Source organism: Desmodus rotundus, chromosome 8 (genome assembly GCF_022682495.2).
Source record: "Desmodus rotundus isolate HL8 chromosome 8, HLdesRot8A.1, whole genome shotgun sequence".
Classification (NCBI taxonomy): Eukaryota; Metazoa; Chordata; class Mammalia; order Chiroptera; family Phyllostomidae; genus Desmodus; species Desmodus rotundus.
Genome location: NC_071394.1, coordinates 21,419,876 through 21,485,331, shown reverse-complemented (window position 1 = coordinate 21,485,331; position 65,456 = coordinate 21,419,876). Strand labels below are relative to the sequence as shown.

General features: G+C 35.8%; 1 protein-coding gene across 1 annotated transcript; it reads right to left on the bottom strand.

Moving 5' to 3' along the window:
• Positions 1 to 8,100: 8,100 nt before the first annotated feature.
• EIF3E (eukaryotic translation initiation factor 3 subunit E) lies at positions 8,101 to 50,597 on the bottom strand. Its single transcript, XM_024572082.3, has 13 exons — positions 50,443 to 50,597; positions 44,398 to 44,512; positions 42,832 to 42,949; positions 39,259 to 39,301; positions 37,979 to 38,083; positions 34,139 to 34,264; positions 33,352 to 33,476; positions 24,971 to 25,097; positions 24,352 to 24,453; positions 22,674 to 22,783; positions 10,305 to 10,407; positions 9,874 to 10,008; positions 8,101 to 8,292 (listed from the first exon to the last, which is right to left on the bottom strand). Exons 1-13 carry the CDS (start codon positions 50,530 to 50,532, stop codon positions 8,254 to 8,256), a joined length of 1,338 nt encoding a protein of 445 aa, XP_024427850.2. The 5' UTR covers positions 50,533 to 50,597; the 3' UTR covers positions 8,101 to 8,253.
• Between the last annotated feature and the right edge of the window lie 14,859 nt (positions 50,598 to 65,456).

Sequence of the window (65,456 nt, the reverse complement as noted above, 5' to 3'; positions counted from 1 at the left end):
CTGTTATAAAAACATTATGTTTTCACTAATTTCATTTTCACTTACCCAAATCTTTTTCTGGTGACAGTTGTGGAGCTGGAAAGAAGCACGGTGTTAGGCAGGTACCTGTTCCAAAAGTTTATTCTTTGGAGTTCCAGGTCCCTACTCTCCATCATTTAAAGTCACTGACATGTATATATACATAGGTCTTCAAGTAAAAGTAACCAATAGGTGTTCAAATTATTCTTAGGGTGATGATTCGTATCTCCTGCAGAAAGACCTTTCAAATCTAAATTTCCTGTGTTGGTTATCATGACTATCAGTGAAAAATCTGGAAGAACATATGCCAAAACACACAACCACATGTGGTTTTTTTTTTCCAGTCAGATATAAGAATCCAGCATAATTATTCTTGAATTAAAATCAAAAGCAAGCTTATAAGACAATATCTATGTTCTTTTAAATGCCAGGACCTCATCTAGTATTCAGTCAATAACAATCATTGTATTTACTTCAGTTTCATAGTGAAATTGAAAGTTGAAAGACAAAAGAAGTCTTACCAATTTAAATAATGTGGAAAAAACACTGCATGCCACTTTATACCTTTTTATGACTTTGGCATTTCTTTTCTGAGAAAATGTATTGTTCCAATGTAATATAACTTTAATTTTCCTTGTCTTACATTATTTTATAAAATTTGAGTGAACTTTTAAAAACAAACAAGCAAACAAACAAAACACAAAAGATGTTTTGTCTGCTCCTAGAAGACAGAACCAAAAAAACACTGGGTAAATTTAAACACACACACACACACACACATTAGTTTTGCTTCTCTACAATTTAGTCATTATAGTAGAATATAAGTTTCAAACACACAAAACCTCGAGTCTCCTGGTGCGTTACCATCTCTCATCCCACTGGCATTTCTGTGCTGGAGAAATGTGTTCTTAGGATAATTTAGCTGAAAAATAAAATAAAAAGAAAGCTACAGTTCTTACTTGCTGTCTATTCAAGTATCTAGAGATGCCATAGGGAGTTTTTCCACTTTTTTCCCCAGATGTTCTGGGAGCAATCTGTTTCGGTAAATTTTTTTTTTAACTTCTAAATGCTGTTTCACTTAAATGTTCATTCTGTTTTCTAAGAGAATGTAGTAGCTTCTGGGAATATGATATATGTATAAGCACTTTAATAAACACACACACACACACATATAAACACTTTTTTAGTCAACTGTTCTTCCCACAGTTCAAGTCAAACTAATGGTCAGACAAGAAAAGGTTGCCAGATGACCAAATGGTAAACCTGAAGAATAACGTCCAACGTACATTACAAGGTTGTTTTGAGACTCACTTGAAATGATGTAAATGATTACAGAGGAATCTTAAGTGAAAGTGGAAATATAAAACAAGAAAGCAGCAGTATTACTGACTGTTAGTGAAAACTCTTTGGAGTCCTACAAGTCCTCAAAGAACAAGGCCCCAGGTTCCAAGGCTAAGTGACCAAGGGAGCTATGGCTAGGCAACCAAGAATGTTCTCTAATTATGTCATCTATTAAAACATGAGACATGATGATCACGTATATCTGGACCATTTCTGAATCAATGAGACCATGCACCTCCGCCCAGTACTTTCTAGGTCTGGTTATTCTAACTCACCAGAAGAAATTTAATTTCTTAAGTAAAAATAACAAAAGTTCCAATACTCATTTGTCACAGCGTCTTAAGTTGTGTCCCTATTGGTGTAGTGTTTATACCGACAGCAGCACATATGGCACCAATGTGCTGACCTTTGAATACACAAAGATAAAACTTCTGATCTGCCATTATGGGATTCGTGCTTTAAGCTTTGTTTGTTTTGTTTTGAAAAGTTGTGATGATTTTAAGCTGATCTATGTGCACTCTTTTCTGGTCTCCCTCACATGCACTTAGGAAACAGCTGGCAAAGGTTCAAGGTGCAAATCTGTGGCTAGGAGTGGAGAAACACTAACTGGTTTATTCACAGATGGACCAACAGCTGTGACCTGATTAGCCAACAGAACAAAGACAGCCAATCATGTGCTTCCTACCTACACAGACCATTCATCTTTAAAATGAAAAGCTGCACATTCCCTCGTAGAAGTCTGAGGGAATCACAGCAATGCCCTCTCTGCTGAACTGCTGCTTCTTATCTTTCCCAAACATCACCTGAATGAATAAATGGGGAACGAAAGAGTGGGTATCTCTAAGTATCTACTACTATGCCTACTGTTTGGGGGAGCACAAAGATGAACAAATAATGGTCACTGTGTTTAAAAGGCAATGTAGAAGGCCAGAAAAAAAATGTCCACAAATAAATGCAATGCAACAGTATTTTATTCTCATAGGCAAGCTGCCAGATTTCAAGTCCTGATTGTCTTTCTGTGATCCAATTTTCCCCCAATGCTATTCTGCACATAAGCCATGCCTCCGTTCCTCAAACAGCTGCTGTCTAGCACGGATCACATGAGATCTTAGATGTATACCTTTAAGCAATCAGTCTTACATATACACACCTACGTATACTTAGCTTATTTACCTGGAATTGTGCCTAAGTGTCCAAGCTGTCTGCCAGTTCAAAATGTCAACTTCTTTTCATAGCTCAATTGCCTTCGCAACACTTAAAAACAAAATCAATCAATCTGGCATTGTTCTTGCAATCTCATCAGACTCAATGGAAGTGAGCACTAGAATCAAAGTTTTAGAACCAAAATAGGAGATGGCCTTAGATTAATGTTATTTCTTACAGATTCTAACAGTTTATTAAATTCACCAGATGAAAAATTAACAAAACCTAACAGTGTTTGTGCTACCTCTCCAGGAAGTTAACACTTTTCCAGAGGATGGCTTGATCTCTGAGAATTAAAAATGCAGGAGAGTAAATTATGCATGGAAAAACACAAAAATTTAACAGCAGGCTGTTTTCTAAGTCTAAATAACAACTCATTTCACTCTGTCTAGATGATAGTTTGGCCCTGACCTTGATTACTTTCCTTACTGATGGTCTTTACTGCTCAGTATTTAATTGACCTTAACTGCTGAGGCAAATCTGATTTAGGATTTCAATTGCTCCTGTGTTAACAGTGGCACTAGAACCAAAAGGGCTTACTTCCCAACTAACCTCTTCAAGATGCTTGAGGGTATTTGATTATACCAGTACCCTTCATTTGTCTACACATTCACCAGCTGCAAAACGAAACAGGGGTCGGAGGTGGGGATCAACAGTAGCCTGGCAAACAACATAACTTCAGAATATTGTGAATTTGGAAGTCAGTAATTTTGTATGCTGTCCAATTGTTTTCCTAACCACTGGAAGTAAAAAGGAATACATTTGAAATCATGAGTACATATATTTGCCTCTATTTTTACTTTCACCATTACCATTTGCCAAGACAAAGAGAAAAAGTTTTAAAACTTTTCATAAACTGGAGTAACATGACGTTTTAAACAAATCTTCAACTGACGTTTACCATAAAAGATATCTTATAATAACACTTCGTAAGTCTGTTTTCACATACAATAGTACTTACCATATTGTATTGTTTGTGTGTCTGCATCTCAGACATCAACTGTGAACTCATGGAGAGAAAGGCTGTGGTAGTCTTTTGTGTCTAATTCCAGTAGCCAGGCACACAACACAGTTAATACCGCCATTAGACAGATTAGGAAATCAGGGAATAAGAAACTCCTAATTTTGTTCAAGATCACCTGATAGAATGAAAATTAAGGTGTTCGAGCAAGCACACTTACTTACCAACCTTTTCCCCTTCGAGTCCACGTTTTTTCCATTATACCATTCTACACAAGATTCACTCACTCAACAGTTTATCCAGGGTCTAATACGAGCCACGCATTAGGGATTCAATAATAAGCAAGACACCTATCATTCATAAATAAAAGTCTAGGACAGGCATAACCAACCAATTATAAAATTAATAACGTAGTTACCTGCGGGACAAGTAATACAAATAAGACTGACACTGTAACAGTGGAATTTAGCCTAGTCTGGGGTAAGTAAAAACTTTCCTGCAAAAGGGTATGTCAAGTTTGCCTTGCTATCTGAGTTGAGTTCTGGAGGGTAAATACAAACCAAAATTACATGCACACATGGGAAGCAGGGTAGAAGGGAGAGAAATTCTCGGGTAGTGAAAACAGCACTGCAAACATCAAAGCACAGGAGGGATTTTTGCTCTATAGGGCACCACTTTTCAAAAGTGGATGCCAATTAATGGGACATGTCATCACACAGAATAATGAAAATTAGAGATCCTCACACATAGTAAGGTGGGTATTGTTTCAGTTTCACAGTGTTGGGTCATGATGCAAGATCTTTCTTACCCTGTAGCAGTCAAAATAGTTTGAAGTCACTGCTTTAACAGACCGAGAGGAGGCCGCTGGGGCTTGAGGATGGCATAAAATGAGGCTTTGCAGAAGCAGATAACAGAAACTGAGAACCATGGTTAAGATTTAGTCTTTAGGCTAAGAATGATGAAGAGCCACTGAAGGATTTTAATCAGGGGAGAACAAGAAAAATATTTAAAGTTGAAAACATTACTCTCTGTAATACGGAAAACAGATGAAAATTAGGGGTCAAGAATAGTTAAAAGAATAATTCAGAAGCTATTGTCCACATTAAGTGATGGATGATAACTTGGGCAAGAATGATGCAGAGTAGACAGAGTCAAAACACAGAATATAAAATAAGTTTAAAGAATGCAAGTGGGCACTGAAATTATAGTGACAGCACAAGAGACTACCGAAGATGAGAAAAATCATTAAAATAAGAAATTCAATTGACATTTAACAGCAAATTAGACACTGATGAAGAGATCATTAATGAACTGGAAGACAGATTTGAAAAAATTACCCCCAATCCAATGCAGTACAGATGACAGAGATTTAAAAAAAAAAAGACAGGGAGGGAGATGTCTGTAGAGTAGAAACTCAAGAATCTGGGAACCAGAAGGAAGAAATATCCAGAGATAATTTTCTAGGATTGATGTGAGACCAAATCCATTTTGACACTCGGAAGGTCCAGTGAATCCCAAGCAGTATAAATAAAACACTTAAACACATCATAGTGAAACTGTAGAACACCAATAAAAAGGAAACCCTAAAAGCAACCTGAGGAAAAAGCCTAATTACAAAAGGAATGAACAAGAAAAATGTTATTGTACAAAAATGTGAAAACTTGGAGGTTACAATAAAAAGTACAGAATATAGACAAAAATAACTCCCTGGGAAGATGATTGCAGTAAAAGCCTTCTTCATATTGTTAGGGGCAGGGACATTAACTTTAAGACTTTCAATTACACCATGCATGCTGCAGTTCCTAGGGTGACCTCTGCAAGAATAGAATGTTTAGATGCTTAACTAGTAGGAGAAAAATGGAACCATAAAAAGGGGGGGCAGGAGCCAAACAGGAAAGTAGAAATCTCATAAGATGATAGTAATAAAATCCTATATGTTAGTAACAAGAAAAGGAAATGGATTTATCTCTTTAACAGTTAACAGACAACATGACCATCAGACTGCTTCCAAAAACTCCTGATAAGCAAAGCTGGAAACACTGTGCTCATAAACCCTTCTATGAATTACTTAGGCTATAATGAGACAATGTTAATACTACAAAGCAGTGAAAAAGAATGAATGACAGCCTGAGACACCATGATGAATAAGTCAACATGTGCAAATGGAAATGTTGAGAAAAGATAGAGTATCAAGAACAATTTCAACTAAATACATGTTAAAAACATGTAAAACTAAACATTTTTGTTAGGAACATTTTATAGGATAAAACTATAAATACAAGTAAAGGAATAAACACAAAAACCACAATAGTGGTTACTTCCAGCAGTAAAGTGGAAAGTATGGTTAGTGAGAGGCCCACCTGCTCTTCAGAATTACTAGGACCATTGTTATTTTTTAAATTTACTAGCAAGTAGAAGGTACTAGGTAAATGGGAATAGGCTTTTCAACCGAATATATATTCTTTAGCTCATTTCCTATTTTAAAAAGCATAGACACAAATGCTTGTGAATGCATAAACACTTAAAGATGTTCATCGAAGTTTTTTATATTCCAACATATTTTTGTTGGTGAGGCCACTAGTATCCAATGATTATATTGGCAGAAAAAAAAAATACCCTTTGCTCCATTTGAAAATAATGGTGCCAAGAGACTTGAATAGTTTTGTGGATCAAAATCCTCATTTAAAACTTGTTAAATATATATCCCTTATCCCACTGTAAATTTAGTCTGGAAGGATTCTTAAGACAATAATGACGTAAGGAAGAGCAGTGTGATATAACTGAAAAACCGCTTCCCATTCCTTGCTTGAACATTTACTAGATATGACCTAAGGAACCATCCAAGTGTCTTTATCAGTAATATATTTTCCCAGGTCCTCAAATGTTTGATTCCTCAGGATTTCACATCTATGTTTAGAGACATAGATATGAAAGTGCCTAACACATAGAAAATGATATTAGCTTCTTATCACTTTTCCCCGGGGTTTTATAGTCCACTAAGGCACATTAAGTAACTGTTGGACCTGCTTTTAACTGTTGGCTGTGTAATCACCTAAAAATCTTTGCTATGAAAGTGGCTCGGTTGAGGTATAGTGTTAAGGTAAAAAGCAAAGATTAATGAATCTAAAAACTTTTGCTCTTGGGTCACTCACTGGTAAAAAGGGAAATAGGCATTTTAACATCCATCCCATCTCTAGTAATGTACGCCTGAGTAATGTATGCAATTTTATGTAGTTTTATGTAACTGAAGCTCTATTCCTTATAGAGCTATGGTTTTGATCCATAGTAAGAAGGGTCTGTTTCTAACTAGTTACTGATATGCTTTTTGGTAATTTCTCTATGAACCCTGACCATTTGTACTACAAATGATCCTCTAAACCGGGAGTTTTCACAACAGTGGTTACAGATGAATAAAAAATTAAAATTTGGCTTATTACCAGTAATCCTCCCCCTCACTTCAGCACCTTTGGGCTTGTTTAGAACTACACTGCAAACCAGGGGTCTGAAGCCACAGCACACGGGCCAAATCTGGCCCCTATTCTCTGAACTTAACGGACTGTTGAGGATGGCCTGATCAGATGTCAAAGTAAAGAACAACGTACATATATCTTTTATCTTCATACCACACCTTGAAAACACATTTGTTTTTGGACTGGCTCTTAGTTAAAAAACCAGAGAGATAATAAAACTACTCTGTGTGAAGGAGACCCAAATGGGGTTTTAATAAACTTTTAAAATATCTTGAGTATGCAGTAAACTCTGTGGGTATATTTGAAATATTCAAGGAGGCATTTATAAAATTCAGTGTAGACTATTTAGGCTCTATAGTTGCCTAATGAATGACTAAGGAGCCATTCTAATAAATTAAGAAACAGCAGCTTTTTTTGTGAGCCCCAAAATGGAAACCAAAATGCCCTTCAATAGAAACATGGTTAAGCACGTGATACATCAGTATCATGGAATACACATTAGCAATACAAAGAAATGAACTACCGATATGTCTGGCAACTTGGACAGACTTCAAGGGCATTATGATGAGTAGAGAAAGTTAATTTCAAATGTGACATGTAATTCCATTTCTGTAACATTCTTGTAATGACAAAATTACAGAGCTGAAGAACAGACAGTGGTTTCCAAGGTGTGTGGCGACAGTGAGGGGTACGTGTGGCTACACAGGGGCAGCATGAAGGAGATCATGATGACGACAGTTCAAACTACACACACTGTACCAATGCCAACACCGTGGCTGATATTGAACCACAGCAACAAAGTGAAAATAGCAGGGGAAAGTAGGTTTAGGTTACACAAGCCCTCTCTGTACTATTTCTACAACTTCCTGTGAATCTATAATCATTCCAGAATAAAGTTAAGCCCTGGCCAGGTAGCTCAGTTGGTTAGAGCATTGTCCTGATATGCCAAAGTTGCAGGTTTGATCTCTGGTCGGGGCACTACAGGAAGCAACCAATGAATACATAAATAAGTGGGACAACAAAGTGATGTTTCTCTCTCTCTCACCCTTCCTTTCTTCCCCCAAAACAGAAAACAACAACAACAAACACACAAGGAAGTTCGCAAGATAATGAAACAGCCAATTTTATTCAAATTCTCCAAAATTTATACTCAATGTTGTTTCTAAAATGTATGTCACCATTTATATAATGGTTTTATTATTTCATCTTTCCTTTATAGTTTTGTTTTTGGGGTTTTTTTGGTCTTTTCTTTACAGTTCTTCAGTAGAAGCCAGAGTCTTGAGTTGCCCAGTTAGGAGCCTAGAATATATTAAAAAAAAAACAGGATGAAAAGAAAGTACTTTCTGAAAAAACGCAGAAAAAAGTGATTATTTTCCTTTTAGGATTACTCTTGCCAAACCATTCTCTAAGAGTTTAACTGCTGAAATTACTAAATGTCACATGTTCCACCTTGACAAAATATACATCCAAATAAATACCATCCGATATTTTTGACCAATTACAAAGTATAACAATGAAAATAGCACCTATACTAAAAATCAATATGAATTGATCTAAAGCACACAAAACCCCATTATATAGGAGTTACTTTTTAGGCTCAGTTATTTTAGACTTGGTTGGAATAGGCATTGACAATAATTTCCTAATTCATCCTTCTCTTTTAAAATTGAAGGATTATTCTAAGGACACGAACCTGTTGTAAACTTTAACCAAAAGAGGTCCTTGAATGTTCTGCAGCTGCTTCTAAAAAACTTGCTATCCTCCAGTTACACATAAAGTGGTTTGGGATTCCAAAATTAAAAATCCATCCAAGTTATTTTAATATCTAATTATAGGATCTCTATCCAAAAGGAAAATACATTTTTGACATAGTTAAATGTATCTGATAAAATTTTAAAATAGATACAATAAAAATCAACATTCTACAGCAGTGTTCCTTTAGATTTAAAAGAATACAAATTTCAAGCACTTGAAAAAGGGCCACACATGGAGGTTTTCATCTGCCAGTGTCAAAACTATGTGTTGAAAACCCTGAGGAAATGAGTTAATGAAGTCACATGGGAAGAGTAAAAGGAAAAAAAAAAGTTATAATAAACTAGGAACACTTAATTTTTTTCAGTTTCCTTAACTACTGCATATATTGGATTAGCCAAAAAGTCCATTTGGTTTTTCCCTAAGATGGCTCTAGTAGTGTTTAGTTGTCTTTAACTTCATTCAAAACAACTTTGTTAGATTGTGTTGTGACAGCTGTCATATCAGCATGCAATTGAAAAAAAGCTTATGAAAATTGGTGGATATTTGTGTAGACATTTTAATATTGAAGGTGGAGGAAAAACACACAATGTTTTTGGCATATTATACTTTATTATCTTAAGAAAGGTAAAAATGCAACTGAAACGCAAAGAAAAACATTTGTGCAGTGTTCAGAGAAGGTGCTGTGACTGATCGAGTGTATCAAAAGTGGTTTATGAAGTTTCGTGCTGGAGATTTCTTGCTGGACGATGCTACACAGTTGGGTAGAGCGGTTGAAGTTGACAGCGATCAAATCAAGACATTGAGAATGATCAACGTTCCACCACCCGAGAGATAGTCAACAAACTCAAAATATCCAAATCAATGAAGTTATTCATGAAAATAAAAAATGTGTCTTTCATTTAATGAAAAAAACCATACGGACTTCTTGGCCAACCCAACAATACATCTAAGAAAAAAATTCTTTTCAGTTTATTAATTTCTTAAACAAAATATTCATATCCCTAACAAACAGAAATACAAAATCAGATACAGCTGCTATTAGCATGTTCTCAAGTTAAGTCCATATAACAATTATGTCATGTTATTGCTAAATCCCATACAGAATAGAAAATATGTGGTTCTTACCTCTGACCTACTATTCTGATTAAGTTTCTTCTCAATATTCATGGCCAACATCTGACTTCTAAATGAAAGGCTTTTGGTCTTTTCAATCACTTGCTGATAGGGTGAGACTGCATTGTTACCCATAACGACATGACCCTAAAATAAGACAGAGGAAAACTGATCCTGTAATGTTAATGACCAAGTTCCCCAGGCAAGTCGTAAGCATGACATCACAACACATGACTGTTACATGTGTTTTTATGCACTGTGGAGAGGTGACAAAATTCACCCAGTAACAAAAAGTAGGAGGCTGCTGTTGCCTCCAAAGAGACTATACATTAAAATAAAACAAATTTTTAAGGAATAAAGTGTCTTAATAAATATTGAGGAAACAGCATAAAATAACCAGCAACTGATATCTAGTATGTAGGATAGTTAATATAAATACTCACTAATTTAGAATCAATTTTGGCATCCAGTCTTGCATTTCTAATCAAATTTACGATCCACCTTTCAGCTTCTTCTGGAGTCATGTTCAGTTTATCTGCCAACATGCTAACGAAAAAGGTAAAAATGACATTAACTAAGTCTAAATTTGACCCACACTCTGCATACAGATTTTTAGGTATTTATGGGTTACTTTCTCTCAAATATTATGACTCTTAATAGATGCACTGTTCATGGTTATGCATAACATATCCCATTTCACCACCCAGACTGTAAGATTCTTGAGGGGAGGGCACCATATTCTGCATTCTAGCTTCTAGTAATCCTTCTGGCTTCTAGAAAAGTACCTTACTCTTAGCAGGAGCTCAACTAGTAATAATCTAAGGGAGAAAATGTTTTACAATGTAAAATGATTATAGAAATTAAAACTACTACAAGGAGCATGATATACTGAAAAGCATAACTAACACTCAGGGCTGCTGTGTACGTTTGTGTTGTAAATTCTGAGAGCACTCCCTAGAATTGTGTATCACTGTATAATCTAAATGGTCACTGGATTTAGGAAAAACAGGCATGTGTGTGTGTGAAGGTGACAGACACCAAGAACCTGATATCAACCAATCTGTATTTCACTTTTCAATTTATGATCAGGTGAAAAAGAGGCCATTTCAGGGCTTATTTTAATAGGACTAAATGCCAGCACCAGCCCTGGTAGTAGGTTAGCAGGTCGGTTGGTCAGAGAGCTGAGAGAAACTCTCTGTGTATGCATGTTTGCACGTACAGTATCTAAGCATGTAGTAGTATACATGCGTGCACAGTAGGTCAGCCAGGTGACAGAAGAGTATGTCTGCACATACAGGAGCTAAAAGTATGTAGTATACACACATGCACAGTAGGTCAGCAGATGGAAGAGTACCTATATCTGCACTCTCAGTATGTGGGAGCATGAAGCACACCTACACGCATATGTGGATGCTTAAACACACATTAACGGTGCCCTTTTCTCTTGTCTCCATTGAAGGCACTTGGCAGGCCTTCTAGTATTATCACTGGTTTGATAAAAATAGCTAGAATATAAGTAACAAACTCATTCCCAATTAAAATATAAATATTCAAGATACTGGCAATCCTATGATTATGTAAGTCTAGAGCTCCCAACCCAAATGTAACTTATGTAGTTAATAAAAATACCTTTAGTGACTAATATAATCTGTATTATTCCCGTTTTATAAGTTTATCGAGAAAGACTAGAATTTCACTCAAAATGTCAAAATTAGGCTATCAACAGCATCATTACAAATTAAATTACAAACTAAATCTATGAAGATAGAAATCATTTAAAATTTAACCGTAAAATATGCTTGGAGTTAAAAACATCATGATGATAAATATGAGCCAACTCAACCATAAAACTCCCTGGATTTATGTGGCAAAATTTTGTTGTTTTTATGACCAATTTATTTGTAAGTACACATTCTCAGGAAATATAAACAATCTATGACCATTACTTCAATTTCAAGGGTAGATTTCATTTTATTATCTTTATCACTGTTCTCTAATTAAACCTCATTTTATTCAAGCTACTAAAAATAGGGAAATGTGTGTCACTTTAACAAGCAGGCATTTTTCTGACTAGGAAAAATTCCTGCAGCTGTTGTTCCTAGTGGCTTCCCAATAAACTCCTTGTGTTTCCTGTTTGTTCCTGGCTTATTTTAGAGGTGTGTAAATTTCATACTCTTCTGCACTGCCACAGTAAGCCAATGTTTGATACTTTTACCTGAAGCTGCTACTCTAAAGGTAAAGAACAGGTTTTCTGAAACATACTCATTATTTTATCACTTTCTATAGCAATTTATCTTTTGTATGCCTCCTACATCCCCCCAAATACAACTTTTTAAAGTGAGGCCAAGGTCATTTTACTCTGAGAAGCACAAATAAAACAATTTGCACTAAATATATTAAAACTCCAATTTTCAATATCTCTATATACTCTACTTTTTAAAAGAAACAGCTGTTGGTTAGTGTCATCCCATACACCAAAAGGTTGCAGGTTTGATCCCCAGTTGGGGCACATACAGGAGGCAAACAATTGATGTCTGCCGGTCTGTCTCCCCCCTCCCCCCGCCCCAAATCAGTACATATATCCTCAGTTGAAGATTTATTAAAAAAACTTCTTAAACAAAAAAGAAACACCATTCCCAGTAACCTATTAATTATGAGTGGTTTCTATTATAAAGATTTGTTAAAAATTAGAATATAGAATCAGTTTATGAAGGCTGTTTTAAGTAATTAAAATTATACTGAACCATTCAGTCTTGAAGAGCAGGTTACCAAATTCGTCTTCTTGCTGTGCATTTCTAATGGGAAAGTCCTATCAATTATCTCTTTAACAATTCCCTCTTATGTAAATTCCTTACCAAATCTACTCCCATCTTCAAAGACTTTCCTCTCCACCACACCCATACTAAACCTCTCTGTTCATTAAACATGTCATGTTTTTAAACACTTCAGGGCTCTTGAACATGATATGCCTTCTGTCTTCACCCAACTTTTTCTTCACTTAACTGCTTTGTTACATGTGTCTCAGCTTGTAAGCCTTCCAAAACACCTCTCCCAACCATGACATAACTGTCTGATGTTTTCAGAGTCCCTATTTTTTTTATAGCATTCATAACAGCTGTAGTTGTTTTGTTGAACATTTGCTTTCCTGATAGATTGTATATGTAACCCAAGAGCAAGGCACAATGGCTTCCTTTTTCACTGTCAATATCCAGCAATTAGCACAATGCCCAGAACACAGGAGGCAATGAATACAAATGTACTGTTTGGTTCCTACCCTAATCACTACTCTAGTTCAGGCTCCATTACTGTGAACTAGTTCTCCAACTAATCTACCTCTTAAGTATCTCCTTAATCCATTTTACATAGTTGCCAGTTAGTTCTAAAACCCAACAAACCAGTTTATCCCCAATACCTTTCAAAACTTTAATAGAGTCCTCTACCAAAACAATACAATTCAAACGTCTAAGTTTTCTCATTCCTGGCTGTCTACAATTTAGCTATAATCTAACTTTCCAACCTCCCAGTTTTCTCCTTCATAAATACCATATGCCAGCCAAACCGAACCAATTCTCTTCCTTCTTTGTCATTTGTTCAACAAAATATGAACTGTGTTAGATCTGGTGACAAAATACAGTCTGTTCCCCACCTGTTGGGAAGTAGGGAAACAATCTCCCAATTCCTCAACTACATAAACGATTTTAAGGGTAATGAAAAGTAGAAGGAGATGCATGAACCGCGAAGGACTTACCAGTTCTAGTCTTGGAGGTTTAGGGACAGCTTATCAAAGAAAATATTTAAGGTCAGATTTTAAGATAAAGAAAATTCTATTCTATATAACTCCACTTAGAATTCCCCGTCCCTTCTATTTTTTTACATCCATATTCTAAATCTCCTATTTCAACATGGCTGGGGCAATTTGGCAACATTTATCAAGACCCATAAATGTCTACATGCGCTGACCTATAATTCCACTTCAGGGATTTAGTGTTTTGCATTGTTTGTAGATCCTTTACTTATTGAATCAAGTCAAAGAAAAACCTGAAATAAGGTCCTAGCAGTATTATTAAGTTATTAATGGAATATCAAGTTATCCGGGCTACTAATCACTCTGAGAGTGAAATAAAGACTGTGGCAGTAGAGTAGTTTCTTTTAATAGAAAAATACAGTGAAAGAAATTAAATAGAAAAAAAAATTCAATTTCTCTTACATTCTATTGATTTCATGCAAAAATAGTAAAGATGTAAAAAATGTATCCTATTAAAGCTTAAAATACAGAAAGTTTCCTTATGCTATTCTACACCATGCTTACCTTGTTACTTAAAAATAATTGTTTATCAATAGCTAAAAGACATGTATCAAAATGCAGAACTTCTGAGAAAAATACTCAACTCAATCTAGATTTTAAACACAAAAATAATGCCCAAATTATTTAGATTACTCTAAAACTCTCAACCTTGTCTATAAGCAGTATAAAAAGACATTTAAATATTCTGTGCAAATCTCATGCTCATCTTTTAGTTGAGTAACTCTCTACTCACGTGACACAACATGATAGTTAATATGTTAAATAAGAAATATACAGAAACCACAAAAGATCTCAAATTGTCAAAGCAATCTTGAGAAAGATGAACAAAGCTGAAGGCATCACACTTCCTGATTTCAAATTGCATATAACAAAGCTATACCAATCAAAACAGTATGGTCTTGCATTAAACAGACACAATGGGACAGAACAGAGAGCTTCTGAAGAACAAAGGAAACTATCTACAAAATAAAAAGAACCTACCAAATGGGAGAAAATATTTCAAGCAGGTTAACATATATAAGGAACTCATACAACTCAATGGCAAAAACTCAAATAATTTGATTTAAAAAACAGGCACAGGATTGGAATAGACATTTTTCCGAAGAAGACACACAGAAGGCCAATAGATCCGTGAAAAAGTGCTCAACATCACTAATTATCAGGGAAATGCAAATCAAAACTAAGAGATATCATCTTACACCTGTCAGAATGGCTATTATCTGACAGTGTGCACTGTTGGTGGAAAAGTAAATTGGTGCAACCACTACGGAGGTTCCTTAAATACCTAAAAAACGAACTAAGACATGATCCAGCAATTCTGCTTATGGATATTTATCTGAAGGAAGCAAAAACACTAACATACATGGTAAATGTACACCCATGTTCACTGCAGATTATTTACAATAACCAAGACATGGAAGCAAACTAAGTGCCCACAGATGCATGAATGGGTAAAGAATATGTGAGATACATACACCTACACATGAATATTATTCAGCCATTAAAGAGAGTAAAATCTTTCCATTTGCAACATGTATGGGTCTTGAGGGCATTGTGCTATGTGAAATCAGTCAAACAGAAAAAAACAAATACCATATGATCTCACTTATGTGTGGAATCTAACAAAAACAACAAACAACAACAAAAAACCCCCTAAAACTAAGCTCCAAGATACAGAGAACAGATGGTGGTTGCCAGAGGTGGGGCTTGAGGGTTGGGGAAAATGGGTAAAAAGGTACAAACTGCTGTTACAAAATAAGTAAGGGGATATAATGTACACCATCATGATTACAGTCAATAATCTTTATCATATGTTTGAAAGTTGCCAGAAAGATCTTAAAAACGTTCATTAGAAGAACAAATAATCTATGTGTGATTAACTCCTTATTGTAAACAAATGTTAACTACTTATTGTGATCATTTCAAAATATAAACAAATATCGAATCATGTTGTATACCTGAAACTAATATATATGTCAATTTATAACTCACTAAAACCAAAAATTATTATTAATATCCTTGTAAAAACCTAAGTTACTATATTACATCCGTAAAATAAAAACAGAGTTGGAAGATATTGAGAAAATCTCAGTAAGCAGCACAAAAAAAAAGATGAAAAACAGGAGAAAAAGAGAAAAGGCTGGTCCGGGGAGTCCAATTCCAACCAACAGGAGTTCCAGAAAAAATAGTCAGTGAATACGCACACAAAATATCATTAAAGTAATAATTCAAAAAAATTTCCCAGAACTAGAGCGGCCGAGTTTCCAAATTAAAAGGGTCCACTATGAAGAATTAAACTGCATCTATACTAAGGTTTATTACTGTGAAACAAAGAAAAAAAATCCTCCAGATTTCTAGAGAGGAAAACAAAAGCACATAAAAGATCAGGAATAAAAATGGTTTGACTTCTACAACAAGATGAAAAAGGTTGAAAACCATGCAACAGAATGTCTCCACAAGTCTGGAATAAAGTAGTTTTTAACCTAGAATACACTGCTCGTAATACTTCATGTGAAATATGAGAACAAAATAGACATTTTTAGATGTGAAAAGATTTATCTCCAAAGTACCCTTCCTTACAAGTTATTAAAGGATATGTTTTACCAAAATATAACAGTAAACCAAGAAAGGGAAGACATTATAACATCCAGGAAACTGGAGCTAACAGGAGACAAGGCGAAGGGAATCCCTGGGACAAATATTGGGCTGGCCAAAAGGTTTGTTTCGTTTGTTAGTTTTTTTCGGCAAGATAGTTCCAGCAGTGCTTAGCTGCCTTTAACTTCATTTGAAACAATTTTGTTAGATTGTATTGTGACAGTTGGCGTATTAAATGCACATTTAAAAAAATACTCATCAAAATTGGTGAATTTCTATGTAGCCATTTTAATACTGAAAATGGAAGAAAAGTAATATTTTAGGCATATTATGCTTTATTGTTTCATAAAAGGTAAAAATGCAATTGAAACATAAAAAAAGTTTTGTGCAGTGTATGGAAAAGGTGCTATGACTGATCGAAAGTGTCAAAGTGATTATTACATTGATTGGTCTCAATTAATGCCTTGATTTGACTGCTATCAACTTCATCTACCCAACCGTGGACCCCAGCAAGAAATCTCTAGCACGAAACTTCACAAACCACTTTTGACATGTTCACTCAGTCACAGCACCTTCTCCATAGACTGCAGAGTCTTTTTTTTTGTTTCACTTGCATTTTTACCTTCCTTGAAATAATAAAGTGTAATATGCCAAAAAATGTTGCATATTTTCTTTCATCTGTGATATTAAGATGGCTACACAAAAATTTTGGTTTTTTTTTAAATGCACACTAATATGACAACAGTCACACTAAAATCTAACAAAATTGTCTCAAATAAAGTTAAAGACAACTGAGCACTACTAGAACCACTGTACGGATGAACATTTTGGCCAACCCAGTAGCTTATCCAAAGTACTGTAGTCTTTAATAAGGGTATGCTATGACACCTAATTACAAAATAAGTGTTAAGTGTAAACTGTGTTTAACTGTAAGATCAGGAAAAAGAAACAGGAGAAAATTGAGAAATGATTAATGCTGAGTGACAGGTTAAAATTTTCACTGAATTCTGTAGTATCCTCATTAGTCAAAAAGAGTATTATTTTATAGTTAAAGCAATGTAATAATGGCTTTTGAAAAGCCATTATCTGGATGTGTGCCTTTCAATTCCTCTCTAATATTAGGAAGTATAATTATGAACATAAATTGCAATGTGGTAATAAGAACTTCAAGAAACATATTAAGGTAAAAAAAAAGTTAAAACAAGCAAAGTAGAATGACTCATAACTTCAAGAAATACAAGAGCAGTTGGCAAATTATTTTGTGAAAAGCCAAAACTAACCCCCTATTGGGAAATTATATTAATGTATGCTCTAACATGTTTATCATAGACATTCAAAATATTACTTCCATACTTTGTTTTTATCTAAAATTGAAAACGGATCCAAGAATTATTCTAGAACAGCTTTTAAATTTCAGACACACACCATATCTGATAAACTACTCAGCTATACTAAATTGAATCCCACCACAGTAATCTTTTTTGACAGATGTTGCATACTCTATGGTAAACAGATTTGTAACTCATCTTACAAATCTATACAGTTGTATATAAACCAATAAAAACATTCTTGATATGCATTTTAATAAATATATGACTATCACATGTGCCTACAGCCATTTAGTCAAGAAACCTATCAACAGAGAAATGTTCCAAATCATAAATGGAGGGAGTCATTTAATAAACAATCATGAGTTTTACAATACTATTCTGCTCAACATTTGAAATCTGTCCACTGGAGTGAGGGTTGGGGGACAGGGTGGTAGGAAGAGGCCAGAAACAAATTCTTCCCCTTCCACGCTTAAAAAAACAAGAACAAAAAAAATGAATATCAAATAACTTTAAATCAGAAACAGAGAGAGGCCAGCATAAACTAGTTAATAGAGTAATGTGTCATAATTACATAGTATATACACTGGAAAGCAGTCTACTTTGGGACTTAAAGATAATCCATTTAAAGAGTTATCAGGGTTCAACAAACTTTCATTCCAAATTACTTCCCTTATTTTCCAATATACAAATTATGTCCTAATTACTCTGTATTTTTCTTTAAAACGTGTATCATGGTTTATAATTTTATCTTTATTAGTATCTGTTTCTTTCTCTGGGTTTTAAGCTCTGATGGTGTGGGTGCTCCTACTATCTTACCTACCCGATGCCTGGCCCGAAGAGTTGTTCAATCACATTTGTGGTATTTTCTTCTTGAACAACTGTACTAGTTATACTGTTATTAATTGTATCATAATTATCACACATTGTGTATTTATCCTCCCAATCAAGTTGAACACTACCTTTTAAAAAAGATTTTGCACATTCTTGAAAACACAAAGTAATAGGAATGGAGAGCAGATGAGTGGTTGCCAGGGGTTAAGGAGAGGTAGCAGTGGTGGGAGTGGGTATAGTTTGAAACAGAAACGTACCCTTCTGTTCTTGTGATGACAGAAATGTTCTGTGTACCTGAATGCATCAATGATATCAATATGCTGGTTGTGATACTAGTTTGCAAGGTGTTATCACTTTACAGTTACCACTGTAAAGAACTCAGGGCAATGTCTATTTCTTAGAACTGCTTGTGATCTATAATCATTTCAAAATAAACTATTAAAATTACGTAGGAACTTTAAAAACTACAGATGCCAAGATCATCCACCCCTCAGAGAATGTTTTACTTTTTAGGGTTTGGGTTCAGTCATCCGTTATTTTTTCTCATTTACTTTTTAAAATTTCCTACTTGATCTAATGTACAGTTAGGACTACAAATCACTAATATAAAGCAATGATTCACCCAGGTTGATTGCAAAAGAGTCAACTGGGAAGCTTTAAAACCGAATTCTCAAGCCCTGATCCCAGAGATTCTGAACAGAAGGTCTAGGTGAAGCCAGAAAAGTCTATTCTTTTTAAGTTTGGTTGTTAAGTTCTTCAGAGGATTTTGATGTACAGCTAGGTTTAAAAACCTCTAAACTGGATAACAATGATTTTCTTAATGTATCATTTAAACATAAAACATAAACTCGCTTGATCACAATCTTGTTTGATGTTTGTCCTATTTATAAAAGCCCAACTTAAATGCTTATTAACATTATTTTCAGACATATTCCTAACCCAATAAAAACATGAAGAGGCCCACCCCCAGGACTGAATCCTACTGAATGCTCTTTCTTGAAACTTACAACCTGAGATCTCATTGTTGCTCTAAGAATATTTCCTTTCTCACATGAAGCTACTTTCTGCTCTGCTCCTAGCTTCCTAATTCATTATATACTAGAGATATTAAACCACTGATTTTTCACTCCATTACTCTAGCACAGTGGTTTTCAACTTTTTTCATTTCATGGCGCACATAAACTAATTTACTAAAATTCTGCAGCATACCAAAATTATATACATATATTTTTTGGCCAATCTGACAAAAAAATACGTAAAATTTTAATTCATTCACACTGGATGGCTATTGTTGTGTTGGCTGCTGTCTTTTTTTTTTTTCTTTTTTTGTCAATCTAGGAGAAAACAGGTCAATAGCCCTGACTAAACAGTCAGATATAGCACGTTTTAAAAATTAATGCAGCACACCGGTTGAAAATTCGTTACTTTAGCAGGTTGTAATTACGTGCTTAAAACATTATAACCTGATACAGTGGTTATAAGACATTCCACAGGTAGCCAAAAATGTTTAAACAAACTAAGGAAATACTATCACTAAAAGAGAGAAAATTTCTGCACTTTAGAAAAGACAACCTACTAGACGAGATAGGGTATATGCCAATGATACAGCCCATGAAGGGTTAATATCCAAAATATATATAACTCACACCACCAAAAACAAACAAACATACAACAAACAATCCAGTTAAAAAATAGGTACAGGACCAGAACAGACATTTCTCCAAAGAGGACATACAAATGTCCAACAGACATATAAAAAGACACTCAACATCACTAATCATCAGGGAAATAAAAACTACTATCACAATGAGATATCACCTAACACATGTCAGAATGGCTACCACCAATACATCAACAAACAAGTGCTGGCTAGGATGTGGAGAAAAGGAAACCCTTGTATACTGTTGGTGGGATTGCAAATTGGAGCAGCCACTATGGAAACAGTATGGCAGTTCATCAAAAAATTAAAAATAGTACTACCATATGACCCAGTGATCTCACTTCTGGGTACTTATCTGAAAATATCCAAAACATAAAATTCAAAAAGATATATGCACATCTCTGTTCAATGCAGCATTATTTAAAATAGCTAAGACAGAGAAGCAACTCAAGTGTCCACCAACAGATAAAAGGACAGAAATGTGGTATGGGTGTGTGCGCGCACACGCACATACTTATATGCACGAATATTGCTTAGCCACAAAACGAATAAAATCTTACCATGTGCAACAACATAGATGGACCTATTAGGCTAAGTGAAATAAAACAGATAAAGACAAACACCATATTTCACTTACATGTACAATCTAAAAAACAAAATAAACAAAAAAGTAACAAACTCATGGATACAAACAACAAACAGGTGGTCACCAGATGGGAGAGGGGTTGGGGGAATGTGTGAAAAAGGTAAAGGAATTAAGAAGCACAACTTGGCAGTTATAAAACAGTCACAGGAATGTAAAGTACAACATAGGGAATCTAGTCAATAATATTGTAATAACTATGGTATGAAGTCAGATGGGTACTAGATTTTTTAAAGTGGTCACCTCATAAGGTATATAAATGTCTCATCATAATTCTATGTTGTACACCTGAATCTAATATAATTATCATATGCCAGCTATAATTAAAAAATAAAACTTTTAAAAAGAAAAAATAAAACTACACTGATATGAGTTTAAAAAATTCATAGGTAATGATAATGCCACATAAAAGTTCATAGAGGCTGTCTCACTATACTGCCTTATTTGAGCTGCACATCTTTCATGGGTAGATAATACAAATACATTATTTATTTTACTGATAAAGAGAGTAAATTGAATCCCAGAGTAAACAAAAGAATGAATACAAGGTCCCAGAGTTAATAAAAGGAACCTTGGAACAAACCTTCTTATTCAAGGTACCCTCAGAAGCAAACATCAAGTGACAAAGTATTATCACAAACAAAAACATAAACTCACTAATACAAAGAAATGTACTCATTCAATAAATATTTATGAGCATCTATACTGTACAAAGTAGACTAGGTGCTGAACATATAAAAAGGAAAATCTGCAAACCCTGCCTCCCAAAACAAACAAAAAAACCCCAAGTGACCAAATTCTAATGAAAAATGGGGGGAAATTCAACAATAGAAACCAAAATATTAGCATCCCTTTCATAAGCCAGATTATAAATCTTTAAAAACAAAAAAAACAACAAAAAAAGCCTGATAACGCCAGCATTCAGGTAGCTATTTATTGTCCACCAGAGTCCCACATACAGGTATGATACACCTATCTAGTGTTTCACAATTTGCATGCATTCTTTAAGAGAAGCAGTTTTTTTAAAATATAGGTCTGCTAGCTAATTGTAAAGTAGTAAAAAAACTGAAGTCAAGGCTTCAATCCCCATAGGAAACGTCCCACAATCACACTATACTTCTAGCTCTGAATAACCACTTCAGTTACAACTCAATAAAATTAAGCAAACAAGTATGGATGCCTTAGTAAAAACAAATGTTGCTGAAGAAAAACTTTGGTCTACACACAATTCCTAAGAGGCAAACATTAACGTAGTAAGTTTTTAAATATTTATGGAGTATTTACTGTTTGACTTCATCTGTGGCCAAACTGCACTGGTCATTTTTCAATTCTAATACATAAAATTAGTTTCTAATGGGTTATGTAAGTTTCATATTTTTTCCCAATACTTTTCTCACACAAAAGAGAATATTTCAACTAAAATTCACCATAATTTTTCCATGTTTCAACATTTTAAGATGTCACTAGAGTTTACTATATAAGAATTAAAATATATAATCAAATAAAACAAAATTCAATTAACTGAAATGACTACCAAATGTAGTCTTTTCAACAATATTTCAGATTTACTAAGGGCTAAATCCTTATTTGAATTGCTGTTGAAAACCTTTCTAAAACTGGATATTTCTCTTTTCTAACAGTATAATAGTACTCTTAAAAAGTAACCGAGAATCATAATATTGCCTTGCAGTTATCATTTTCAAAAATCATGCTGTGCCACTCATGGAAGCCAAAGAAGGTATTTTTTGAGTCTGTAGCAACCCAGAATTCAAACAAAGTTAGAATTTTTAATAAATCTCTATCAAACTGTTTCCTTTTTCTTCTAAAGCAAAGGGAAATAAGATAAAATCCAATTAGCTTGAATCCTCTAAAGTATAACTTCGCAATACATGGAAATCTCCAAGAATTTAAAATTAGAAAACACAAATCACATCAGGATGTTCTTACTTAATGCTGATGCACTGGTGGATGCGACAAAAAGTCTCGAATATGAAGAGACGAGCATTTTCAATAAAATCCTCAAGACAAGCCACCAAGAAGAAGTCATTCACAAGCACCTATGTTTGTGAAATATAAAAGAAAAAAACAAATCAATGGCCCCTACAAGCAATTTTAACTCAACTCAAAAACTTTGTGTGCCTTACTCATTTTTCTATTCTCTAGAACTCTCTCCACTAATATCACAAGTTCTACATCATAGCACATTGTAGAACACTATGTTTAAGCCTCTAATAACTTAAGTAAACAAATGCTACAAAAAAAGAGGTAAGAACTACAATGTTTCCTTGTTCCACTGATGACAGTGAGCAATCTTGCGACTAGCTTTGTCCTGTCCATTATCCTACATAAATACTCTGTAGATAGCATCTTTCCCAGCCACTTCAAATAGTTATGAATGGAGTAAAGATATGCATATTTCTATGACAGCAAGTAGATCTGAAAATCTACAAAGGAAAAAATTCAAGGGGTGACTCCTATTCCACAGACGGTATCATAATTAAAAGAGAACGCTGTAACTTCAAGAATAGCAACCAAGTGCCCCTTCTGTCTTAGCAAGGTCTATGTACTTAGAATAACAGATATACACAAATATTTAATAATGTCTTATGACATGCTAATAATATTGATTATATGAACACACAGTCCACTAGATCATAACTTAAATTTTGTCCAATGTTTGAAAATCACCTCAGAGGTATATTTACATGATAATTTTCTTTCTTAGAAAAGTATCTTAGGCCTTCAACAAACTTGGCCCATTTCTGTGCTAACATGTGGGTTCAAAAATGAAATTGATGACTAGTAATTTGAGGATTTAGTAGATGCATTTAACAGGTAAATTCCTAGTTTGTTAAAACTTGAAAACTATTTTATTAAAAAAATCCATAAATCTAACTCTTTTGAGTTGCTCTGAAGGTACTTCAGTTTCTACCAACCAAGAGAAGACATTGTGGTTATAAAAATCACACTGTTAGCTCAACTGGTTTATACCAAACATTAAATATAATCAGGTGAAAAATTATAAAAATAGGCCTACTTAAAAAAAAAATGGTTTTATTCATTTCTTTTTAGAGAGGGGATGGGGAGGAGAAAGACAGGGAGAGAAACATCAATGTGTCGTTGCCTCTTGTGTGCCCCCTACTGGGGACATGGCCTGCAACCCAGGCATGTGCCCTGACTGGGAATCAAACTGGCCACCCTTTAATTTGCAGGCCAGCATTCAGTCCACTAAGCCACACCAGCCAGGGCCAAAAAAAAAAAAAAATTTAACAAAGGCCTACTTTTAAAACAAATTGAGAACCAAGCTGTGATATGCAATTCCAAGCAACCTTCTCTATTAGATATGAAATATTTCACATATTTACTCATTCAGGATAAGACACAGAATTATGGGTATATGTGTAAATTTATAATACATCCAATGTTTAACTGTCAAAACTAAAGGGATAAACACATGGCAGCATTAAAAATGTCTTCACTTGAGTACATTTCTAAAAAATATGCCACTTTACAATTAATATACCTTTCTGATATAATTACTTTAATAGAACACTGCAAGGTTAACTCTTACAATATATAAAAATTTAAGAATGTTATTAATTTATAAGTAAAAATTCATACTTACGGATTCACATTCCCTCAGCTTTTTCTGAGCTCCATCAAAGTCAAAGTTAACATATAAACATTCAACAAACTCTGTAATTGGGTCTTTATATGTGTAAGACTCCTATAAAATAAAGTCAAAGGTAAAACTGGATATAATTCAATACTGTTTGGTAGACTGTCCCTAGATTATCCCAATCTTCCTATTTTCTCCTCCCTTACCATTAATTTCCAGCAAATTTCCTCACACTTATCTTCTCAAAGCAATTGCTTGTATCCTGATTCCAGGCCATACCTTCAGCTTTTAATGCTTTCCAGGCCAAGTTCTCTAATTCTTATCCTAGAACCACTCTGAAAGCTCCCAAATTCCTCTACTGCCAAAAGGGTCCCATAATAAAGGATGAAACCCAAGTGAATAGCAGAGAGCAGTATTCATACCACATATAGCATAAGTATATCTTGAACTTAAAGACAGTAAATGTCCATTTGGGGTTCTTGGGCTCTTCTCTCTTCATGTATCCCTTCCTCCTATTTTTAAAACATCTTTACCTTAAGAAGTAAAAGTAGTACGTAAGAAAAAAAAGGTTAAACCTGAAGTTTGGCATGTTTAAAAAAAAATCAATAAAGATTTCAGTTTTTACCTGTTGAATAACTTTAACTAGATCTTTTAGCACCTGCCGGCGTTTTCGAACATCTTTGTTTGTTATGACTGCTGTAGTCAAATAGCGAAGAATATGTGGACACATTGTCTGAATTGCATTAAGATACCTATGGTAAAAAATAAAGCTCATTTAACATTAATAGCTTACCCAATTTTTCTAGACCTATAACCAACTGTGATTTAAACAAAACACGTCAAGAGCCCACTAGAATGCATTAAGTAACCTAAGATTGCAAACACTTAAGAATGAGTACTATAACGACCATCTCCTGCAAGGAACTAAAGAAACAGAAATCTAAATGATGGGAATGCCAGCTGATATTCCCCATTTGGAGTGACACTCACTTAAAAGGTAAATAATAACTGCTGAGTAAGAGGATTTTTGAAAGACCTTCCCACATGCCATCAGTTTATTCCAAAATACTGCTAAGCTATGACTTTCAGTCATTCACCTACCAGAACAAATGCGTGAAAAACTTCTATGTGCAAATCACTCATCATAATCAGGAAATTGGGCACTTACAAAAATTAAAATATTGAGGAAATGAAAAACTGGAAACTACAGAGACACACTGTTACAGTTTTGTAGGGCTTTGGTTACACTGGAAATGCTGGGAATTAGAAAAGAAGCACCACATGTTAGAGAACTAGGCCTTGGCTAATGTTTAGCAAATCCTGCTATCCTGATGATCTGCAGCTGGCCACCCTCTCTCATATGGTATTTATCCAGTATTTCTCTGCTCAAGTTTCCTTAGATAGCCCCCCAATTTATACCCAGTAAGTACCTCAGAGTGTCCAGCACTATGACAAGCTTGGAAATACTTGTCAGTAAAGCCTATTTCTCTTAGCTGAATAATCAAGCCCAGCGTAACCATCCAGCACCATCTCCCACCATACCATCGACTATTTCCTGCTTTCCTCTCACTCCACATGGATTGCTCTCCCAAATATAAAACCTCTGAAACCTTAATTCTAGACACTCTTCAAGGCAAGTTCAGATAAGCTCAGATAACTTAACTCCCCAGTTGCCTCAGACCATGATATTCATGAATCTTTACATTATTGTAGGTACCCCATAAAATGATGTTTGAACTCTTTAGAGGACCCTAGAATCTGACAATAACTGAACATATATGTAGTCTCACTTAGACCCCCACCCTTAAATCCTCTCTAAACAAGACAACGTATAAAAAGAATCAACACTCAAAAATAAAACAATTTCTAGGGAAAGATAACTAAACAAATCAGCTAAAAGTTTTATTACCTGAAAAATTAAGCCTGGGATTCAGGCAAAATTTTTAAACTACACTCTTGATTCAGAACAATTGTTTGTCTCTACTCTGTTGTCAGAGATCTCACATACAAGTTCAAGAAAGGATGACTTTTTTTTTTTTATATCAGTTTTGAAGGAGGTAATTAAGTAGGCATTTATGGAACTCTAGCATAAATTAATTCATATACTATAAAAAACTGTCAGTTCATTGTCTATGATGTTAAACATTTATTTTTACTTAATCTAACTTTGTATCATTGCACCACATAGATCTTCACTGTTTTTCTAGAAGACGGCTTCTGTGGGAAACCAACTCTTTCTGTGAACATAGGGCTGATGTTAACAGAATGTGTATAAAGGACCAGATAATGAAAACTTTAGGGTTTGTAGACCAAAAAGGCAAAACTGAGACCATTACGGAGGTACTTATATAATAAAAAAATAAATTTCCAAAATATTTTATTGATACAAGTAAAAAGTGTAATAGTTTAGTAACAAAATTTTAAATACAGGTCTACCAATGAGAAGAAATAAATTTCTTTATTGGGAATACTCTTATTTAATTGGGTTCAAAAGTTAGAGACTGCTATCTTTAAAAATTATTGCAAATGTTTGTGTTAATGCTGATCTGTAATGAGATTTTACATATTTAATCTTTAAAAATGTTTTTTTGTGCACATTGGTACCAGCAAATACTGACAAACTGACAAGCATATGATTTTAATTTAGCCTATTTGTCACTTGGCAAGAATTTATACAATTTGCTAAATTATTTTTTGATACTGTCTTTTAACATATTATACTGTTAATGAATCACTTCCAATTCAATTGTACAGTTAAATGAATTTTGAAATATGGAAATTTCTTTTGTAAAAACTTTCTGGAATTGTATTTTGAGCTCAAAAAATATATCTACTGCAAATTTGGGAAGAAGGTCCCATTTCTTTAACTTTTCAAAGAACAATAAAATGTATAAAGCAGCTAGAAATTACTTGTAATTCATACTATGTTAGTTGTCAAATGACTACTGTCGCCTAAGTTTTGCATATAAGTACTATTTTTCTTTGTAATTTTAGGTTGAATTAATAAAAAAACATTCTCTAGAGCATAGTGAAAGTTAATTTCCAGAGCCATTCAGGACATGATAATAGTGGTTGAAGACAATTTTTCTTGTTCAGAAAAACACCTCGAGCTCAAAAAAGTCATTATTTAACTGTCATTGCAAAGCCATCCAACTGCTATGTAGTAGTAAGAAAAGTCAAGTATTCTATTTCTGACTGAAATTCATGGACTAATAAGTTAAGTCCATGACAGCAAATACGCTCACTGTGGGCCCTAATGGTTCCATAATACACCTTAAAGTATTTTCCACAAAGTATATACATAGTGATGAACAACCATAATATGTGAATACCTCACATTTTCACTAGCGTTGTAAATTTCTCCAAATAAGCCTATTTCTCCTCCACACATATTTAACCACCAAAAGTTTTAGCACAACTTAGCAGATTCCACTTCAGGCTGTACTAAATTAGGGTTTTCTTAACTTTGAAAATATTTTCACCTATAGTTGTTCCACACAGACTATTCATTGAGGCATATCATTAGGCACTTCAAATCCACCAGATCCCTCCAATCAACAACTTAGCCATATTGGTAACATCCGCAGACTCATCAAGAGCCAAGGAAAACCACTAAAAATCATATGCATTGTTTTTTTTAGTTGATTGTTGATGTTGCTTCCAATATTTTCAACTCTGAAACTGTTGTCACTGAAGGGCCAGTAGTTTTAAACAACTTTATTTCTTCTAGACGTATTTTTTTGGCTACCGCACCTGAACATGAAGCTGAATCACCATTGGGAAATGGCTTTCCTTACTTGGCTAACCAAACAGCCACTTTGAAATTTATTTTGGTTGAAGCCTCATTTTCATTAATTTTTTGTGAGGAAATTCTACTGATAAAATATTTTAAATTTCCTAATTTTTTTGACAGTTGTTTTGTTGTCAGTAGGAAGATTATAATGAGTGCTTAAAGTCTGCTAATGTGGATGTATATGGTATTCCTTCAGCTTACCTATAGTGCGAATTCAATGCTTTTGCTTTCTGATTTGACACAAAATAATCCCCACCCAAATATGCCTTAAAAGCACATCTGAAGTCCACTTTTCTTGCTCTGACATGATAAGTACACACTGGTAATAAAAAAGCAAAACGTTGCAATATGGTGATAAACAGCACTTGAAACACCGTCTAGGTGTAACTGCAGCATCACTAGGCTTCACAGTGCACAGAACAGCAGTGAGACAAAGACTGCAACAGTGTATGGTCTCTGTCACAATTCAACTTTGCCATACAATTTAAAAGCTGCCAAAGACAATACAGTTGTCCCCCAATCCATGATTTCGGTTTGCAGTTTCAGTTACCTGTGGTCAACCACAATCCAAAAATATTAAATGAAAAATGCCAGAAATAAACAATTCAGAAGTTTTAAATTGCATGCTGTTCTTAGTATTGTGATGAAATCTCATGCTGTCACACTCCATCCCACCCAGACAGTGAAGGAAGTGCCCCTTTGTGAAGCATATCCATGCGACGTGTGTGTGTTGGGTATATATATCCCACCTGCCCATTAGTCAATAGCAGCCATCTCACTTATCAGATGCACTGTTGTGGTATCGCAGTGCTTGTGTTCAAGTAACTTTTTAAAAATTTAATAATGGTCCCAAAGCCAGTTATATAACTTTCATTACATAGTTATAATTGTTCTATTTTATTATTATTGTTAATCTTGCAGTACCTAATTTATAAATTACACTTCATCATAGGTATGTATGTATGGGAACAAACAAAGTATATACAGGGTCTGGCAAAAATAACGCCCCCTTTTAATTCCATCACAGGCATGTAAATCTGTAACATAACATTATGACATCAAGCACACCATGACATTTTAGGTGGAATGTTCACATTAAAACTATAAATTATTATACCCATATTATTACCCTACCAACCACACTCAAGCAGGCCTTATTTCTGCCGGACCCTATATATAGGGCTCAATATCTACGGTTTCAGGTATTTACTGGGTGTCTTGGAACGCATCCCCCATGGATAAGGGGGCACTACTGCATACAGAATACTGAGTATGGCTATGTTCCAATAAAAATTTATGGACACTAAAACTTTAGTTTCATGTAAATAATTTCACATCACAAAATATTATTCATTTTTCCCTAACCACTTAAAATGTAAAAGCCATTCCTATATTTGTAAGCTTTAAGAAAAAAGGCATTAGACAAGATTTATCAGTCCATGGTCCATAATTTGCAGACCCCTGGTATACAGCATAAACATGGCTGTTGACTTCCAAATATAGCCAGGACTTCCTACCTTCAATGGCAGAAGTGATCCTTCCTATGTATGCAGATATGTGTATATACAAGGAGAGTAGGGATTAAGGGTGATTCTTGTGAAGTTATCCTAGTTCACATTCTTGCAAAATCAGTAATTATATACAGTATTTAGTTCAAATACAAGCAAATCCACAGATGTGGTTAACTGCCTACACATGCCCACTGTGCTCTTCTGTTCTACCATTTTTTCTGATCATCTCCTTCACTGTCATTTGAAATTTAAAGACCACATTAACTTTTATCTTCACGGGAATCCTCTAACTTCTCTAGGTCTCACTGATAGCTGTTACACCTACAGTGTGTCTACTATGTACAATACAACTGAACTTAAATATGTCCATACACTACTTGTGTTATTTGTTTCGGTTATAAACTATGTAAGAACAGAGGCTATACTCCTCCTATTTTTGAAATCTAATTTTATTATTTTTTCTTTTAAATGAGAGCCTCAGTATTGTGTCCTCAATTTATGGTATCATGATAACTCAGTAAAACTGTTTTAGTTTATATTTTCTCTAGCTCAACCCTGCTCCGATTGTGCAATTTTATGAAAGTTTTTCTACAGTTTTCTAATTACAAGCCAGAATACTTAGTAATCAAAGGATAAGATAAAATATTCCACCCTATCCCCCAAATTTAAGTATTATGTGTAGGATGTTATTAAGAATATAAAGAATAGACTTGTTATTTAGAATGAAAGGGTAAAGTGCTCCCCAGATAAGGTCAAGTTAAAGGAGTTCATCATCACCAAGCCCTTATTATATGAAATGTTAAAAGGACTTATCTAAGAAAAAGAGGATCAAAACATGAATAGTAAAATGACAATAAACACAACTATCAACAAATGAACCTAAAAACAAAAACAAACTAAGCGAACAACTAGAACAGGAAAAGAATTACAGAAATGGAGATCACATGGAGGGTTATCAGCAGGGAGGGGGGAGAATGGGGGAAAGCACAAGGAATAAGAAGCATAAATGGTAGGGACAAAACAGACAGGGGGAGGTTAACAATAGAATAGGAAATGGAGAAGCCAAAGAACTTATATGTACAACCCACGGACATGAACTAAGGTGGGGGGAATGCTGGTGGAAGGGGAGAGTGCAGGGTGGAGGGGAATAAAGGGAAGGAAAAAATGGGACACATGTAGTAGCATAATCAATAAAAAATATTTTTAAAAAATAATATAAAGAACAAAAAATTTGCCCTCAAATACACTTAGAATCCCATTGGGCAGATAAGGCAATTGTTAAGTTTTTTTGTTTACTTTATAGGTATTACATAATTTAATACCAAATATAAAGTAGACACAATATACAGGACTTCATAAAGGAAAAACCCGAATTGGAGCTTAAAAACCAGGCAGACTTTGGATAGGTACAAAGAAGAAAAGGGTACTTCCAGAAAAAGCTAAAGGAACAAAAAAGGGACAACACTTAGCAGAACATCAGAGGATTAATTTTTAGATGAGGACCGTAGAGGTCATCCTGAGCTAGAACAGGTAAAATACCTGCATGAAAAAGATCAGGGACAATTAGAAAATACAGGGGAAACAAAGGCAGAAATGTCAGTCAGGATAAATTCTTGACCCTATCTAATAAAACTTGAAATTTTATTTAGAAAACAAATGTGCTAACTGAACTTTAAATCTCTCTTAAAAAAAAAAAAAAAACAACTGGAGAATAACTAGGGCATTGCATTACAAATGCATTCTTTTCCCTAATAACATCTACATTTGGTGGCCAAGCCTCATCTCTAATAGCCTATGAACACTGCTCTATCTTACACCTGATACCTTATCTTATGTATTATGTTACATTTAAAGGTTCAACATTTTTCAAATGTGTAAATCATCTCCATTTTAGATTCAGAATAAATTATGGCAGAAATGGTTATATATATATGATGTAAGAGGCTTTAACCTGCACTTGCATCTAAACTTGCACTTCAAGGACAAAATTTATCTCCAAAGTACTTTTGTATTTAAAAATAAAAGCCTGAAATCACAATCTAAAATATATGAATTATCAATCCAACATATACTCTATAAATTACATTCATTTATATATTACTGGAAGAATATGATACTTTTTTCATCAATTTCTACTATCAGAGACAATTGAAAAACACACACTGATTATAGACATACAAATGCAAATTACAAGCTAAGTAACTATTCTATGTTAAGAATACAATTCAGGAAAATAGATGACGATCTTTCAAATCAAATGGGTGTATTTTCATATGAAAACAGAATCATGCAAAAAATAAAAATAAGCCATGCAGACATTACTAATGAGGAATAAAATACAATGGTTACCTGACCCCATGACAAGTGAAAACAGTAAGCACAGTATTTTGATGGAACTGAAAGCTGTAATACTGCTGAACGGTTTTCTTTTCCTTAGTTTTCTAACAGGCTGTTTCTGTTATTAAATATATATATATAGAGAGAGAGAGAGAGAGAGTTCTATAGGCATGAGGGTTCTTTGTGGGCAAATGAAAATGCTCAAAAACTGGCGTATGGTGACTGCTGTCCCACTTGGTAAAGTTGCTAACCATCAGTGATCATAAACAAAGAAAATCTGGTAACCTCAGCACAAATGAAGACATCATTACTATACTAATAGTCACTGTTATTTTTCACCACTATATTTTTGCAGTTAAAAAAATGCATTTCAACTATGTCCTTGATTAGGCAGTACAAATTATTAATTTTTAAAATTCCAACTTTTGCACACTAATATTTTTACTGTATGACTAAGTGGGTAGTACGAACAAAGCTCTTCTGCTATATTGTTTAATGTCATGGTTCTTAGGTTGAAAAGCACTTGTGACACTGAGTTGCAAGCTGAACTAGCTGCTCTTCTCACAGAATACTATTTTGACTTGAAAAGAATGACAGACAAACCAAAGCTACTTAAGATTTCAGTATTTGAAAGACACTTTCTAGAAAATAAAGTGAGCCTACCCTTCAAATAAAGATTTGTTTTCTCGTTATTCCAACTAAATAAAAAATAATGGGCACAAGATTAAGAGGCACTGATCTTAATCAGAAGAAATTTTAAAATCTCTAGCTAAAAATAAAGTAGTAAAATTTCTTACCACCAAAAGCAAAGATGATAATAAAAGGGATCTCCTGGGATGTATACATCCCTTCCAAGTAACATGGCCTAGAGCCTTATTTCTAAAGCCCCAATGTATAGATGGATTACCTGAGATCTTCAAATGCAGATTCTGATTTAGTTCCTTGGGTACGGCCTAAGATTCCTCATGATACTTACCACATGCTGTTGGCCCAGGGACCAAACTTAAACAGCACTTTAAAAGGACTTAAGAGTATTAGAGCACACTTTTATCAAGTAATTTCCTTAAGAGTTATACATAAGCTTTTTCTCTTTAAACCCTTTTTTCAATTTTTATTTTTTCAATACAGTTGATATCCAATATTATTTTATATTAGTCTCAAGTATACAGCACAGTGGTTAGACATTTATATAATTTACAAAGTGATGTCCCCACATATAAGCTTTTTCAATAAATAAGCACATACCATATGAAGAGGGGAAAAAAGGGCAACAAATTCAAATGTTAGAAGTACATTTTTAAGTTTTAAAAAACCTATATAATTTCATAAAATTAAAGCCAAAATTATATAGTGAAATTAACTTACTGTGGCTGGTAAAGGAAGAGATCAATAATATTATCACGCCCTTTGGGGTGGTTGAAGAAAACAAACAGAGACCAGTGAATGAGCCATGTTCGCTGCTGGAGAGACTGGAGTGGAGAACTCACAGACTAAAGAGTCAAAAAAAGGGAAGTATAGGAAAGATTAATACACGAGAAAGAGGCAAGGTAATAAACATTACTTATCTCAGATTTTTAGTTAAAAACAAAAACCAAGCCATGCGCTAGGGCCATTATGTTCCAAGTCCAGTCTCCTGGACCTCTACTCTGCATGATACTTCTTAACATTCAAAATTTCCCCTTTTCAGAAAGAGTCAATAATGTCCACTAAGCCTTTTTACAGAGGCTGTAAATTATACTTCTTTCAGAAAACATTTTAAAAGAAATGAACTAAAAGCTTGAAAAGCAGTTTTATTAGACATTATAGATAAAAACTGTCACCTTTTGCACACTTCAATAGGTGACACTAACAGTATTGTGTCATTTTCACTGCTACAGATAAAAAAAAGCACAGTAATGGAAAAAAAAATGAAAACTGAGTTCTTTTCTCTAAGAGCCAAAAGAAGTGACAGCTCCTTCAAGGAGATTCAGTGAAACTAGTTAACCCACTGTGACTTTTATGTCAGGTCAACAAAAGCTAATCTAAACATTTTAGTTTAGCTTTTCTTCTTTCTGTCTTTTTGTTGTTGTCCTTCTTTAAGTACATAGTGTTTTCCTATCAGAAAGCACAAAGAACTCATTCCAGAGAATCACCCTAAAGAAGTGTAACTCACATTATTATCTATGGTCTCTTTTAACCGTGTAAGGTCTTCCATGGCTGCATCCCAATTCTGCATTAAGATTTCAGAGGCCAGTTTCCCCCAGAGTGAACTCAAAGCATTTCTATCCGTTGCTGGAACCTGTTTGAGATATCATAATTAATTATATTCTATACCCTATATATCCATCTAGTCTACTAAAAAGACAGGTAGCTCTGTACCCCAAACTCCAGTTATCTACATCTTTATTGGATCACACTGGTTAAACTAATTCAAAGTTTTCATTTAACTTAATTATATTAAAAATACCCAGGTCGTTAATATACAGCCTTCATCAGAAAATAAAGAGTAACTGAAAACTAGGATACAACATTAGTGCTCTTGTGTAACCCACTTCAGATAATTTATACTAATCAGCAACAAAAGAACCAAACTCCTGATACACACAATTAACATGAATGAATCTTAAAAACCTGCTTGACAAAATAAGGCCGGAACAAGCTTACATATATCATTTTAGTTATAGATAAAATTCCAGAACAAGTAAAGCTAATCTAAGGATGAAGAGCAGATCAACGAATAAACCAGGATCACAAGGGGTCTTTCTGGGGTAACAAAGATATTCTTTATCTTGATTTGGTGGTAGTTACATAGATGCATGCATTTATCAAAACTCACTGGAATTAAAAAATTTATAAAAATCCATGAAATCATTGTTCAAGTTATAAAGGATAAAATATTTGATCCTTACAAAGAAATCCAAGTATTAAAATATTTCATCAAATCTAAAATGCCATCGGTTTTAAGGACACACTATTATTTTATGTTTGCTAAACCCAAGCCACAACCAATTCAAGACACATCCCAACTTCAGAAAATGGGATAAACTATGTATCCGAGAATCAGTATGAAATACACATCTTTTAAACAGACATTATCAAACTGGGTAAATCAGACCTAAAACTTCAGTCAATATCATAAAGCCTTCAAAAATCATCATTACCAAGCTTTCTGACTCAAGGAAAAGTACTTTTAAATCAAATGTCATGTACTTAACAGTAGATACATTTTAAATTCTGAGGGGGGGTACCCCTACAAAAAGATGATCACTAACAGTCCTAGCAATCTTAGAGTCACTTTTATTTCAAATAGCTGCTAGATGAGGGGAGGGGTTGTATTTTGGAACCAGACCAAAGGCCAAAGTGAGGGCAAACTCTAACAAAATAATTAAAATAGAGTGTTAATAACTTTTAAAACAAAGATGTCCAAAAATTTCTACCAAGTCTGCTTCATCATGTCATTTCAAATTAATGCACTTCCTAAAGCATAAATCAAAGACATTTCACCTCTAAATAGGGTACCATCTAAACATTCCTTGATGTATTCTAAAAGCCACTAAGTCTTTTTAAAATAAAGGTAGATGCTAGGGTCACACAGCTTTAATTTATACAACACTGACCTACAATAGGTCACTTGGAGAGTCAAATTCTAATCTCAGATCACAGTTACAATGGTTCTTTCATAGATTATGTTTCCCTAACCATAGATTTAAAAGAATAACCAATCACCAGAAAAGAATTTAGAAATGAAAAGAGGCTATTGCAAAAAAGAAAAAAAAATCAAACAGTAAGTAAAACATTGACAGTATTCTTCCCAACCTAAAACACGATTTTTATCTTTGCTAGTAACACAATTTCAAAATACGTAGATTTTACTGCCTATCTCAATTAGAAGGAAAAAAATAAGTAAAATAATTTATATATTTTTAAAACTTAGCTTTGGTAGCCTCTATCAATATGCCAACAGGAGATAACCAACTCCTATTTACCTCAAATGTTTTGTGGCACAAGATGGGACAAAAATGAAAAAAATGAATTGCACATAATCTCTAAGCATTATCCAATGACTATATGTTGACTGCTATGAATGTAAAATACTAATTTGTGTTCACATCATGACATTCAATTACCCACATGTCACATGAGTTCCAGCACAGGATTTGTTAGGAATATAAAAGCTTAAAACCAACCCAGAGTTTTCTAAGGTTGGGAACTAACTTGGATCTTCATATTTAAAAGAAAGTAAACATAACCCCCCCCCCGCAACCTTTAAGTATATAGCTATCACTTGTAGAAATTTTCAAACTTAATTATAAAACCATACTACATAAACATAATGGTACTATTAAAACTAGAATACGTTATATGTGTTAGGATAAAAGCTTTTTGTAGCAGTGCAAGTTTTTTAATCCCCAAAAGGTTCATGCGTACTACTCTGGCTCAAGTCCATGTCGTTACAGTTGGCTCTTCATACTAACCTGCTTTCAAGGGTGGATATGCTAGAAGAGTTTCAATATCTGGATTTCCAGCAGTTACCTTAAGTTTCCATGTCTTAGCAAAATGGCACATTCACTCACTGACCAGCAACAATAAATTTACTGTGCTAGAACTCTAACATGACACTAAATCTTCATTCTCAAAATTCACTCCCAGCATTAACAAATGATATGAATAACCAGCTCTTTTCATGTACCTGTAATCATATCAGGCTTCTGATTTTACAATCCTGGTTTAAGCTGTTTACATTTCCAAAGTAATCAACTTTTGCTCTCCTAAATCCTTCATAATACTCAAAGTAAAACTGATGGAATTTTCTGATAAGTCACTACAAGTTTAGCATCACTGATTACCTTCAATGCACTTGCAAGGTAACCACAGCTATTCTGTAAATTAAGAATTCACTTACAAATGGGAGCAAGACAAAAATATTCTTACTCGAAATCAATCTTGGAAATAAACTGAAAATCTTTATTTCTTTAGAGAAAGGTACTTTTAAAAAATGAAGTTGTCTAAGTACTTTTAAGTGTAGAAATTATCTGAATAACACCAATGCCAAACCCTCCAAATAAGAAAATTTAATTTCCAAGAAAACAACCAAAATAGCAGCCAGAAGTCTTAACTTTGTGGCACACAAGGCTAGAAGAAAAAAGCACCAGAAAATAGACAAAAGAAAAAAATTCTTCCAAGGTTGGAAGATAGGAAGTCCTTGTCTTAAGAGGTCATTTTCCAACTTCAAGCATTAACTAGAAAAATCAGAGACTTAGGTACTTACTAACCCAAAGTGAAAAACAAACTATAATTCCTCAAATGAGAGGACAGTGAAAACCAGGGCATCCTGACAACTCTAGAAGGCATTTATTGATACAATTACCTAAAGAGAAGTCAGAGTGAGGGAAAAAATTGTCAACTTGAAGATCTTATTTTTTTCTTTAGCTTCACAGAATTCTCCTTCCCTAACAAAAGCACTAAATCAGACAAAGATAACAGAGCAAGTTATGATTAGGAACTGCACTAATAATACCATTTAAATTCATCTACGCACTGCATAATGAAAAACCATTTAGCTTTATAGTCTAATAGCTAATTACAAAAATAAATAGAAAAAAGTTACTATTAAGGCATAAAACTTTTTCAATACCATTTCCATAGTTGTTTAGAACAACTGAATTCATGATAATGGATTTATTCAATAAATGTTCATTAAGCACTGATAATGTACAACTCACTGTGCTGTACAGTAATATTATAAAAAATGAATTACGAGAGAATTCTTCTAATGCTAAAATATATATCAAGTCATTCCCACTTTTGTGGATTTCAAGGATAACTTTATCCTCTCCAAATTTGGAGGCTCTATATAGGTTTTCCTATATCAATTTGCTTTTTGTTGGGTAAAAACTTTTTTCCCCTCCTTTTACCAACTAGTGAAAACTTATAGACAGACCTATATCTATAGATGTTTTGAGAATTCAAGGGCAGCCTACAAAAGAGAGGACAAAGAAAAAAATGTACTTACCAATACTCTAAAGAAGTAAAGGTATTCTGCTGCTCCAGAATAATTCCCACATTCATACTGGAATTTTGCATACCTGTAGAGTGTGTCTAAATATTCTTGCCTAAACTAAAAATAAAAGAAAAAAAAACCCTGAAGTTCTATTTTTAATTGTTTTAAAATTTACCTCAAACGCCCTCAGAAATTAATTCTTTCACAAGTAACCCAAAAGTGACCACCAAAATAAATACCACGAGAAGGAAAAATCATTTCCTCCTGAGAATTAAACTATAAAACTCCCAAACAATGGAAGTGACTGCATCTATGGTCTGTAAATAACAAAGTTGTCTGTCAAAAAATAAATAAATAAATACCATGATCAGAGAATCACATAACCCTTAAAACATATATTAGGAATTGGTAAATTTAACATTCATAGTTCATCTCAAAAAATTATGAATTGTAATGATACCTAATTTGTTACAACTGATATAAACTTGAGTTGCTGCTGAAGGTTTGATGAGTGAGTCTGGTAGATGATGACCGAGCTTAGGCAACTACCAAACACACATTCTCCATCCCTGTAAGGTTTTCTGATTCTGTACAAATAATATGAACAGTAAACTACCCTGTGAAATCTGGCCCAGAATTATGTTGATACATGCAAAAGTGAAGAAATCTAAGAGAAGGGCTCTGGGCGAGATTAACAAATCCACTGAACATTCTACATGGAAACCAGAAAAAGTAATGTGCACGGTGGTCAGCATGCCTCTTGTTACAATACCTTAAATGAGGTAAAATTTGAATTCGGTTACAGAAGTGATTGTGCGTAAAGCCTCATGCTGTGAGTTAACCAAGGGAAAGGAGACTGGGAGGTGGCTAGAAAAGCCTGCAACATCCCTTTCCTAGTGAATCTGGGCATTTCTGAAGGCCGTGATAATGTTAAGAGCTACTCTACTCCATAAGGTAGCCAAAGTATGACTTAATAACTGAAGGCATTTCTAATTCAAATTTTGTTTTGTTTTTACTTATTTGTTAATCCATCAGAAATATAAAACGCTTTTTGATTATTCTGGAAAAATAAATCCAAAGTTTTGAGAATTTCTGTTGCCTAAAAATAAGTATATTATTTTCCTATCATTACTATTTTTAAAACTAAAGTTTTACAAACATACCAGGCATTATACTTAACAAATGAATCTGGAAATTGTATTTCTGTTGAGCCAGGAAGCTATCTATATAGCACTATTCTTTAATTATCCTTATAACATAACAATTATAAACATTTTAAAGACACCACTTACACCATGCTTGTCTGCCAGGTAGTCAAACAGCATCCGACCATCCCTTAATAAAAAACAAAAATCACTGCATTTTATAGCCCATGGAAAAGATAATAAGCATATTCAACTTCTAACTTATTATCCACATAATAAGCCACTTTAACTATCTTAATACCTAAACACCAGAAGTAAAATAAGACTTCCTGAAAAAAATAAACAGAACATTACACATTTCAAACAAGGCATAGAAACTCAAGAACTGCAAACTTTAAAATTCACTTCAGATGTTTAGTCCTAACTGAAAATCATATGTTCTGTTTCACATCTAAGGTAATGCCTTTAGAAATGTTTCTCAGTAATAAAACCAACATTCTGACTATTTTTATAGTGAGGTCAATAGTCTACTTAGGTATTGGGGTGGCCAAAAAGTTCATTTAGTTTTTTTTCCCATACAATGGTTCTGCCCTAGCAGCGCTTAGCTGTCTGTAACTCCATTCAAAAGAATTTTGTTAGATTGTATTGCGACAGCTGTTGTATAAGCATGTATTAAAAAAAAAAACCTTACAAAAATTGGCGAATTTTTGTGGAGCCATTTCAATATTGAAGATGGAGAAAATATACAACACTTTCAGCATATTATGCTTTATTATTTCATGAAAACTAATAACACAACTGAAACACACAAAAAAAGATTTGTGCAATGTATGGAGAAGGTGCTGTGACTGATTGAATGTGTCAAAAGTGGTTTGCAAAGTTTCTTGGTACTACTGACATTTCGGCCAAGTAATTCTTTGCTGTGGCGCTGTCTCATGCATTGGAAGATGTTTAGCAGCATCCCTGGCCTCTACCCACTAGAAGCCAATAGTGGGAGATAGACGACATACTCAAAATATCCAAACCAATAAAGTTATTGGTGAAAATGAAAAGTGTCTCTCATGTTACAGAAAAAAAACATACAGACTTTTTGGCCAATCCAACAGAAACCTACTGAGAATGATACATATGGTCCTAGACACAAGATGGTTTGACCTAAGAATTTTCGTCTTTGTGATGGTGCAAAAACGATATGCACTTTGAATTTTAATCTTTTCCTCGGCTAGCAATACATGGTCATCATGCTGGAGAGCAGCAGTAAGCCACAGCTCCTGGTCAGCTTTGTGTTCATGAGGATAAACAATTGACACTCTACACTGCATTAGATGATTTTGCCCAACTGCAGACTAATGAAAGCGTTCTGAGCATGATTAATGTAGGCTAGGCAATACCATGATATGGGATAGGTTAGGTGTATTAAATGCATTTTTGATTTACAATATTTTCAACTTACCTTGGGTTTATCAGGCCATAACCCCTTCATAAGTTGAGGAGTATCTGTATTTGCTCTCTTGAGGGTACATTTCCAATAGATGACACATTCTTACAGAACAGAGATGGGAATATTTGTACTGTACAAACTAGCAGGAATTGACCCTATATAAATTTTGTTCTGCTCCCCAATTTGTTATTATTTTCCACAAGGACTGTGATTTAGCAAATTTATGAGATTAATAAATCATGCCAAATCTACATGATATGTATGCTACACAGCCTATATATTATCCATACCAAAGTGTCAAATAACCCAATTTAATTTTTAAAGATTTGCATAATTTGATGTTAGCAGGATGGTAAAATGGTAAAAAGACACCAAGGAACAAGTGATAGGTAGGTACAACTGCCTACCTTCTAGGGATTTTCGAAAGTAAAAACTTTTATGCTTCTCACAAGAAGATATATTGTGGCATGTCTTTAAGGAGCATAATTTTACTTGAAGATTTAATGAGGGGTGGATATGTTATCACTAAAATTAACATGGATGTATTACACTACAGAATATGAAATATGCATGAAATTTCAACATAAAAAGGTGTCACAAACATAACACTTCCTGTGGATCATAATGAGTAACTGTGTGACATTCCTCACATCCCTCATTGTCCTCTGGCTGATGGGGTATTTCTGGGAAAGTATGAGAAGCAAAGCATTGTATGTTCGATCAAATTTAAAAGTGGGGAGTTGGCAGGGAGAGGTTATTACTTTGAAAATAAGTTCTTATGTTTAATTAGGTTACAAGCTTTTAACACACAATTCCATCCTTTCATTTATCTCCAATTTAGTGTCTATCAAACTACTTTCTCATATTTGGTGAACAAATCCATATTCACCTTACTCATCCTAATCCCATTACTTCCCAGTGTTTAAATGACTAGACTACATTTGGAATTTAAATTCTAAATTTTCTGTTGTACCTTAACTTCTGGATTATTTCAGCTGTCCCTTTGTGGTAACTTACATGTGACTTGAAGGTCTGTAATCACTCACTACATTATAACTATATACACTATAACTACATAAGAAGGTCTATAATTACTCATTAAACTATATATATTGACTGCCTTTGCCTTGTAGTTTCTAGATCTTCAAATATCTTCACAATTGGTTCTGTTTCTGCCTGAAGCTGTTTTAGTTGTGCAACAGCTATGGCTCTTTTTTCTCTCAAAGCTAATTAAAATGCAAAGGAGTACTATAATGTTTATATAAATGAACATATTATATATGACAGCTTTAGAAGATACAGTTATCTCCGACTATGTGTATACATGCAACTGTGTGTGTATGTGTGTATATGTAGTAAAGGATGGTGTGGTCCAACAAGATACGTTATAATATGGTATAGCAATAACATTTGCTGCTTTTCTTAAAAATATCTGGTAACACTTTCCCAAATTACACATGAAAATTCAGAGCCAACCTCTTGAAACTTTGGCTTGATCACATAAGAACTGAAGATACAGCATGGCAAAATCTTTCACAATTCCTCAAGTGAATATATTGATAGCCAAGGTTTACCACAATGGCAATTTTCGACTTAGTAGATATTATTTTTAAACATTTCTAATAACCTAAAGGGCTTCAATTAGTGATCTACATTAAGTCAGAGTAAATCAACACACTTTCTTTGGAGACCAAACAATAAGTCTATTTCTAGCTAAAGAGGAGTTAGGAATAAAATAACCTTATCAGTCCTACACTACCCTCCTTGGGCTGGGCATCAGGCTGGAAGGATATGGGAGAATGTAGCAAATGATAAAAATGAGCTCAGGTTTTCCTTACAGCTAGCAACCCATGTGCTCTAGGTACTGCCCAGGCACAGCATTTCTCAACCTCAGTTCTACGGACATTGAGGGTTGGATAATTCTTTTCTGAGAGTGGAGTACTACCCAATGTATTGTAGGCTCTTTAGTAGCATCCCTACCTGCTCTTTGCTAGGTGCCAGAGTCACCCTTCCTGTTGTGACAATCAAAAATGTCTCCAGACATCAAATGTCTGGAGAAGGGAAGGAGACAAAACTGATACAACACAATCAGATTTAGGTAAAAGGTAAAGAAGTTCTTAAAAGAATTTAGTATTAACATTTATTACTAAAGACTTTTCAGTATCTACACAATAAGGATAAATGAAAAACAATATTTAAAGAAATCCATTAAAGTCTGAATTAACATTTGTATTAATCTAGAAAAGGGAATTTGATAATTCCACTAAAGAAGAGGTTACCTGGTTGACTGCATTTGCCTTGTTGTTTCTGGATCTTCAAACATCTTCACAATTGGTTCTGTTTCTGCCTGAAGCTGTTTCAGTTGTGCAACAACTGTGGTTCTTTTTTCTCTCAAAGCTAATTAAAAATGCAAAGGAGTACTGTAATGTTAAACCATACTGCTCCCCAAGAGAATGTCTCTGGAAATTTTTCATTTTATTTAAATTGCGCATATATGTATTTACCCTAACAGATTCATATGCCAGTGACCAGCAAGTCAGTAACTTCCCCAGATCAAATTTCTTCTTTCTAACACTGGAAAGGCACATAAAGGAAGAAGGAATCTTCTTTTTACTCTTTAAGAAAAACTGGGGAATATACAGATACAACCTGGAGGAAGGGAGGGGAGCGAGTCAAGGCAACTGTGATCTAATTCTCCATTTCAGAGACTATATTCACAGTATTTTTTTATATGTGTCCTCACTGAATTCTCTCAGGTGAATATGTTATCTCAGAATTTTTCTGAACAGAAGTTCAGAGGAGTTTACACATTATTTTTTACAAGTATTCAACTAGGTTTAATGGAATTTCAATCCAGACAATAATCTCTCTTTTTACTATAAATGTAGTTCTCTATCTCTCAAACCCAATTCTACAGTTTCTTTTTACTGCATCATGAAGAGTCAGAGAAAACTTGCATAACCTACCCTGTCAGCATGTTTTAAAGTTTCAGTAAGAAGTAATTTACTTTTTCACCACAAAGTAAAGTTTAAAGAGCAAATATTATTGCAAGGAACTGTAATGTAAGTCAGAAAGTTTAACGTAATAATTCTGTATCATATATAACAAAGTATACATTTGGAGTGTTTCTCAAACACAGAAGGGGATCTATAATAAAATTCTGAGAAATGTCATTTTAAACAAAGTAAATTGTATTTCTCTACTGAAAGAGTTCTTAAGATTCTTTTAAAATACTATGTGATTAAAGGAATGAGATAGAAATTTTTAGTATTTTCCAAATTTATAAAACCACTTTTTTTTAAAAGAACATCTATTACCACAGAAAACAGGGATTTGGAAAACACTGGACCAGTAGTTCTCCAATCTGGGTGCTGGGCCTCAGCTAAGTTTCTGATGAAGTAGATCTGAGGTGTAGCTGTACCAGGTGAACTACTGGTGCTGGCCCTGGGGACAGCACTTGTAAAGACCATGGCTATGTACCCAGATGCTTCAATATGAAAAATAAATCTCTAAGGCATACAAGATGCTAGCCAAAAAAGTTAGCAAACCAAATAAACTGCAACATTCTCAGATAATTCTAAGGTAACAATCGATTCGTAAGCATAACTTTGATGATACTATGAACTAAATACTTTAAAGGTCTTCGATGACCATGTTTTCACACCTTTTACGGTGAGAAAATAATATTCTTTAAAAGACCTATAACCTTAACATTACCTTTCATCCAAATAACTTTTAAATAATGATTTAAGACTTTTGGTTAAACCTCTTTTATAAATCACAAAACTTTTATCCACACATCCTCAGTTCACAAGACAAACTTTAGTTCTAAGGACAAAACTTACCATGAGGAATATCATCAGAATAAAGGTTTTTGTATACATCCATAGCAAAGTCTACCATGTTGGTATCACTAAGAAGATCCAATTTTCCTTGTAATAATTCTTTTTCATTATATATCTGCAAGAGAAAATTACTTGCTAATAAATATACTGCAGTTCCTCCAAATAAAATGATTAATGCTAAGATTAGTTCATCTAAAAATAACTTCCTGAAACACTATTTTTAAAATAAAATCTACATAATATTAATTCAATCTCTTGTGAGAAGGCAAGCAATCAAGTTGCAGAAACACATGAATATTTTGTTTACCCAATAATGTAACAATGAAAGCAACTGTACACTGCAGAGCCATTCCCAGCTACTTCTGATTATATTGTTTTTATGTCCCCACAAGCCATCTTTTATCATTTTTAGAGCAAGACTGTGCTTAAGTAAACAACCACACAAACTTCACTGGTAAGCAAATGTAGTTGTCTCTTCTCCCCATTCAAGTAATTAGAAATCAAGGAATTTATTTACCATTTTAGTATATCACATCCACATGCCGCCAACCCACCTCTACTTAAGGTAGCTTCTCCTAGCCTCTCCTTTACCCCCACATATTTTTTCACTAGTTACAATTCTTTATAATGGTTCACCATTCATACCACTGAAACATAATTAGCACCCATTGTCTAACCCAACCATGTTACATCATCAGGTTTTGCTTTGCAGAGTTCAAGAAATTAATTTAACCCATTGTACAGGGACTGAATAAGCAAACTCACATGAACAGAAAGTGTATTAAGCAATATTTTGAGATTCTACACAACAGTACTTAGGGAGAGAGAAAGCAATCAAAATAAAAATAATTTTTTAATTGAACAGTCATCTATACTAAATTTAATTTTTTTGCCAAGGGAAAAAACACAGGATGATCCCACATTTCACACCATGAGAAGAAAAGATGAAGGTGGTGAAATGGTGTAGCCATGAGATCAAAATGTAATCTTCCAAACCACATGAAGAACTACTACAAAATAGACAATCCAATTTGAAAATGGCTAAAAGATTAATAGGCACTTCACAAAAGTTTAACTAAATGGATGACAAACATTCAAAAGGGCCTCAGCTTCATTAATCATAAAAGCAAATGCAAGTAAAAACCACACTAAAACCTAAAAAAACTCAGCAATACCAGTTAGTGGAGAAGTAACAAACACTTACTCTGCTGGCAGGTATACAACCACTTTGGAAAGCTGTTTTTATCTCCCACAGTTAAAACATACATTTTGACCTAGAAATCCTGCTCCTAAGTACCAAGAGGAGTGACATCTCCAATAAAGTTCACAGCAGCACTATTTGTAACAGCCAAATCTATCAACATTAGACTGAACAAACTGTGACATACACACAACACAGATTTAACCTTCAGCATTTAAAATCAAACTACTGCCACCCTAAAATCTGAATGACCTTCACCAACAATGTTGAATGACAGGAGTCAAACAAAGCAGTACATGCTGGGGAATGCCTAATTCCATTTATATAAAATCAAAACTAGGCAAACTATTCCAGCATCAGACTAGTGCTTACCTTTGGGAGGTGTTAAGTAATGATCAAAAGGGGTCAAAAAAGGGTTCTTAGGATGTTTGTAATGTTTTATTTATTGATCTGGATTGTGTTCACTTTGAAAAAAGCATTTCTATTTCTGTGCTTTTCTATATAAATGTTATATATGATTAAAAGGTTACTAAAAGAACTGAAGCTTCTGTTCGGTCTTCCCTATAGAAACCCTAGTCTTAGGTGAAAACACCCTTTTCCTAGCCTGCCACCTCTCCTTGCCACCCATCAATAACTTTTAATTTGTATTGTCTCTTTCAAGTGCAGATTCAAAGGACTGCTCCTCTGCCAAACATTACTGGCCTCTACTTACATCACCCTCTGTAAACTTTGGCTCATAAGCACAGTTATTCTGTAAAGGGCAGACAGTAAATATTTTGTACTTTGTTAGCCAAGAAACAAAAATCAAGGACACTATGTAGAAGTACTGTAAGAAACACATTTTCACAAGTCTTCTTTCTAAAATAAAAATATGTAATAATAATAATGGATTAAAAAATTGTGTAAATAGATCTACCAATTGTAAGTATGGAATTCTTTTGGGGCAGGAACTATTTCACTTGACTGGGGTACAAAGTTAGTGTTCCATTAATTGAAAATGTTTGCAGAAGTTCATTTGTTAAAAATTTTTGGATTACAGACCATACAAAACAGGCAGAGAGGGGTGTATTTAGTTCACAGGCTATAGTTTCACAACCACGGGTCTAGTTACCTCTTAGAAACAGCTCCTACTTTTTAACAGATTAAAAATCTTCTTTGGCATCTCTTCTTGCTATCATCCTCCGCAAACCCTGCATCCATAATGATAATTCTTCAAAAGCCCAAGCCTTAATATTCCTTTATCCTGCAAATTATAACAACTTTCATCCAGTACCTCATCTCTAAGACTTCCAACTTAAATTCATCACCTGTTCTACCATTATCATTAAAATGATTTGTTATAGCCTGGGACCGCTCATTTGGTTGGAGCATGGGCCCTATACACCAAGGTTGTAGGTTCAATCCCTGATCAGGGCACATACAAGAATCAACTAATGAATACATAAGTAAGCAGAACAACAAATCAAAGCCTCTTTCTCTTTTTAAAAAACAATTTAAAAAAATGCTTCATTATCCTCAGCTTACCCTCTGCTCTTTCTAATTTTTATATCACCCTTTTTGGTTGTAACTTTCTACATTAGTTTAGCTATCATTTTTGCCTATTTCAAAGATTTTTCTATTTAGTGGTGTCACTGCTTCCATCCTTTTTTCCCAACCAAATAAAATTCTATGTCAATCTCTAGCTCCAGGGGGAAAAAAGTCATCTACTTTCTATGTTGTGCCTAAGGATAACTATGACTATAAAATGTTTCAAAACTAGGCAATATATATTCAGTCACATTTGTGCTTTTCTCTGTTGATCATTAATTCTTTTCTAAATTAATCCCTGAATGATATTTACCTATAAGACTACCTCCAAATATTTCTACACTACTCCAATAATCTTCCGCTGCTCCCCTCACCCTGAGAATGACCACCATTTGCTCTATAAATGTATAATTTCCAATCTCCGCTGGACCCTCCACACTTACCAATCCTTGTACTTGTCTTTAGTCTGTGTTCTCAGTCACCATTTTCGTCTTTACCTCACTCCTTAAAATCTCAATGGCTGTCTCATTCCCATCTCATACAGGATGGGCTGACCTCCTAACAGAAAACATTTAGGAATACTTACTCTGTCCCACAAGGCTAACTGCTTTACGAGGGGGGACCCCGCCAAAAACCCAGAATTATCTTCTGGAGGGCGGGCCCCTTGTAGCACAGCACCCCCCCGCCCCCCCCCCCCCCCCCCCCCGCCGAAGCTGAGGTTCTAGGGACCCATCTGTATCAGTGTACCAGTTGGCGTTGTTCTGAGGCTGTGTCTGGATTCAGTGAATTTTTCTGAAGTCTTTCGATGCATTTGCCCACTTCATGATGGGTGATCTACCAGTGCAGCTGCCCATACCATGCAGTGATCAGCAGTTTTTGACCAACCCCCACTCCATTACCCGAGTGTCCCACCCTCCCTACTCACCCCATCTCTCCAGGAGTGACTTTTGTTTCCCTTGTGTTCCGGGGAAAGAAGCCCTCGAAGGGAAATGTTTTGCCAAACAGGAAGAGGTAAGACAAGAAACAGCAGAAGGACCAAAAGGCCTCAAAAATGACAAGATTAAAAACTGTTTTGAGCTGCGGAAAAAATACCTCGACAGGTGTACTGGAGACTACTTTGAATGTGACTGAAGTTAAATATGTAAGAATACACAACTTTTTATAAATAAATTCTGGGTTTTTGGTTCCCCCCTCATTTACGCATTGTCATGTAATTTTTCCAACCCCATGAGGTTGGTGGTAGTACCAACACTTTATGCATGAGAAGATGCTTAGTTAAGATGAAAAAGAAACAGCTCAAGGGCACAGCGGTATTAAGTGACAGAGACAGGATTCTAAACCAAGTAGGACTCCAGTGCCCAGAACCCTAAACATTACCTGACCTTCCACTCACATGAGGATAAAAAACAGTAGACAAAAATATGTGTTCATTTACTCATTTATTAAATGCCTTTATGCTGAACTCTGTTTCATGTGCTGAGAACACAGCGAAGAACAAAGTTCCTGCTCTCATGGAGCTTGTATTTTCCACTGGATCAAACTGCCCTCATGTATCATGATCACGGACTCTCGCAGACACCTACCCTTCAAAACTCAATGCCTCTCTTCCTCAAAGTCCTTTTTGTCCACTGACTAGAATCTCAATTTTGACAGCACTCTGCCAGTACTTCCTTGACTCATTATTTTTTGCCTTGTATTTCAGACCTTTATCTCTTCTAAAACATAGGTAAGATTCCAGCAGTGAGATATCTGCATTTTACCTTGGAGTTATTACACTTCCACAACAGCCCTGTACTTAGTAAACTGCTGAACAAATATTCCAGCAACTGTCTGTCTTGCTCTTGGGGGCACTATGGCCGCCATCTCACAAACCTTCTCTCCGAGGGACGCACTGGACCCATGACGCCGAGTCTCAGCTGCCATTTATAGTTTTTGTTTTGCCTGTGAAATACTAATTTACACTTAAATATTCCTCCCTTTTATCTGTCTTGAAGAATGATAGCATAAAAAACACATTATAAGAAAACGAAGTTGGTTAGTTTAGAAGCATTTCTCCAAGGAGCTGGCAAAGGATTTCAAAATATGGTTATTTCTCTGTCCAAAAAAAAAAAAAAACAAACCCAGAACGCAGACTGGACTATTATAGTCAAATTCTAAAATACAGGTGTTAAGTACATCCTATGTGAAGAAAAACCAAGGCACAAATACATCCTTTCAAGATAAAGCTTTATAAGACATCTTTGAACATTTTGAAAATAAACTTGGTATTTTCTAACATCAACTTTAGAGTTGTCTATATGTACTTAGAGGAGTGTCATACGAATTTAAGGATTATATCTAATAAACCTTAACTACCAACAAGACTTGAAAACTATCAGAATAAGACAGTGTTTATTTCTAGGGCTGTTTTGTCCCACTGCTGTTGGGTCACCCGTTTGTTTCCCAAACCCAGACGTCCCCTAAGTAGCCTTATGCTGTAATCTGCTTCCACAAACCCTTCATCACAGTAATACTACTCTGATTACTAAAATGCATCAATTTCCCAATAAACTCAAAGTATAACCTAAGCTCAGTATTTCAAAACTTCTAGTGCTGAGGCATTTTTAAAAATGAGGTACCAGAGTCACATAGTATTTACTCAGTATCTCGAGTAGCTAAATGAGCGCCAACCACCAATTCAAATCACTGTCTACAACGCGGAAAGAACTTTCAGGTTCAAATTTGTCGGTTTTGCTTTTTTGGGGTGGTTGGGGTCCCTGTCCCCATCCGACAAAATAGGCTATACATGCAGAGGTGGCTACTTACCGAAAGACCAGGAAAACTCCACGCAAAGCACTCACAACTTTACGGAACTAAAGCGCTGGATATTTCACTTAAGTGTAACGAAATTAATCCGAGCGATCCCGCAAGCCAAGCACACCCTTCCCCGAGTCCCGAAAGAAAAATAAAAATCGCTAACCCTCCCATCTGCTTTTAGAAGTCGATCTTAAGCCTGAGCGTCGCCGCAGCGAATCCTCAACTACGGAAAGGAACCGACGCGGAAGTCCCCTGGCCACCGGCACCTCAATTAAAGCCGTGACAGCTCTCTTCCCGGAACTTCTTCCATACTGACACCTTACCCCTCGTCGGGGCCCAATTCCGCGGTACCAATCAACTCCGACGACACTACCAGAAGGTCCTGACTACCGGGCCGGGGACCAGACTCGCGGCCGCCCCACACGTGGGTCATCAGGCCTAGGGCTACCGCCGCCGTCCTTCGGCCTTGCTCCGCACCCCGCATGCTCCCACAACTTGCTCGCACTTAAAGCCCCACTCACCTCCTTTACGGAGAGAAACTCAAGCAACGGAAAGACTAGATGCCGATCCAAAAAGTGCGCGATACGAGTAGTCAAGTCGTACTCCGCCATCTTGCCAAAGAAAAGGACAGACTTTCCACACTAAAACTTTATTGACAGAGCCGACAAACGAACAGACAGTCCCCACGGTGCGCATGCGCAATTGGTAAACTAGCCCCGGGAAAGCTAAGGGTTTAGGCCGTGGCTCTCGAGAACAACAGCGCATGCGCGAAGCGTCCGGCACACTAAGCCAGGCGTCCCCAACCAATAGGAACCCGGCCGCCAGGGACGCTCGCCTCAGCTCCGCCTCCTGTCGCCCCGCCCCGCTCCCCCAGCCACAGCAGGCGAGTGCGGGAAGCTCTGGTGAGCTCTGTACGTCTTCTATAGCCGGCCAGCTGGCAAAGCTCACCTAAGCTCTGTCCTCGTCCCTCCGTCTTCCACAAAACCGGTCCCTGGTGCCAAAAAGGTTGGGGACCACTTCTCTAGGCTACTCTGGGACAAGGCGGAATGCCAGCCTGTTTCTTCTGTTTGAAAGCCTGTCCGTGCCTTGCGAGTCATTCCGTTAATAAACATCGAAGACTCAGAATTGATTGCTGAGGTGGTGTAGGTTGAGGCCCCTGCTTTCCATTAAGTTAAATGCAGGGAGGAATACAAGCTTCTATTTGGCATATAGTAATGGTCTGTTCAATTGTTTCTAGATCGGAAAGAAGTAAAATGATTTCGGATTTTGGGAGAGCCATAACTTAGTGGAGATGGTCAGTTTGGGCCTTTTAAGGTTTGTTAGAGAAAACTTGGATGGGAATTAAGACATCTAAGGAGAACTCAGGTAGGGTGACAATTTACCTGAGTAAGAGAAAGAGGTGACCAAAATTAGAACCTATGTAAAAACATGCCTGGTGGAAAGCACAGCAAAAACAAAGACCATGAGACAGTGAAGGACTTGGTGTGTTTCAAAAACTGAGTATCTTGCATGATGGAAGAGTGAGGTTAAGACGATGAAAAGGGTCAGGTCATGATCAAGGTAAAGAACGTGGAATTTATTCTAAGTGTTCTGAAGTGTCCTTTGCTAGTTGCTTCTTATCTTTCAGGCCTCTTCATTTTGGAGTGTCTTGGGGTCTTCTCTCTCTAGGCCAGTGCCCTAAGTGATGTGCCCTGAGCTCTCAAATGATAGCCCCAACAGAGACTAGAGACTCACATATATCCAGCTGGCCTGCAAACATCTCAACATTAACATGTCTAGAAACAAACTCCCCCATTTAGCTCATCAAAACCTGCTCCTTTTGCATTCCTCCAGCTCATTGAAGGCCAATTCTATCTGTCCAGGTGCTCAGACCCAAAACCTTGGAGTCATCCTTGACCTTTTCTTTTATGCTCTACATCGAACCCAACAAATCCTTTGGTCTGACCTTTAAAGCACATCCAGATCCAATCAGTTCAAACCACCTCCAAAGCCAATCCCTAGTCCAAACCATCATCATCTCTTGTTTTATTTTTTTGGAATGGCTTACTCAGTAATCACTTGGCTTCCTCTCTTTTCCTCCTGTCGTTCATTCTCCATGAAGCAGCCAGAGTGACTTTTAAAGTTCAGTTGCGCTCAAAACCCTCCAAGCCTTGTTATCTCACTCATCGTAAAAGATATGTTTAATAATGACCTAAACAGCCCTGGTTCCCCTAAACCCATCACCTCTCTGACATCATTTTTTCCATCTCATCCTCTTGCTCACTCTCCCCCAGCTCTAAGCAACCACTAATCTACTTTCTGTCTCAATAATTTTTCCTATTCAGGACTTTTATCTGAATGGAATCATATAACATGTGGCCTTTCTTGTCTGACATTTTTCACTTAGCATAATATTTTCAAGGTTATCTGCATTGTAGTATGTATCAGTACTTCATTCCTTTTTATGGCCAAATAATATCCACTTTTCTGGATATACTACATATTGTTTACCCATTCATTCACTGATGAGCATTTAGGTTGTTTCTACTTTTTGGCTACTATGAATAATTCTGCTATACACATTGATGTACATGTTTTTATATGGGTATATATTTCTATTTCTCTTGGGTATGTAGTATACACCCAGAGGTGGAGTTGCTGGTTTGTGTAGTAACTCTATGTTTAATTGTAAGAGGAATTGCCAGACTGTACTATAATTTTGCAAGGTGTTACCACTGGGGGAAAGGGTACACAAGATCTCCCTGTATTGTTTCTTACAACTGCATATGATTCTACTATCTCAGAATAAAAGTTTAATTTTGAAAATGATTCCTAGACTTTGGACTTAAGAAAGTGGATACCTGCTGGTAACTAGAATATGGGGGAAGAATGGCAAAGAATATGTATGGGTGCTGAAACCAGCAATTCTATTTGAGGCAGAATAAGATCCTTGTTAGATATCTACAAGGTGATACCAAATATGCAAATGGAGATACTATTCTGGATCAGTTGATATTGTTGTTACTTACTTAACATGCATGTAACCTTGAACTAGATGTTTCCAAGGATTTGGGAGTATGATGTGATCTCTGTTGTTGTGCCATTTACAGTATTGTTTAGAAAGCGAGGCAGAATTCCCATGAAACAGAGGATACATGATAGTATGGCTGTTAAACTGTGGGGGATAGTCTTTGTAGCCTCTAAGAACTGAGAAATGACAGTTGTAATCCAAAGTTTCCTGGAATCTCAGAGGCTAAAGTTGGAATAGAATATAGACAGGAAAAGAGGAAGTTAAAGAGAAAAATAGCAAAAACTAAGGCCTTCAGTAAAAATGAACTGTGACAGAGGAAGGAAAGAAGCAGGTGACATTATGGAAACTTACCAAAAAAGGAACAGAGAGCATCTGAGAAAAGCAGAGACAAATAAGATGTAATGTAATTTGACAAACATTTTAAACTTTTATCATATGAAAAGTAACTAAGCTAGATGTTAATGGGAATAATAATCAGCCAGAGCTACCCCTGGCCACAAAAGCTTTCTATCTAATAGGTGAAATTACTCATTTATTCAATATAAATTTCATATTTATAATGTGGTAAGCACTATTCTAGGTACTGGAAATTTATCAGTAAAGGAAACAAACCACCATCTCTAAAGAAGCTTATATTCAAGTGGAAGGAGACAGTTAAAAACATATTAACAAATATATACTTTGTTAGGTGGTGATAAGTGCTATGAAGAACAATATACAAGGTAAAAGTTAGAGGATGGGAAAAGGTTGTCAATTTATATAAAGTGGTCAAGGAAGGCCTCTCTGATAAGGTAGAATTTGAAAAGAGACCTAAAGAAAGTGAGGGAGCCTGTGGTTTTCTAGAGGAGGGAAATTCCAGGTGGAAGGACACTATAAAGGTGCTGAAGCAAAAGTGTGCTTGGTATCCTTGAGGAATAGCAAGGAATCTAGAAATTCAAGATCTGATTGAGCACGAGGAAGTGTGGTAGAAGATGAGTTCAGAGAGGGAGTGGTGGGCCAGGTGATGTAATGTTTTGTAGGCCATGGTAACAAGGACTTTGGGTTGTATTGCGAATGAGGTTGGAAGCTATTGGAGGATTTTGAGCAAAGAAGTCACATAATCAAAGTTATGTTTTACAAAGACCACTTTCAGGGATTGGAGGGGGTGGGGGACAAGCATAACAGAGAGACCAGTTAATAGACTATTGAAATAATTGAAGCAAGAGATGATGGTGGCTTAGACTAGAGTGGTAGTGGTGAAAGAGTTGTGGACAGTAGAATGTGTTTTGAATGCAGAGCTAGCAAAGTTTGCTAATGGATTAGATGAGAAAGAGGAGAATCAAAGATGACTCTAAGGTGTAGAAGAACTGAGGGGCTACTTGCTAAGATGAGGAGGTATGGGATAGATGCATGTTTTAAAGAGGATCTCTCCTCTTTAAAATCAAGAATTTGGTTTTGGACATCTTATGTTTGGGATGTCTATTAGACATCTAAGTGGAGATACTGATTGGGTAGTGGTGCATATGAGTCTGGAATTCACGAAACAGGTAAGAAATGGAGATGGAAAATTAGATCTTGTCAATGTATTAGTGAAATTTAGGGGTAGGGCAGGAAGGAGTAATGGGGGGAAATGGGGACAACTGTAACTGAACAACAATTTTAAAAAAGCGAAACTTAGACCCATGGGACTAGGTGAGATTAGAGTGTGAATATGTTGGGAAAAGAGAAGAGCAGGGCTAAATCTTAGCCACTTGAACTTGGAGAGATTAGGACAGTTCAGACCAAATAAGGAAGCCAGAGAATGTCTGGCCAGTAGCTGGAGGAGAGAAGAAGAGGAACAAGAGAAAGTGGTGTCCCAGGCACCAAAGAAGGAGAGTGGTCCGAGCAGCAAGAAGCAACAGACTATGTCAAATGGCGCTATTAGTTCAAGGTGACGAATGAGTACTATTGCCCACTGGCTTTGAAAATATGCAGGGTTTTGATGACTTTGATAAGAGCATTTTCAATGAGTGGTAGATGAAAGTCTGGAGTGAGCTTAGATGATGGGAGGAAAGAAAGTGAAACAACACTTATAAACAGATCTTTTGAAGAATTTTACATGAAAGGGAAGCAGTGAAATGTAGATTGGATTTTTTATTTCTATTGGGACTACTGACTTTTACAACAGATATGAAAGAGAGTAGTGCAGGTGGTTCAGGAACAATTTAAACACAGAGTCACAAAACCAGGAAAATATAAGAAATATTTGAGAAAAACAATCTAAACATAGAGTCACAAAACCAGGAAAATATAAGAAATATTTGAGAAAGACATCTTGGAAAGTTAGCTGAAGATTGAAGACTATCAGTGAAGATATACCAGAAAAGAAAGACCAGGGCCAAATAGTAGAATGCCTATGTGAGGAATTTGAAATTTATCTGAGGTCATGAGGCCCTTAAAGTATTTTTGGAGTATGAGAGTGAATAATTCAGTCTGTGTTTCTGGAAGGTAATTCTGATAGCTGCATGGACAGTGGATTGTATAGATGAAATGCAGCCAGGCTGTGGAAGTTCTTCAAAACCAGACTGGAAAATATGGACTTGATCAGATAGGCAATGGGAGCCTGTCATTAAATTCTTAAAAAGAAAAAGACATGAAGATAGTAGCGTTTTGTCCTTTAAAATTAAACTGGAAGTGATTTACAAGACGGTTTAAAGTGGTGACAGATTGGAAACTCTGCTGATTTGCCTGGCTTTTCCTCTGGAATTTTCCTTGCTGGGTTTTGAAAATATCTTGTTTCTTTTTTATAAGAGAGATTTAGCCCAAAATATGGAAAATCTGACTTTTTCCTTTAGTCTCTTCCTAGTGTTTTAGTTTAAAAGGGAGATTACTTTGGGAAGACAGGCAGGGGCTCACCTGGTAGTATCTAGGTGGTATCAGGTGAAGACTTTGATTCTCATCCATTCATTGAGTATTATTGAATGCTATCCATTGGCTGCTAACCATCTCAGGCTCTGGGGAAACAAAGAAAGAAAAGTAATCCAAGCCCACAAGGAGTTTACAGTTTAATAGAAGTAGCAAGCATGTAAAAAAGGGAAATGATCATAGCCCAATATGAGACAGTCTATGCACAGAATGCTCCTGGGAGTCTAGGGGAGGAAGTAACTTGCTACCAGAGAGAGTTGGAGATTCATGGGAGGGCAACATTTGACTACCTTTCCCTGAATAGATGTTCAGCTGCCTAAGAAAAGGGGAAAGAATGTTTCAGGCAGAGCAGACACAGGCTTAGCCCTGAGAAAAGGCACAGTGTCATTGGAGACCCTGGGAAGGTTTTTATGCCTATAGGGTAGCACGTGTGATGTCAAATGGCAAGACATGAGTATGCATGTCGGGGTCCACTGTCAAAGATGCTGTGGACTCTATTGAGGAGTATGAATTCTGTCCTGCAGGCCAGTTTTCATGGTGACTCGTTTAACATTTTCTTTTGATGTATTCCTCTGTCATTCTAGTTCAGGCTCTGACAATCTCTCTCATACACAACTGCAATATTCTTCCAAAGGGTCTCCCTGTCCTGATTTCTGCACCTGTCTGCTTGTCCTCCACCCTGCTGCCTGGGTGATGTAAATGCACACCTAACCCTGTTATGATTGAATTGTGTTCCCCTCCCTTCCATAGGAATTCATATGTTGAAGTCTCTAACCTCTAGTACCTTAGAATGTAACTACATTTGGAGATAGGGTCTTTTAAGAGGTAATGAAGTTAAAATGATGTCATTAGGTGGGCTCTAATCCAACCTGATTGGTGTGCTCATAATAAGAGGAGATTAGGACACAAACATACAGAGGAGAGACATGTGGAGACACAGGGGGAAGATGGCCATCTATAAGCCAAGGAGAGAGGCTTTAAAAGCAAAAACTTTGTAAACACCTTCATCTTGGACCTATAGCCTCCAGAATTGTGAGAAAATAAATTTCTGTTGTTTAATCCACAGAATTTGCTACACTTTGTTACAGATGTCCTAGCAAACTAATGTACTTTGCACTTCCTACTTTATATAGTATAAAGCAAAAACTTCTTAGCACAATATATCAAGTTCTGTAGAACCTTATCTCTCCAGAACCCTACACCCCTTCCACACTAAGCTCTGCTCATACAGGCCTCCAAGCTCATTGTTTCTTCACTTGCTCTCCGGCAGCACCTTCAGTCTAAAATGCACCGCTGCCCCCTCCCACCTTGTTGATGATGTCTTCGCTTTTTAAGACCCAGATGAAGCCCATTAGCAGAGAATATCTGAAGTAATCTCTCCCTCCTGCCCCTCTCTGCTGGCAACAACCTTATCTCAGGGCCTGTGACATTTGAGCCCATTTTTGAAAACGTTTCCTCCTACTAGACTGTAAACATATTGAATAGAAGGACTGTGAATATCTTTCTTTATAGACCCAATTCCAATCTTAGCTCCTGGTACATAACAAGCACTCAAGAAATGCTCTAGAAATGAATAAATGTGCATAGAGCCTGGATATCCAGATCTCCACGTTCTTGAAATAAATGTATCCATAGTCTGCAATAGTCTACTGTAGTGGACACATTTTTAGAATGCTCGTGTCTGATTAGCTCTCTTCGATATTTCTAAATAACACTAAACATTACTTTAATCACATCACCCTTTTTTTATACTGCATGGAGATGCCTATTGCATTTTAATATGTCCCCTTTAATTATATTTCCAGTTCGTCTGTTCAAAACACACTTATTTGCTCCCTGTTCTGTGCCAGACACAGTGCTAGACTCTGAGGTTAAGGAAAGGAAGAAAATGCTGTTCCTCATAAAAGAACTCTCAGTGAGGCACAAGGGACAGATAGGCCCATTCTACTGCGCTGCAGGAAGTGCAACAACAGAGCTGGGCGTGAGGTATTAATGGAGTGCTTTCGTTACATGGAAAGCACAGACACTTCTTACATCTAGGTGTTTGCTAAGTTGTTTTCCCCCCAAAATAAGTATTGCTTTTTGGAGCGTGTAGCTTTAGAAGGTGACTTTTTTTTGACCTTATGTTCTTGCTCTGGAGGGACCTTGTTGGAACTCCACCTCACACCTGTGTGAGAATTTCCAGAAGCCTCAGCCCTGCTGTCATCCTCCTGAAGGAATCACACAGAGAGAAGGCGGCTTCAGAAGACCTAACTCCCTTCTTCACTTAGCACCTCATATAAACCTGGGATTGACAGCTCACTCTACTCTATTCTGGGACCTTGTAGTATGTGAGCTGAAGGATGTTAGACAGAGGGAACCGTTGCTGCTCTTTCTCATCTGTCCCCAACGCTAGGACCTGGAATGTGGCTACCCCATTCTTTGGGGGGAAAGTACCAATTCCCTGTCATGGGGGATATCTGAGAGGAATCTGAAAGAATTGTGATGAATCTAAGAGTCGACCAGCTAATATCAATGACTAGCCACTTCAGAACATAAAATACCTATATATTTGTTCAAATACTTCTAATTCTCTGTGTCTTTCATATACTATTTGGTATCTGTGTTGCCTGTCTTGAAAAATTCCCACAGTCCAAGTAAACCTTCACTGCTTGGTTACCAGACCACCATGACTGGTTAACATACTGAGAGAAATACGGTGATACCAAGACGCAGCACAGATTTCTAACAACAAGTCATCGTTTGTGCACATTCTCTTGTGTGGTACCAACCAGGTTCGATGATCTGGCTAAAAAATCTTATTTAGCACTTGCTTGAAAATTTTGATGTGAAAAAATATGATATGAAAAATTTTGATGTGAAAAATGCCTCTTTAAGAAAAGCATTTTTAAATATATGTTCCATGTTACTTTAAGTTATGTGTCTCAAGTCAATCCTAGGATCTATGCAAGTCAAGTTTCTTCTGATCTAGCCAAAAAATAAAAAGTAAATATTGAGATGATGTAGGGAGCAGCCAGGCAGAATTTCAGCCTGGAACCCAAACAGGAAAACAAGATTTTTCCAGTAACTCCAGAGGCCCAAGGCACAAGAGTTAACTAGGAAGAAGAGTAACAGTATTCATAGCTGTGGTATACCCTTTGTCACATTGTATTTACTTATCTGTTTACACGGCTGTCTCTCCCACTAAACTGTGACTTCTACAATGTCAGAAATGGAAGAAATAAAGAAAAGGGAAAGGCCTGTAGGCAGCTCCAAAGAAGAAGAACTGGGACTGATGTGAAAATTTTAATGTCAATGAACTCTGGATATGGTTAGAGAAGCCTTCCCTGATTTTGCTATTTAGAATTGCTTCCCCCATTTCATCACCTTCTATATTTCCCTCCCAGTGCTTATTACAATCTATAATGATCTTGTTTATATGTTTACTGGTTTACATTTCTTCTCACCTTAAGGTAATTCTGTGAAGGCAGGAACCTAATTTGTGGTCTTATTCATTACTGCTCAATAACTAACTCTTTTTTGCATTATAACTATTTGCTTTGAATGAATTAATACGTGTGATTTAGGCCAAAAGAATATGTTTGTGTCCTGAAAATTTCTTACATGATAGAAAAAAATGTACATACCAGGAGACAGTGGGCTTGAGGGGAAGTAGAACTATTGAAAAAGGAACGAACTTGAGAGATGCCTTGATTCCTGGTATTTGATCTCTGAAAGGGAGCTTCCCCCTTTTTATCCTTCTAAGTGACAATGGAAAAATTAACTCAATACCAGTGAAGGAAGGGAGTGGGCTTAGTGCTATTCTTATCTTTGAAAGCTTCTCTGAGTCCTGAAGATAGGAGGTGAGGGAGTTATCACAGGAGTCAAACACCACTTATTTAACAAAAATATTCTGTACCTGCCATGTGACAAAAACTGAATGAGACCACAAGATTCAAAGATGCCTAACAGAAAGGCTGTGAAGCAGCAACCGGTAAAAAGCAGAGACCCCCTTCTGGAGCAGCTGGAAAAGTGTGTACTAGTGGCTTTTTCTCACTCTTCATTTCTTTTTGATTTTTAAAACAATTTCTTTTGAAAAATTCCTCTTTTTCACTTTCTATGTCCTTTAAGGCACTGTTGTGTTTGTTTGCTCTTATATTCTTTTTGGCTTTGGCTTTGTTTCTGAAGTGATTTTTTCCTTTTATTTGTAATTGTTTTCTGAGTTCTGTAACCTCAACGCTGAGCTTTTCTAACTCTGGTTTATGATGTCTCTTCACACCTTGATTCATTTTCTCCATGTCTTTTAGGCTTGTTTTTGAAGTGGTAGGTTACACTTGGGGGCTGTTCTGTGGGCGCATCTTCCTGTCCTTGTCTGTTAGGTGTCTTAGTTTGCTCCTTCTTCTTTTTTTAATATAATTTTGTATGGGATTTTCCCTTGACACTCTCCTCGTGCTCATTTTTACGGGAAATTGGTTTTTATTCTGAACTTTTACAGGGAGGTAGGTGAAGAGCTTTTCTGACTTTGTCATGCTCCCTCTTCTGTTGTTTTTGTGTAGTGGTCAAAAAACCTTGGTGACTTGCGCTCTGGGATTCCCTGGACTGTTTCCAGCCCCCTAGACCTTTACTTCATTCCAGTTTGTACAGGTGCTGCTGAGATTTACTTTCCTCGCAGCCTGTCCTACTTAGTGTGGGGTCGTGTCCCAGTTCGGAGCACCGTCCCGTCACAGTTTTGGAGTTACAGGGGTTTCTGCTGCTCGCTCCCCTGTAGTCTTGCGGGCTGGAGCGTCGCCCAGCGAGAGCGGACTAAGCACTCGCTCCCTCGTGGGCTGAGCGCTGGCCACTGCTGAGCCCAGAGCGCCCGCGCCCTCTCTGCGGCCTGGCGCGCCTGCGGGCACCTGGGCTCATCTGTCCGAGGCTATCGCTGCCATCAGTTGGCTCCCTTCTTCCCGCACAGATCCTGAGAATCTGTGATTATGAGGGTTTTGGCCCCACCCACTTGTATTTTTGGGTCCCCTGGCTTTGTTGTAAATGTTGCCCTGATGTTTTAGCTTCCTCATTAGTTGCTGTGTTTTTTTGTTTTGTAGGACTACAGAGAATTAAAACCTGGGCTTCCCCCAGGCCTCCTGAATCCCCGTGAACTGCATTTAAAGCCGGGAAAAACCTTGGACTCAAAAAAGAGTTTTGCTTATTTTTAAGCTTTACATGAATGAAATTACATTGCATGCATCCTTTTGTGACTTGTATTTTACATTCAACATTATGCTGAAAGGATTCATCCATGTTGTGGAGCAGATAACTTGCTTCCTTTCATTGCTCAATAATATCCCATGTTTTCTTAAAATCTGTTCTAGGGTCAGTGAACTTCAGGGTTGCTTTCAGTTTGGGGCTGTAATGAAGTACGAGTGATGCTGCTTTGCACCTTCTCGTACATTTATTTCCTCTACCTGTGCACCCATTTCTTCAAGTACATACCTAGGAACTTCGGCAGTGACAGCCACACGGTTTCCTAAACTGGGCATTCGAAACAACGCTCCCATCAGGGCCATCCGAGGGTTGTGGCTACACATCCTTGCTGACTTTTCAATTCATGCCAGTCTGGCAGAGGAATGTTTTGCACACACTCTTTATTATAAATTGATGGTTTTAAAAATAAGAATATGGCAGTTCATGGTCATTTGTTTCCAAAGATGGCCACGACAATATCTTGTACCATGCGCCCTCGTGCACTGGGATTTTGTAGCTCCTCCATTGAAACATGGAGCCCATGCCTCTTCCCCCAAATCTGCTCTGATGTCATGACTTGCTTTGTCCTCTAGGTTTAGGTCTTAAGAAGTCTGGCAGCTTCCACTTTGTCTCTCACAGGATCCAGCTGCCATGTGAATGACTTTGGGCTAGACTACTGAATGATGAGAAGCTATGTAGGGAGAGGCCAAACCAGCTCCAGCAGCTATTCCAACTACCCCAGCTAAGGTACCAAACTCGAGGGAAGCCATCGTAGACATTCCAGCCTCAGTTGAACTTTCAGCTGAATATAGTTGCGTGAGTGAACTCAGCTAATGCCATGTATAGGAATGATAAATGGTTGTCATTTTAAGCCACTGAGTTTTGGAGTTTTTGTTACGCAGCTATAGATAACTGAATCACAATATGTGTCAAAAAAATGCTCATACCCTCATTCTTTTAAGTCGCTTAAAGAAATATTTTTAAATGCATACAAAAAATTCATTGTAGTGTTATTTATATATCTTTAAAGTGGAAACACTTTCTATGTTTAAAATTTAAATGTGGGGTAATAAAATAAATTAGGATGCTTTCATAGGAGAGAACATTCTACAGATAAAACTACATTGAAAAGATTTTTAGGGACACTGAAAATGTTGCAAAAATATATCGGGTGGTCATATATATATTCTTGACTTGTTTTAAAAATTGTGCATTAAAAACACTGGGAAAAATAAATCAATACATTAACAATGGTTTGGTGGTTTTACGTCTCCTCATACTTTAAAAGTTTTCTACAGAAAGGATATGATACCTACATAAGGAGAGAAAAGATGCCAGCGCCATTTTTTGTGTGGAGGAGTGGACATTTTTCAGTCCGATCAGACATGCCTGGCAGAGAAAAATACCCCTACTCTTCCAGCTGAACAGGCTGTAGCGCTCTGCTTCACCTGGTGGCTACTTGGATTCAGGAGCAGACCTGAAGGCTCCGTAGCACAGATTTTTGAAATTTGGAGAACAGAGACTTTCTAAGTCTTTACTTTTCTTAATTAAAAAAAAAAAAAACCACCAAAACGATATTACTGTGGAACGATTTCATTTAAAAAAGGGCATTTCAAAATCCTGAAAGCAGGAAGAACATAATCTCAAAATACAGAACAATCCTTAAATACATTTAACTTTTATGAAAAACGCACTAGGCGCTTAATTTTCATTTTGCCATGAACTGGTGGAAACTTCATTTGGAAGAGTCTGGTTCAAAGGAGGAGAAAATAACACTAAAACTGAAAATTACTTAGAGACAGCAAATGTCATATATATTCTTCCTCAGTAGAAAACCACCTAGATTTTTCCAGTAAAATTATCTTGCGAGTAATGGAACATCTAGAGTTATGAGTCAAGTTAGGCTTCCTTCATGGGCAATTTCTCCAGATGGTAGTGCTTATTTAATATTCAGTCTCAGGGAACCTATCCCAGACTTACTGATATTGAATCCCTGGGAGTGTGGCCTAGGAACCTACATTTTAAACAATATCCTCAGGGACGATTTATGTACCTAAATTTGAAGGAAACATTGTCTTTTAAGAGTTCTCTATCTTGAACTAGTGGGTGGATCATGGCTAGAACTTAAAAATTTGTTAAAATGTATACTTTCTGTAAGTTACACCACAGTAAGAAGAAGAAACAAAAAATACTTGGAATTATACATTGCTTTAACAAAATAAATAAATCTATTATTTAGTAAATTTTAATTAACACTTGTAATTTGTTTCTGTTTTCCTGAAGCAGATTGTTATGCATTTTTAAAGCAAATTTAGGCACTGGTCATTTTAGAAACAATATTTTACATATTTTGGTTTGAAATATAATTATTCAAATTTGTTTGAAAAACAAGCCACCATGTTTTCTTTGATGTCAATAACATTTATTGTCTTCGATTTAAAATTTTTTATTTCAGCCCTGGCCGGGTAGCTTGGTAGCACAGTTGGTTAGAACGCCATCCCAGTAAAACAACGTCATGGGTTCAATCCCCACTCAGGGCACAGACAAGGATCAACTAATGAATGCATGAATAAGTGGAACACCAAATCAATGTCTGTTTCTCTCTCTCTCTCTCTCTCTGCCCCTTCCTTTTCTCTCTCTAAAATTTATAAATAAAAAAATTTAATTGTGTATTTCTTTAGGAAGTTTGTGTTTCAAGTAATTGGTACTTTTAAAATACTTCGTTTTGTGAATATAAAGAAATGAAAATTTCTGTACAAAGGAAGGAATAAAGGGAGGGGATGGAGAAATGAAAGAAAAGAAGGAAAGAAAATGAAAGAAACCAGTGCCCTAAGGACAAAATATTCTTGCCCATCCTCTCAAAATAAGTCCCCTCAAATAGTTTCAGATATTGCACATGTTTTGATTGTTTGTTATATCTCTAGCTATTTATTCTCTAATTCCCATGTAGAACAGCCTTCCCAATGGCATAATAGCTTATTGTAACATTTTATGTTTGAAAACATTTTGTTGTTTCTATTAGCATATATTTATGTGCCTTATTATTATTACCATTATTTAAAATGTATGAGTTTCTGTGTTGGAAAGAGAGGAGGAGGGACTCACTGTGAGAAGCAGAGCACCTTTAACAACTTCTGGCCTTTTATTTCGATGCCTGATTTATCACACACCTTTACAATTTACTAGTGTCGGAAGGAGGCCTGTTTTCTCTTGGAATGCTACATTCTTTGGGGATGAAGTGTTCAGTCTTTCACACTGTGTTGGAGTGCCTCCTGAGTATTCGGCATCTGGATATAGCCGTCATCTCAGTAATGAGAGATAGAGCAGGCCAGAGCTCACCCTGTCCAGGGAAAAGCAGGGTCAGCACCAAATCTACCGTGACTTTTCCCAGCGTTGCAAAGGTAGTTGAGTCAACAAGGAACCTACATAAAAAAACTTCTGTGGCCTTGCATTTAATTTGGGTTATTACCACCCAGCTTACATACAGTTAAGAAATTATAATTGATGATGTGACTATAAAAATTTAGAGGATTATAAACTTTAATTTTCAAAACAGTTGCATATTGTTATTATAAACTTTTTTCTCCTACATATATAATAGTATCTTTTTTCAATATTTATGCTAAAAATATTAGAGGGATTTCTAAAATATAATGAATAAACCGTGTTTTTGCTCAGTGTTACCAAAAGAGACAAACTTCTAAGCTAGATGGACCATCTGACTTATTTTTTCTTCATAAAAAACCTTTTATGGTTTTATTATAAAATCACACATATAAAATTATAGGTAATAAAAAAATTGAAAATTCAGATAAGCTAAGAAAATAATTAAGATCTCTGGTAGAATAATCACTTAGAAATAATGTGTTAACATTCATATATACAAATACATTACTAGTGAGAGTAATAGGTCACTACATTTATTTAGCACCGACAAGGTACTAGACCACTTGAAAATCACCTAATTCAAAGAAAATTCTGTAAGGTTGTACTGTTGTCAACTCTATTTCACAGAAGAGAAGGCAGAGGAACAGAGTTATTAAATGACTTGCCCAAGTCCGTGGCACTAGCAGGAGCCAAACCTGGGATTTGAGGCCAGGTGTTCTGACTTTGGAGTCAGTATTCTTTTAGTCACTTGCTAAAATTACACTTTCTAATATGTTTTTGAAATGGCTTTATGGAGGTATAATTGATATACAGTAAACCACACATTTGAAATATACAATTTGATAAGTTTTTAAAACCTTCTTACCTATTGTTAATTGTACAATGCATTAGTGTTCCATATGTTCACTGTTGTGCAACAGATCTCCAGAACGTTTTCCCTTGCAAAATTGAAACTCTGTACCCATTAGACAGCATCTCCCCTAGCCTCTGGCAATCAGCATTCTACTTTCTGTTTCTATGAATTTGACTACTTTAGATACTTCAGATAAGGGA

Bases quoted from the DNA above. Each gene is read 5' to 3' on its own strand.
- EIF3E (XM_024572082.3), bottom strand. From the start codon at position 50,532: ATGGCGGAGTACGACTTGACTACTCGTATCGCGCACTTTTTGGATCGG. The intron at 39,302-42,831 runs GTAACCTCTTCT...TTTTTTATTAAG, and splicing joins AGGCAAATGCAGTCAACCAG to GGATGGTCGGATGCTGTTTG. The intron at 24,454-24,970 runs GTAAAAACTGAA...TTTATTTTATAG, and splicing joins TAGTTAAAGTTATTCAACAG to GAGTCTTACACATATAAAGA.